Source organism: Acinonyx jubatus, chromosome B4, assembly GCF_027475565.1.
Source record: "Acinonyx jubatus isolate Ajub_Pintada_27869175 chromosome B4, VMU_Ajub_asm_v1.0, whole genome shotgun sequence".
NCBI classification, from domain to species: Eukaryota; Metazoa; Chordata; class Mammalia; order Carnivora; family Felidae; genus Acinonyx; species Acinonyx jubatus.
The window spans coordinates 128,636,217-128,704,188 of NC_069387.1; the positions used below are offsets into that span (position 1 = coordinate 128,636,217).

Genomic DNA, 67,972 nt, shown 5'->3' on the forward strand with positions numbered 1-67,972 from the left:
CTGAGATCGTCCTCTGCCGGCCCACCTCCCCCCCCCCCAACATCTGTCCCTCTTCAGGGCCCCGAGCACAGACCCCAGAGGAGGTTCAGAATAGCCCAAAGATATCAGAAACTACAGCACGGCCAAGGATCCGGAGAGCAGAGCAGCATGAAGGCCGGGGAAGGCAGAAGCTGCCAGAAACCATACGCTTCCCTGAGAGGTGCCAGGTAAAGGCAGCCAGGAACACCTCCCAGCCCTTACTCTGGGCCAGGCCCCGTTCTAAACACTTGAGGCATGAATTGCTGAATACCGCCAAATGCGGTTTGAGTTCCAACAGCACGGGCGTCCCCAGGAGCTCATTGGAAATGCAGCATCCCAGGCCCCGAGCCAGACCTGCTGAGTCAGAATCTGCATTTGAATGCTTGTTTATTTTTGAGAGAGAGAAACCGAAGGAGTGTGAGCAGGGAAGGGTCAGGTAGAGAGAGGGAGACACAGAATCCGAAGCGGGCTCCAGGCTCCGAGCGGTCGGCACAGAGCCCAACGCGGGGCTCGAACCCACGAACGGCGAGATCGTGACCTGAGCCGAAGTCGGACGCTTAGCCGACTGAGCCACCCGGGCGCCCCAGACTCTGCATTTTAAGCACATCCCTAAGGCAATTCCTGGGCACATGGAGGTTTGAGAAGCAGCCTATTAACTCATTTAATCCTGACAACACTTTCAGGTTGGTACTCTTCGGGATCCTATTTTATGGCCGGGGAAACTAAGGCACAGAGAGGTTAAGTGTCTTGCCCAAGGCCACCCAGGCGGTAAGTGCCAGGGCTGGGACTTGAACCCAGGCCGTTGGGCTCTAGAGGACATGCTCCCAATGGCTAGGCTGCTGCTGCCTTTGGCACGAGGAGCCCTGGGAACGCAAAGCCCTGCTGATGGTTCTGTGCCTACCCTGTCTGTGCCACCCCGGCCTTCCAGAACCCAGGCTGGCCCTCCCACTGTTTCTCTGACCCTGACCTCTCTCGGGAGAGTCTGAATGGTGTCCCCAGGTGTCCAAGATAAAAACGCCGCGCCGTCAGCATGGGGCATTTTTCAGGCACCCGTATCAGCCCGGCTCCGGGCTGGGAATTATGGTACCCGCCGAAGATCTTCCAGACAACCCGGCCTCGGGGACGCCAGGGCCGAGCGAAGGAGCCAGGGAACAGGCACGTGTGCGAATGCAGTAAAAATAACCAGAGTTTGTTCGAGGTGTTCAGACCCTCCCTGGGCAGCTGCCTCTTCAGGGCAGACTTCACGGAGGAGGCAGCTTTGAGCCAGGCCTCAAAGGCAGAATAATGGCCAACACAGAGCCAGGGGCAGAGACCGGCCTGAGCACAGGGGCACAGGTGGGAATGGACACGGGTGTAACGGGGCCTGTGTGGCTGAAGCAGACGCCTGGAGCTTGCAACATCCCAAGAGCAAGGCTCCTCCAGGGCGAGTGCCCAGGCTCCCTTGATTTCCTCCTGGGATGCAGCGATCACTCCCTCCCGGAGGAGCAAGCCCATTCCGGCTCAGGTGTGCACCCAGGTGTGCTCCAGGCAGCACACCTGTGTACAGGTGGGCCTCCTCCAGGCACACGTGAGCCAGGCAGAGCCAGCCGGCCCGGCGGCTAATGGGGGAGCGAGAGATGCCTCCCAGGCCCAAGGTCCCCACTGCACTGGACGGGCCCCCACAACCTGACCCATACAGAATCCCTTCCGTCTTTAACCTCGCTGCCACTCCTTCATGCCTGGCTCGGAATATTGCACACAAAAGGCACTCGATAATTGCTTCTGAGGAATACTTAGGTGAAAATGCAACAGGGCCGTGGGACGTGTGGTCCCAGAAGTTGCCGCCAGAGGGCAGTGCTTGCTCCTCCCCGGCCTCTACACAGCGCTCCTGCTGCTGGAGAGGACGCAAAGGCAAGGTGAATGACCCCAATGGATCAGTACCCAGTTTCCTACCTGGGAGTTCCGGGGTGTGGGGGGGGGGTCCCATGCCCCCGCAAGATAGGATGGGGAAGCAGGCAGGGCCCTGGATTCCAGGAAGACAGCGTGAGGGGAGCCCAAGGAAGGAGAAAGCCAAGACCAGCGACCTACAAAGGGATCTGGAGGCTCTGATGTTGAGTCTGAGCTCAGAGAGAGCAGCTATCAGCCTTAGGTCACACAGCAGAGTGAACCTTGAACTCTGGCCTGCAGCCCTCCAGATCCCTCCATCCCGTTCAGTCCTGGGACAGAGCAGGGAACTTAACCCAGGAGGGTCCTCATCTTTCTTTACTTGGTACAGATCAGAAACAGAGTCACCTCCTTCTCCAGGCCCTGACTGTTAGGGTTCCTGACACACTCTCTTCCTCTTGTATCTCTTTCCCTTAGCCCTGGTGATGGCGTCGCCCCCCACCTCTGGCCCTGACTGCCCCTGAGTGCCAAGGATTCACAGTTCTGCCCCTGCAGCCCCGACCCACATCCTCAGCCCTCCTTCCTCCTCCCTCCCTCCCAAGTACCACCGTCATGCCCTCAGCCCCAGCTGCTTCTGAAGACAAAAATCTTAAGACTCTTTCTCGTCCTTACCACCACACCCCTGGGCGCCTGTCGTTCCTGGAAGGCTCAGAGCTCTTTCCTGCCTTGGGCTCTTACCACCACGGGCTTCAGCCAGTGGTCACTCTCCGAGGGATGCCCTCCCTGGCCAGCCCCACCCCAGCTAAGGCAGACGCTGGCCTCTTCTGTCCTGGCTCTTGCCCTTCTTTCCCAAGCATTTGTTCTCATTTAACTGTTGGGCATCGGTGGAAGATTTGCTTGGTGGCTGTCTTCCTGGCTGGACTGTGGCACCTCAAGGTCTCAGGGATTCTCTGGCCCCTAAAGCCATGTGTGACTCAGATAGACACTCACACTGTATTTGTTGAAAGGATGGATGGATGGATGGATGGAAGGATGGATGCATGGAAGGATGGAAGAGTGGATGGAAGGATGGATGGATGGACAGATGGATGGAAGAAAGGATGGATGGATGGATGGATGGATGGACGGATGGACAGAAAGATGGATGGACAGACGGAAGGACGGATGGATGGAAGGATGGATGGACAGACGGACAGATGGATGGATGGATGGAAGGAAGGATAGATGGATGGATGGATGGATGGAAGGATGGATGGATGGATGGAAGGATGGATGGAAGGAAGGACGGAAAGATGGATGGAAGGATGGATGGATGTATGAATGGAAGGATGGATGGAAGGATGGATATATGGATGGATGGATGGATGGATGGATGGATGGAAGGATAGAAGGATAGATGGAAGGATGGATGGAAGGAAGGATGGAAGGATGGATGGGTGGATGGATGGATGGATGGATGGAAGGATGGATGAATGAATGGGTGGATGGATGGATGGATGGAAGGGGAGTCTTGGTATCAGATTGAGGAGGTGTCTGTTCATGCTTTCTTTAATTCGACAGGGATTTACGGGGATCCTTGTTGACAGCCCCATGCTGGCTACTACAGAGGTTACAAGAACACCTGACACCTACCATCTGCATAATTCAAGGCACCTTCTCTCTGGATGGGGGCAGGACAATACACAAATAATTGTAACTAAGGGACCGTGTCAGTACAATGACCACTGGCTTGAAATTTCAGGACAATCCCAGTATCGAGTGATAAGAATAAGCTCCTCTGATTTGATTCTAGGCCTTTTAAGATTTTATCTAAATCAGTTAGCAAGACAGAAAAAAGAACTGTTCACTCTCTATAGGCAATTGTGCCTTTAAAAAGTGGTCCTGATGAGTGTGAGACACATAGAGTGTGCCCCGTTCTAACAAAACGCAGGCAGAACAATTGGCTGGGGCAAACAAAGAGAGCTTCCCCACACCCACCCTTAACCTCGGCCAGTTCTAGAACTCATATTCATCCAGTAAACAAATATTTATCGAGTGCCTGCTATGTGCCAAGCTCTGTGCCACCAGCAGTGAACAAAACCGAGATCCCTGCTCTTACAGAAGTCACAGTCCAGCAATGGGGGAGGGGGAGACACCAACAATAAATAAAACAACAAAGCAAACGCCATAGGAATTCGAAGACAAACGCTATGGGGAAAAGAGAAAACTAGACGCGGGGTGCAAGGGCACCATTTCAAATCGGGTGGTCAGAGGAGGTGATGTGAAAATCTGAAAGGAAAGGGGATCCGGGAGGAACTAGAGGAGGGATGACAAGTGGGGACTGTCTTCCGAATTTGCGGGACAACTGCCATGCTCCCCGAAATGTGCCCCGGGACCCCCGATCCGTGCCCTCGCCCCATGCCAGCCTGTAGGTCCTACATGGCATGAGGTGGCTTGACTCGCTCTCAAAAAGTATCTATGGGATTTGTGGGCTGATTCGTACAGAATGGAATGCTCCCTGCAGCCTCCTTCTTTGCCTTCTTCCACGCGAACTCCTACTCATCCTTCAAGACCCAAACACATAAGGATAGAGTTGGTTGCTCTCTCCTTGGAGCTACCCACCCTTATTCATGCAAGCTTTGCACCGTATACAAACTTCTTTCATAGCCCCCGATGCACTGTATTTCCCCCTTCTTTTCCTAAAGGTCCTTCCCTGCACTGGGAGCCCTCAAGGGGATCTGACTTCTGGACCCCTGGAGCCTCCTGGAGATGCTTGGTTAATGGTGGCCGAGTTGAAATGACCTGCTGTCCCTTCAGCGCTCCCTCTCAGAGAAGTGGTTTGCATTTCTGGGGGCCTGGGGTGCCAGAGCTGAGCTCCTTTGGGATGTGAGCAAGATAATTCAACTTTTGCTAGTTTTAAAGTTGAAAAACAAAAAAAAAAAAGTGATGTTGAAGATGAGGGCTTGAGCCCCAACCAAAGCTCAAGGTGGGAAAAACCCAGAGCCCCAGGACCTTGGCACGTGCCGTGCCTGGGCTCCCTGACTGGAGCCCCGCCTGAATGTGCCCAGCTCCGTCAGCTCTGGCCGGGGCTTTGCTTCCCTCATCCCAGGAGCCGGACTCAGGCTGGCCCTGCTGGGGTGGAGGCCTCCCTTGGAGCCACCAACTACCCTGGCCACCAGGGGGCAGGGTGAAGTAGACAGCCTGGGCCCTGGGTGGGGTGGGGGGCTGGTGGGGTGGTGAAGGGTCCCAGATAAAGAGCAGGTCACTGAGCCTGGGGACCAAACACCCAGAGAGCCTCCTTCCGGGGGCCCTGCCTCACTCAAGCCTGCCCTACGCTTCCTGTGTGAGAGGCCCGGGACTCTGGCCTTATTTGAAGGGTAGGGGTGTTGGAGGCAAAAGCTCTGGGACACCCTTTCCCTCCCAGGCGGCTGCATTTTTTTTTTTTTTTTTAACAAAGGCTTTGTTTTCCCCAACTTACCATCGGAACATTTGCCAACTTCTGTCGCAAAAGGACTCCCACCGTGGCCAACTTCAAGCTAACATTGTGATGTCCCTGAACTCAGAGTTGGGAACAGATTCACACCATTGGCCCTGGCCAGCTGGTGCGAGCCGGCTCCAGCATGCCCCTGGCTGCAGGGGTCCAGGTTCAAGGGCACGAGCTCCCCCGAGACTCCCCCTGAGGATCCCGGCCGGCCCTAGCTCAAGGAGGTGTTGCCCCGTCCAGACACCCTCTGAAAAATCCTAGCTCGGGTTCTAGATACTCGTCAGCAAGGCCTGGGTTTGACTCCTTCAAGTGCCCCTTGGACAGGTTCAAAATCCCAGGACCCGCAAAGCCGGCTCCTTCCCGCCTCCTGGCTTTTTTCAGTTCCCGGGAAGGGCTGAGCAGTTTCCTACCCCCGGGGCCTTTGCTTATAGACTGTCAGCCACACGAGGGCGGGACCCGTGTGGATTTTGTGTTCACGGCATCGTCCCCCCGGGGCCTAGCACGGCGCAGAGCCTGGAAAAGGCAGTGACTCCGTAATTGTCGAATAGATGTGCACGTGGTACCCAAAGGCACTTATCTGGTCTCTTTCTTCCTCTGTAAAAAAGTAGGGGCGCCCTGGTGGCTCAGCCGGTTAAGCCTCTGACTCTTGATCTCAGCTCAGGTCAAGATCTCACGGTTCGGGAGATCGAGCCCCGAGTCGTGCTCTGCGCTGACCGGGTGGAGCCTGCTTGGGATTCTCATAGTCTCCCTCTCTCTCTGCCTCTCCCCTGCTCGCACGTGCTCTCTCTCTCAAAATAAATAAATAAACTTAAAAAAAAAAAAAACAGCATAACCCAACGTCCTACCTTACAATAATATTTAACATCTTGGGGCGCCTGGGTGAACCAGCAACCTCGACTGAGCTCAGGGAAGTGCGACTCTTCTTGGGAGGGTGGGGGCGGGGCTCTAAGACATGGTGACCTTGGTGCCCCTGGGATTTGAAGGCCAAGGGGCAGGGCTGACAACTGATAAGCGCTGGGGGACGCTCAGGGCCGATGCTGCCCACCCCCCCAAGTCTGGGAAGGCTCCTTAGAACCAAGATACCTGGCTGAGTCAGATGGCCACATCTGACAATGTGGCCAGAGAGCTTTGGTGACGATGTGCCAGCTGTACCTTTGACCACGTCTCCCCCACAGCCCTTCTTATCCCGCTTGGGGGTTCGGCCCGGACTCTCAGGGCTCAGAGGTAAATCTTGTTTCCCACAGTTCTGTTCTTCCCAGAGGCTGGGTTGGGTGCAGTCATGTGACCGGCTCTGGCCAAGGAGAAGTAGGGAGAGGCTGCAGGAGGGAAGCCTGGTCATCTCACCCGCCCTCGTCATGCCCGATGTGACACGCCGGGGACCCGGGACAGCAAACGTGTGGCCACCAGCTTGTGGCTGCCGTCCTGTGGCCCTGAGGGACACTGGCCTGAGCACAAAGCTGTGGCGCTAAGAGCGCCCAGTGGCACCCTGGGACAACCTGTGATCCTTAGCGAAGCTGCTGGGCTGCTGAACGAACCAGGCCTGGGATTTCGGGTTATTTGTCCTTTCTGACGCCTTATGTTGTAGAAGTATTTAAAACGGGAAGGAAAGAACCTGTCTGCCCCGCCGAGAGCTTTGGGAGAGGGTGCCCTGAGCAGACACTGAGTAGATCTGAGCTCCCGGCTACCCCTGGGGGTAGAGGCGGGCAGAGGGGGAGGAAGGAACGTGTCAGTTTTGGGGTTCCTGGCTGAAGGGGACCGTCGCCCCTCCTCCCCAGCTGAGCCTGGAGCTGGGGTACAGAGGAGATCCCCACACCTGTTGGAGACTCAGAGGGGCCATGGCGCCCTCCCAGGCCGAACCCTGGGGAGGCGGCTGAGAACCTGGACAAGAAACAGCCACGCGGTGTATTCAGGCACAGGATCCCGGGCTCAGACAGCTCCCGGAGCGATGCAGAATCTGTGAGACAAGCCCCTGTGCAGAGCGCCCCAAGAGGGACGAAAACCCAGGAGGGCTCCGCAGGAGTGAGTGCGCGGCTCAGCGGGTATGTGGGGGGGGGGGGGGGGGGACCCAGGAGCCCAGAGCGGTGGAAAGCAAGTTCTAGTTCGAGCACCTCTGTGTTTGTGACACCAATGCGTCCCCCGCCCCCAGCGGGGAACAACAGTTGGCCAGAGGAAGGACAGGGACGGCCGCCCACACTCACACTCTCACTGCGCTGCTGCCTTGCAGTGGGTCCCCTGTTTCCTCCGCGGGCCCGGACCTCGGTTACTAGTTCCTCCCGCCCACACCCTCACCTCCAGGCAGCAACTTCACACCCCAGCCCGACCCTGCACGGCGCACCCCCCCCACCCCCGGCCTCCCTTCCTGCTGGGTGTGCAAGCCAGCTGCTCCCAGCCACGGGGGCTTAGCCTCGCACTCTTGACTCCTGTCCTGGAAATCCCTCCTTCCTTCCTCTCTGGCTCCCGCAGCCTGCCTTCTGGAAGCAGCTCTGCCCTGCCGGGCCCCACCCCGAGTGTTCTTGACATCTGTTTCTGGTCGTGTTGAGTCTCTGCCTATGTTTTCCCTTCCTCCAGATGCACACGTGGCAGCCTGTGGCTACCGGGCCCCGGGCCGCGGAGCTGGCAGGAGGAGGAAGAAACAGTGGAGGGCGCTGCACAGATTCCAACCCGCCCCCCCCCCCCGCCCCCCCCCGGGCCAGGACTCCTGGACCTTGCCTCCCGCGGCTCCTCTCCCCTCCTGCTCAGTACACGTCATCCATCCAGCAAAATGGCCTTGGAGCGCGGGCCGGGCGCCAACCCCTGCGAATGCGCGAAACACCATCACGTTCGGTCCTCATTTGAAACAGAACTGAGACTCACGGGGACGAGGTGACAGGCCCGGTTCGCGGGCACAGGAGAAACAGTGGTGTCGGCCCTGAGCCCGGAGCTGTTCTAAGGGAACAGGGACCCAGGATCAGAACCCCCCCTGGCCAGGCTCCAGAGCCCACACGCTCTGGAATCCGAGCGCTCACCGCTTCCCTGAAATTTCTCAAGCCCTGTCACTTGGCACTTCCTATTTTCTGGGACGATCAGCGCTGGTTTCACGTTCCTTCCCATCGTCAGTCCAGGGGTCCTGATCTGGAATTCTGAAAGTCACCCCGTATAGCCTTGGGCACCCGCAAAGGCCTCCGTGGGCCAAGAGAGGAGGGGCTTTGAACCCGACGTGACAGATAAGGACAATGGGGGGATGCAGAGAGACTAGACGCGTTACCCAGCGCCTTCTAGTCCTCAGCGGACTCAGGGGGCTCCCCCGGGGCAGAGCCGGCACAGGAGCCCAACTAATGGCGCCCAGGCCTGCCCTCTTCTCACTGCCATAGAAAAGTCTAGTAGGGGCAACAGAGCCTGGTAGACCCGTTGCCCAAGCTGAACCCGCCACCCCCCCATCTGGCTGCCCTCCGCCCGCCCCCCTCTGCTATTAAATCTCTTACCTCCCTTGAAGTCCAGTGGGAATACGGCCCTCTCCCACCGGATGGCGTCCTGGGTCCACATCGTGCCCTTCCCGGGCCCACGGCACCGCTGACCGCCTCTGGTCCCACCCTGTACAATCCACACTCCACCCGGCCACGAGAGCGGTCTGCCCCTTTAGTTAGCTCTAACCAGTGACCACGCGGCTCAGAACCCTCCAGCAACGCCCCAGCACGTGGGGGGTCAAGTCCAGACGAAGGCAGACATTCGAGACCTTTTATGACTTGGCCCCTCCTCACCTTTCCAGCCTCAAATCTCATCCTGCCCTTGTCTCTTGCACTTTTCCAAACATTTCCATAGCGTGCTGCCTTCTCCAAGTGCCCAGAGCACAGACCGCACTGGCCCACGGCCACCCCTTGCACCCCACTGTCCCTTTTCCCCCAGATCATGGTGTCTTTCAAACTCCTATTCGTCCTCCGAGGCCCGGAATGCCCCCTCCACTAAGAAGCTTTCCTAGATCACCCTCTCGAGAATTCTCCACACTCTTCCCCATACTCCAGTGCAACAGAGGAAGGTCCTTCCTCCTGTGTGACTTCCGGGCACACCCTACCCAAGCCCATGGGATGGATCCAGCCCACCCGTCCGGGTAGCAGGCCCCCAGGGACACAGCTGGGTTCAGCTGCCTGCACCAGCTCTGTTCCTGGTTTCAACTCAGATCCCTGTCCGATCACCATTCTCCCCGCCCCCCCACACCACCCGACCAAGCAATGGCCAAGCTGAGGGGAGGTCCCCGGACTCCTCGTCTAAGCTGTTTTCCATTTCATCAGCCTCTTCACCCCCTGGCCCTCCTCTCTCTTCCCTTCCTGGGTCACTAACTCTTCGGAGGGAAATATTCTTTTCAAAATATGTAACTGAAAGGGATTGCCCCCGGGGTGGGGAGGTAACCACCTGGGCTCGCCAGAGTCACCAGGACTAAGCATTGCAGATCTCCAGGGGGACACTGCCCCCCCCACATTCCTGGCAGCAGGTTTGGGGGGCCTCCAGTTTTCCGGGGCCCTCACCCAGCCCCTGCCAAGACGTTGCCTTCCGGGAGAGCCCCCATCACAAAGATCCAGGGGCTCTTACCACCCATTGGAGAGAAGCCACCAAGCCAGGAACTGGGCTCCTGTGGGGACACCTGGCCCAGGCAGGCATCAGAGGCCACTCTGAACCACGGATAGAGGCGGCATCTGTCACAGGTCCGCTGAGACACTGGGGGAGATGCTCTCTGGGAGCCCTGAGCTAACATGGCCCGGAAATGCCTGGGGACCTTTGACCTCAGCTTGCAAAGGACTAGCTTCAATCCTCCTGCGGGTGCTTGGTGAGAAGTTTCAAAAGCTTTGCTGCCAGAAAAAAAAAAAAAAAGGAAAAATAAAGCTTTGCTGCCTTATCAATCAGCAAACCGGCTTGTCCTTGTGACGTGACCGTGACAAAAGGCTCCTGGCGTGGGGGGGAGGGCAACCTTTACCGCCGGGGGTGGGGGGATGCTGAGAGGGAGTGCTGGTGAGGCCAATGGCGCATGAACAGAGCCTGGACGGAAAGCAGGCCCTGGGATCGCCTCCCCCTGAGTAGCCCCTGACCTGTTAGGATCCCCTTGGGTGAGAGCCGCAGGGAGTTCAGGTCCAGTGGGAAAACTTCCGTGGCTGTATAGGTTCCAAAGACTCGAAGACTTGTGTCTACCCCCTGCCTGGGTGGGCCACCGGGCTGGGCTAGGCTGAGTCCGGGGGGCCGTTCCTCCTGCACAGCTCGTTCTCGCACACAGTACCCAGGAAGCCATCTCACACAGCAACAGGGAGGCCCAGGGGTGCAGGATGTCCCGTCGAGTCTGTGAGGGGAGCCTGCGCAGGTTACGTCAACTGTAACTATATTTACGTGAGTGGCCACCCTGTGCTAGCTTGGCCGCCCCCGGGCGCCCTGGCAGATGAGTGACAGAGGGGGCCGGTGTCTTGGTGGGTGGGAAGCACATGGAGAGGAGCCCTGGGCTGCCTCCGTCTCTCGAGCCTTCCCCGGGGGGCACCGGCAGCACCGGGACGGGCTGCCCTCCCAAGGTGGGCAGAGGAAGCCGAGCGGAAAGAACCAGCCCGCATTGCCAAAGAGACACACGAACTTTAATCACTCTGGACAAGCAGGGCAGGGGCGGAAGTCAGGCTGGGGGGGTGGTTGGGAGAGCGCCAGCCTCGATGGCACCTGCTCAGGTCCCGCTGCCAGCCCCCAGCCACGTAGCCATGGGTCCGTTGGCTATGAGTGAGCACCAGAAACCACCACTGGGGCCACCTCTGCCCCGGGGTCTGTGTAAGCACCAATGGGCGGAGGCCATCTCCCTCTGGAGAGAGGTTCAGGCCACCCGGGATGGGGGGAGGGGAAGGCTGGACGCGGCCATGCCGGCCCACCCTGGGAGGGGGAGAAAGGACAGAAGGCCTGATGTCCCCTTACTTGACCTTGGCCTCTCCCGGTGCCTGTCTTGGCTTCATGGCTCAGAGGAGCCTCCCCCTGATTGACCCGGAATATTGGCCGCTTCAGTTCCCTAGACCTGCTGAGGGGTCCAAAGCCCGGCCCACTCCCCGGTGGCATGTGTAAAGGCGGCATCGGGCCAGAGGAGGCGCTGCTGGGCAGGAGACGCCCACCAGGGCTTTAGCACCTTAACCAAGCCTGGAAAGCCAGGGACGCTGGGCTGGCGAGAGAGGCCAAGGAGGGTCAGCGAGCACCTGGGAGCCAGGCACCTTCGGGAGGGTGGGCTGGGAGGGGCAAGAGAACAGAGGAGGGGGAGCCCCAGAGGGATGCGAGAATGGGAGGATGTTGGGAAGAGAATGTTCTGGAGGCTTCCAGAATGTTCCGAAAGTAGAAGCGTGTGAAAGTTTTAGAATCTGGTGGCTCAAGCGGGGTCCACAGCCCAGCCCCATCAGCACCACCCAGGAACGTCTTAGAAATGCAGAATCACGGGCCCCCTCCAGAATCCGAATTGGAATCTGCATTTTGGCACAGCCCCCAAAGTCATTCAGATGCACGTTCAAGTCCGGGACGTGCCGGTTTAAAAGGCTGGGAAAATTCTAGAACGTTTAGGTCAGAGGGCTTCTTAAGATAGGTCCAAGAGAGGAGAGAAAGGGGTGATGGAGGGGAGAAAAGAAGAGGAAGACCATCCAGAACGCCAGGTCCCGGGGGCCCACTTTACGGAGGTGCAAACTGAGGCCTCCCAGGGGACCGCCCTGCCCCCAGCCCACCCCCCGGCCGGAGCGGCCCCCGCTGGAGGCGCTAGTCCTCCTCAGGCTTGATGAGGTGGCCACTGAAGGTGATGTAGGTGTCGACATCGTCGCTGTAGACGGCGTTCTCCCGCTCGCGCTTGAAAAGCCGCACCCAGACGCGGTCCCCGGGCCCCAGGGCCAGCATCACGCTCTGACTCTGCATGATGCTGCGGTCACTGGGCTGCGCGTACAGGATGACGGCCGCCTCCTCGTTGTGCACGATGTGCACGTATGTCTCCTTGAAGTTCCAGCTGTGCACGTTGAGGCTGAAGAAGTAGAGGCCGTGCAGGGGGGCGACAAAGTGGCCGGCGGCCAGGTCGAAGTGGCCGTCCGGGTTCACGAAGACGGTGTCAAAGAGCAGCGGCTGGAACCCCTCGCTGCTGTGCAGGGCCGTCTTGCGGCCCACGGAAAAGGCGGAGAAGCGTGTCCGGCACGGGCCCCCGGGGCTGCCCGCCTGCCCCTTGGTGCCCTTGGTGCCCTGCGGGCCGCGCTCCCCCCGGGGACCCTCCCTGCCCAGCTTCCCGGGGGTGCCCAGCAGGCCTCGGTCCCCTTTGTCACCTGTGGGGACAAGAAGGGGAAAGTCAGGGCAGGCGCCCAGGCCTGCGCCAAGGGAGTCCCTCCGTGGGTTTGCGGAAGACGCGAGAAGGAGGCCAGAGCGGGAGCCAGCGTTTACAGAGCCCCTTGGTGCATGCCAGCCCTCACCTCCCTGAATGCCCGTCTAAGGAAGATACCATGACCGTCTCCGGTCCCAGGAAGGTTGAGGGAGTCACCCAGGGTCACACAGCTCAGGGGAAGCAGGTAACGCAAGACTCAGGAGGGTCTGTCTTCCGCCTGCCTGTTCCCCTCCCCCCTACAGCGAAGGCGTGGTGTGGCCCCTGGGAGGCCAGGCCCAAACCCCCAGCCAGACTGCAGTGGAGACGTGGGCTACGTGCAGGATGCGCTTTGCTTTTCTGACCCAGAGAAGGAACCCAAGAAAAGTACCTCTGCTTCCCCGAAGGGAAAAGCCCTGGGTAGGAGCCAGGCGGCCCTGGGTGGGGATTATGTCCCACCGGGGCGTTTCCCGGTCAGGGTCTTGGTTGCCTTGTCTATATCTTAAGAAGGATCACGTCCACCTTGCAGGGGTGCTCCTGGGCCCTCAACAAAATGTCCTAGGGGACAGTGTGCCACAGCCCACACTCGCAAGGTGGGATGGCCCACCCAGCGAGGCTCAGCCCGTCCCTGCCTGCCCTGGGGTCCGGCAGCGTCTAACCTGGTCCTCGGGCACGCACGCCTCTGCCCAGCCTTTGTTCCAGGCCGACCCTGAACTCAGGAGACGCAGGTGACCGCCTGTGTCTCCAGGTACCTGACCCCACATATTTGATGATCGCACCATCAGCCCCTCCCCTTTGAGAGACCCACAGGGCCCTGTGGTTTCCCAAGGTCTCCTAGGACCGTGGCCACACTCGTGGGAAGAGGGGAGGAGGGCCCAGCCCCTGGGAGGAGAGGCCTGGAGAGAAGCAGGGACAAAGGGGTCCACAGCGCTCTGGCTCCACGGCCTCCACAGAGAACGGTCTCATCACGTGCCCAGCACTTTACAGTTTATGGAGCACCTCTTTGCCCCGAGGGAGGAGGGGGTGAAGGGTGGTTTTAGGAGGGGGTCTCCTTCTCCGTTTTACAAGTGAGGCAGCAAGCCAGGGAGGGAGAGCCGAGCCTGACCCACAGGCAGAGGTGCCCAGCAGCCGGGGCTGGGACCCGGGAGCCCTGACGCCAGCCAGGAGCCTTGCACCGCGGCCAAGGGTCCACCCCCGCCCCCCCCCCCCCCCCCGCAACTAAGTCTGGCCCGGGCGTGTCCTCCTCGACTCAGGGTTTTCAGAGGGCCACGTGGAGGAAGGGAGGCATCCTCACCCGTGAGATCTCAGGGCCGGAGGGTCTCAGAGGCCAGCCGAGCCCTGGCCCTCCGGAGACCTCGGGCCAGACCCTGGCTCTGCTCCTGACAGCTGTGTGCTCCTAGCACAGATCCTCCCCTCTCGGGGGCTCAGTTTCCCCATCTGCAAAGTGGGGGGGGGGAGGAATGACAAAGTTCCGAGCTCTTGGGGTGGTTGTCAGCGCAGGCAGAGGTGACGGGGGTCTAGGGCCTGGCCCCAGCCCAGCTGCCCGCGGCCCCCAGCAGCAGAAGCCTCTTCCTGATTTTAGAGGACAGGGAGCCAGCTCTGACCTGGACAGCCCCAGGGGCTGCCCACGGGTGTCCCTGCTCCCACCCTGGTCCCCTGCTGGCTATTCGCCGTGCAACACTAGAGGGATCCATTTGAAACCCAAGTGGGATCAGCTCCCTCTGCTTGAGCCCCCCCCTGCTCCCCATCTCACTCAGAGGGGAAACCCAAGTCTGATCGGGTCCTTGCTTCGCCTCCAACTTCAGCTCCTCCTTTTGTCCCCTACCCCTGAAACACACCAGACCCACTCCTGCCCCAAGGCCTTTGCACCTGCTGTTCACCTTGGACCACTCTTCCCCGGATATCTACATGGCTTCTCCCTCACCTTCTCATTGAAACTACACTGACCACCCCCATTTAATATGCAACCTCCCCCCCCTTTACCTGCACTCCTGATGCCCCTTGCCCTGCTCTACTCACCACTGCCATAGCATTTTTCACCATCCAACGTTCTGTCTGCCTAACGCGGTAGTATATTTATTGCTTACTGTCTGCCTCCCCAACTAGAATGGGAGCTCCGTGGCAGTGGGCTTCTCTGTCTGGTTTGTTCACGCTCCGTCCTCAGAATCCAGAACAGTGCTGGCACATAGCAGGTGCTCAATAAACGTGCGAATGAAAGAAAGGGTCTCGGACAGCCTTCCGTCCTGGTGTTTCCTGCTCCCTCCACCTCACTGACCCCAGCCCGGGAAGAGACCCCCCAGGCCCTCCCCATCCCCAAGCGGACCCGTCTAGCCTGAGCCACCTGTGGGCACTCACCCTTCAGGATGGTGATGTTAATGTAGGGCCTGACCTCAGGCAGCACATACGGGAGGGCAGATGGAGAGGCTGAGGACACATCTGCTTCGTCGGCGGGGGTCAGGGAGTCCTCAGGGTCACAGCACCGGCGACAGTACCCAGGGGGACCGGAGGCCACAGCTTCCCCAGAGGTGGGCTCCTGGGTGGGGACCCCAAGCACCAAGAGAGGGAACAGAAGCACCGTGCAGAGGAGGCCCAGGGCAGCTATCCCCATGGCGACCTGGAGCAAGGAAGGAGGGGCAGAGACTCTATTTAACTTAACATCTACACCGCGCCGATGCCCGGCCTGGAGGCCGCCCGCTCAGCGTCCGCCCACCTGACATAACTCGGGGAGGGAGCGATCGTGCCCCCACTTAACGGATGAGAAGACTGAGACCCACACAGAGAAGCAACTTCTCCAAGGTCACGAAGAGACTGGCGGCGATGCACGGCCCGCAGGCCGAGGCCCCAGAAACCCAGGGCCTGGGACGGAAACCCCTCTAGGGAGCCACAGGCCAGGAACAGACAAGGGTCCCTGGAGGCCTCTGCTGAGGAGGGTGAGGAAGATGTCCCAGCCACCCAAGAGTCATCACCCGTGAAATGCTGTTTCTAACCCCCCCCCGACCCGCCTCCCCAGGGCTTGTTTTCTTGTCACCCACTCCTCCATGTCCGGGGAGCACATGCCCCCGGCAGCACGAGGAAGGTCGGTGGACCCTTGGGACAAACATAAAAGATTCTGCAGGCTTGTTCCCCGGGAGGGGGGACGCGTGGCTGAGCCCACGGTCTGGCACAGGGGCTCCGTGGTCCGGCCAAAGGGGCCAGGAAAGTTCATTTACTCTAGCAGCCAGGCAGCGACATCCGTCAGAGAAAATGCACGTGGCTGTGCCCCATGATGCTGCCCTTGTACCTTTGAGATACAATTGCCTGGGTGCCAAGCAAAAGGAGGTGACTCTCTGGCCGGACGCATTAGAGACAAATACAGAGAAGATGTCATTTTGGGAAGAATGCGGCACTGAGGGCGCGTGGCTTGGCAAGGGCTGGCGTCAGCCCATCTTCCCTCTCAGCACCTTTGCACCGTCAACAACCCGCGCGACCTCACACAGAAGCCCTGCAGGGAGGGCTCCGGAGTTAATTCATTGGACGGCGGTTGCGTCAGTCATCACAGATCTGCCAATCCGCTGCCAAGGGGGTAAATTGGAATTAAGGAGCAGGCTGAGGAGGTCCGGAAAATTCAAAAGGCTCAGAGAAGCCCAAGGGGCTATGAAGACGGTCTCTGGCCTTGGCCAAGAGGCGATCCAGGGTTCCAGGAGAGGGGCAGGAAGTGGCCGGGACAGCAGACACCGGGGACAGGCGGGTGGGCAGGAAGCCAGGCAGAGAGCCTTTGAGGTGATAGCGGTGTTTGGGGGCTGGCACCTTATCGCAGGATCAGAAACTCAGCTCTTGAAACCAGATTGGCTTTGACACTTCTGGCGTTTCTTTGTTTATTTCCTCTTCGTTCTACTTTAACATTTAGTACGATTCAAAAATATTTTTTTGTGTGGTTAATACGTGCAGAGAAGGTAAAATTATTATTTTTAAATGCTACTCTGTCTCCACTGAGCACTGAGGTAAGAGAGAGGTTTTAAAAGAGCAGTTCTGGGGGCTGGGGGGCAGCAGTGAGTGGGGGGGGGGGCAGGCAGTCCCCGGAGACACCACCCCTCTCCTTAGAGGTGACCATTCCCAAGCTCCACCTGCTCTGGCTGCCTGGTTCTGCTCAATCAGGCAGATCAGTTTCTCAGAGATCAGCCTAATCTCTGTCCAAGATTATCACCCTCATCTTGTATTTGTAAATGTCACATCCCAGTGATTTTTGAGAAGAGCAAAAACCCCCTCTTTTTCCCCCCACCCCGGTCATAGAGAGAGACGTGACTTTCTGGGGACAGGAGAGGCCTCGGGGTTGGACCTGAGATCCCGGGAGAGTTTACAAGTTGTGTGACCTCCGGGCTAGCGGCTTAACCTCTCTGGGCTTCCCACTCCTTGACACGTAAAAGCAGAAGAAACCACCACCCGCCTCCCAGGTTGTTTGGAAGGATCCAAAGGCAGGGAAAGTGCCTGACTTGTAAAGGACTCTGACAAAGAGAAGGAAAAGAAGACAGCAGAGGGAAGACCGTTAATAACATTGCAATAACACCCAACGGTGACTATGCTAATCGCGGTGAGCACTGAGTAATGTACAGAATTGCCAAATGACTGGGATGTAGTCATCTACGCCTGAAACTGACACTGCATGTCAATTACCCTTCCATAATAAGCAAATAAAATAAAACAACGTGTTCCTTCTGCAACCGACAAGACGTCTTCCCAGGGCCTGCACAGGACGGGACGAGCAGAGTCTCTCCCAGAGGACTGGCACGATCAGGGATCTTTCTGTGGGCCCCGGGCCAGCCGGGAGTCAAAAGCTCGGAGACACAGAGAACTGTAACCTGGGAAGCAGGAAGCAGGAAGCAAGGCAGCCTTGAACTAGAGTAATAATAACCACAGCCGTGATCATTGACTGGCCCTGGGGGAGGGTGCCTGGCAGGGATCAAGGGTGAGGGACCGTGTTGTGGTTGGGGGGGGCGGGGGTGATCGGGGGTCCCTGCTGCCTCCACTCAGGAGCTGGGAGCTCTCTGGGGAAGGAGGGAGCAGGGCCTGCAGAGTTGAGCCGGTGAGTGTCCAGGCAGGGGCAGCCCTTCTGGGGGTGAGGGGTGCTGAGATCTCAGTCAGCCGGAGAATGAGCGAGAGAGGCTGGCCAGGGTCAGAGGGAGACAGCAGAACCCAAGACGTGCCTAGGAAGACAGGGGGGGAGGAAGGGAATTCTGGGCTCTGACCCCAGCCCCCTGGGCCCTGCTGGAGGGAATTAGAGGACCTTTCATCACTCACCCTGTGTCCAGCGGCCTCCACAGCGGCTCACAGACCCCCAGCCTCTGGGCAGCCTCTGGCTCCTTGGCCCATGTCTGCCTCTTGCTGGCCCGGACCCCCAGGCCAAGCAAGCAAGCAAGCTGAAGAGGGAGGGATGAAGGGAGGGAGGGAGGCGGAGGGAAGGCGGAGGGAGCGGGCTGAGCTGGCTTCCCACTTCCCCTCCTCCCCGCCTGCTCCTCTCCAGCTTCTGGGATCCGCGTGGAGATAAAGGGAGCCTAGGGAGCTGGGGATTTCCTTCGCTTAAATCTTTGGCGATCCAGTGGGGTCTGGTTTGATTCAGAGGCCCGATAGAGCTGGAGCCGGAAGGGGCCTGAGTGAGGCCCCCTGATGTGCAGGCTGGAAAATCAAGGCCAGGGAAGGGACGGGGCAGGAGGCACCCCCCCCCAAGTTGCTCAGGAAGGGGGAGACAGCGCTAGAATCTGGGGTGGGCCTGGGCTTGGTGGGGGAGGGGGCTGCGGAATATTTGCAAAGGCCGTAGCCTCTGGGGTCAGAGAACCCGCCAAAGGCAGGCTCAGATGTCCCTCACCCTCCAGCACCCTCTGATTCTGCATTTGTTGAGGACTTACTGCCTGGGCTGGACCTCATCTTTGCAGGGCGAACATCTAAAGGTGTTCCCATTTGTTATCTCAGCAACCCCCCCCACCCCCCCGCCAGCCTTGGGCTTTCCCAGGGTCACAAGGCAAATGAAGAACCAGAACCCCACAGAAAGGAAGGGCTCCCCACCCCACTAGAGTCCCGTGAACACGCCTGGGCATCGCTGAGGGGCAAAGGCCGTCGTTCAGTGTCTGTGCCCTGGGAAGACGGAGGTGGTGACATTACTGCCCTCGGGAGGCACAGAAATGTAGAGACCCAAGGGTGATCGGATTTCAGTCTGGGGCTTCGGACCCCAAACCCCAGGCTCTGCTCAGCTGGGCAAGGTTGGAGGAGAGGATAGCCCCGGGGCTGTGTGTCCTTGACCGCCTCTCCTCTCTGGGCCTCCGTTTTTCTATCAGCTTGGGGCCTAATCAAACAGCAGAATATCAGGCCTGGGAGGACTCTTCGAGGTGACCTAACTCGATGACTTAATCTGACCAGCAGGGACTCTGTGACCCAGAAAAAACCCAGGGCTTTGGCTCAAGGTCACAGCCAAACTGGAGTCCAAGCTGGAATGAGGGTCAGACTCACCCAGCTTCTAGCCTTGTGCTGCTTTCACCTCCCAAGCCCACGTGGAGCCCCCCCCCCCACCCCGCCAGGCCTATTTCGGGGTCCAAGGGGGCCCCATAGGAAGCAGACTGAAGGACTATGGCCGCTGAGAAAACTCCAAGTCCACGTTGGCCATGCCCTCTCCGTGGCCCTGCCCCAGGCAGCATTCCCAGGGCACTGAGCCAAGGCTACAGAGGGAGGGAGCCAAGGGGAGCCACCCTCCCCACCCTCCCCGAGCTGCTGCCACCAGAGAAGGGCTGAGTCAGCAGCACCAGAGGGGGAGACAGCTCCTGGCTGTCTCTGAGCCCTCTGGCTTAGGAAAGGGGGAAGGGAAGGGAAGACGGACCGACGGGATGGGAAGCTCAGCTCGGGAACACAGGAATAGTTTATCCTCTCGTGTGCCCGCACTGTACTCCGTGCAGCCCCCTGCCAAAGGCTGCTCATCCCCTTTAACAGATGAGAAGGTCGGGGCGAGGAAAGGGACTGGGCTTGCCAGGTTCTAAGGCCGGCTCCTTTGGCCCCCAGCCAGGCCGATGCCCCAGAAAAAAAAAGCCCCTCTTTTATTCTGTCCAGAACAGCTGGAGGCAGGGCAGACAAGACAGCAAGACTCAGATGTATTATACTTCAATATTTTTCCTCTCGCTCTCTCCCACTGTGCCTAAAATGCCTTCATCGATGCAGCATCCCCGGGTCTCCCAGCCATTTGGAGGATCTCCCCAGCTGGCCAGATAGCTTAGAGACAGAGTTCCAGCTCTGGGGCAGAGAAAAGTGTTAGGTCTCCACTCCTCCTAGCTGCGTGACCTTGGGCACACTTCCCTACATCTGAGCCCGGGAGTCCCTGAGCCAGAGGGACACGACGAGGCCGGGGGCGTCTGAACAGCTTGTGGGACACCCAGTGGGGTACCCTGTGTGGGCCACCCATCAGTGCTTCTCCACGGTTACACCGCGAATATGGCAAGGGCATGAGCCCATTCTCATGCACACCCGAGTCAGAAGCCCTGGGACCCAAGAGACCGCACCCAAGAGAAGCTGGCTTGGGATACCTCTCGTCACTCTGCGACAACCCCCATCAGCAAGGGTGTAACCCCAAGGCAGAAAGCCAAAACCTTCGCCGCCAAGGCCAGAAACCCAGGGCAGAGCTGTGTGTTCCCCAACCACCCTCTTCTCCCCCTGCTTACAAAAGATGGCTTTTATTCCCTACCTGGCTCTGTCCTAAGGGCTTTTTTTACGCATATTAACTCATCGAATCCCTCGGCAAATCTCTGAGTATTATCCCCATTTTACAGATGAGGAAAAGGAGGCACAGACTCACTCTCAGAACCAAGCTCCTAGCCACGCCTAGGTTATTGCCCAGGATTGGGAACAGGTATAAAAATAGTGACATTCGGTCAGTGCTTACAAAGCGCCAGGAACCGTCCTGTAATTTAAAAAATAAGATGTGTGCCTCTCAAAAATGACATAGAAGAGAAGACACGAGTCCTGGAGTCAGCTTTGCAAATTGCGAATGACAAGTCACCGATCTGACCGCTCAAGGTCAGTAACCAATTAAGAAACTAAACAAAGGAAACCGGGAGCCCCGCCTGCCGGGCAGGGCCGGGGCGCCGGGTAGCTTGTGTGTGTCCCATCCCACCCGCGGCTTGTGACGCTCCCCACGCGTCCCGCCCCCTTCTTCAGGAGATAATGGGGTAGAGGAGGGGATGAGGAAGATGAAGGGCCCACTGCGACGCGCTAAGGGGTGGCCCTGGAGCCCATGAACTTTTCCCAAACCCCATTCTCCACAAAGTGGACGGAGGGTCCAAGGGGACCCTCCCTCTCCCCAGCAGTTCGTCCAGCTTCCCCCCCTGCGCGGAGACCCCCAGACTTGGTTGTACCGAGCCCTTCCACTGGCTGGTCCTGGGGGAACGTCCACCTCTGGACTCAGTTTCCGTCCTGGACTCGCTGATCCCAAGGGTGTTAATCCGAGTTGGGCGCGTTTAATCCCATTTCAACCGAAGGGGAAACTGAACGCCCAAGAGGCCCAGCGAAGGAAAGGGCCCGCAGGTCTCAGGACGCCTGCCCGTCGCCCGCCCCCCTGCCCCGCCACCCAAGAACCCCGTTCGTTAACTGTTAGAGGGGGGAACTGAGGCTAAAGGAAACAGGTGCAGCAACGGTTCCCTCCCCACGGGGCGGCTGGCGGCAGAACCGGGATGAGGAGCCCGCCAAGGCCCGTGGGAGGGAATCCAGCAGCCAACCTTGGCCTCCTCTGGGTAGAAGTGGGGGTGGGGGCGACTCCCCGACCCAGGCCTCGAGCACTGGGAAAAGTCTGCCAGCGGCCGCGGGCACGCTCGCGGCACCCTCGGCACGGCCCAGGGCTCGGCCAAACCGGGCCCCACCGCGCCACCGCCGACCGGCTGCGGAGCCTCGGGGCCACTCTGCAGCGGCCTCGGGGCCTCCACCCGGGAAGCCCAACCCCAGGCGGCAGAGAGGAGCCACGGCGGCGCCAGGGAGGGGACTTGGCAGTCTAGGGCCCAGAGGCGTCGAGCGGGCGCGAGCCAGGCCGGACATAGCCGACTCTCGCCGACCGCTGCCGAGGACAACCGAGCAAGAGCCGAGTCCGGCCGGGCCTTAGCGGGTGCGGCCGAACACAGCCGAGTCTGAAAAAGCGGGTCCGAGCCGAAGAGAGCCGAGTCCAGCCGAGCGGAGCCGCGACCAGGCGGAGGTGCCGCGGCGCCCCCTGCCGGACACAGCGCACAGCGCTGGCCTGGGCCGGAGCCCGTGGCGCAGCCCTCGGGTCCTGCGACAGTCCTGTGAGATGAGGGTAGGAGCCCGTTTTATGGATGAGGACACCGAGGCTCGAAGCCAGCCCGGAGTCCCGCAGCGCTAAGACGTGGTGGCCGCTGGGGTCGGAGCCCGATGGTGTGGCTGACCGCTCAGCTGACTGCCACCCGCATGAACAGGCATTGACGGTTCGCTTTGTTCTCTGTGTAACCGCTGCCATTTGATGGCCCGAGAGGAGAAACCCGCCCTGTCTGAGGAGCAGAGGGAAGGCGACGACCCCTCCTTACAGATGGAGAAACCGGGTCTGGGCTGTGTTGACCAAGTGCGGCAGCCGGCCACCAGTTCCCGTGTGCAAATATTGACACATTTTCTGGCAATTAAAGCAGACAGCAGGCCCGAGAGGCCGCATCCCACCCTGGGCCTCTTCCCCCCTCCCCCCATCCTCCCCCCTCCTGCTGTCCTCCCCCCTCCGCCATCCTCCCCACTCCCCCCCACCCTCCCCACTCCATCGTCCTACCCACTCCCCCCCATCCTCCCCACTCCCCTCCAGTCCTCCCCACTCCCCCCCATCCTCCCCACTCCCCGCAGGTCCTCCCCACTCCCCCTGGTCCCCCCCAACTCCCCTCCCCCAGTCCTCCCCACTCCCTTTCGTCCTCCCCACCCCTCTTCAGTCCTCCCCACTCCCCCCCCCACCCACCCCCGGTAGCAAGCCGACCATAGAGGACACGGGCTCCTGGCTGCCTCCTGACCGTGTTCCCGGGGTTGTGTGACCCAGGACTATGTTCCCGGGATGTGTGAACCGGGAGGTGTCCGGAACCCTGGAGATGCCAGGTGTGGCCTGGGCATTTTCTTTGAGCCTGTGAAAAAGTGAGGGCTGGCTTTGCCCTCCACGCGCGCGCGCACACACGTGCACAAGTGCGTCCCCTTCACTCACCGTTGTGTGCACACCACCGTGACCTGCCAGCCAGGCCTGTGCTGAGGCCGCAGGGCTCACAGGAGGGGGGGCTGAGCCTCTAGGAGGCGACGGAGGTCTGTGGGGCCCGGGCTGGCCTCGGGTCTTCCCTGAGGGCATCACCTGACTACCCAGGGGCCACCCGCGGCCTCAGGGCCCTCTCTCCACCGCCAGCGCCAACGTTGCTCCTGCCACCCTGTCCTCCGTTTTCACAATTGTTAAAAACTAGAGACACTGGACTGGGGGACTGGGGACTCAGAAAACAGGGCTCTTGGTCCCTGCTTCCGGAGCTGTGACCCTGCGCAAGTCGCATGAGCATCCCAGGCCTCACCGTCCTCAGCTGGGAATGGGTATCGGAGTCCTTCTGGGTACCTGGGCCTCCTTCCCTGCGCCATCGACTCCAGGTTCCTCTTTCGGCTCAGCTGGGCCCTAACGCCTCCCGGGGAGAAGACATCCACCCTCCACCGGCAGAGGGACTCTTGCTTCTGTTAAAGCACTTCCCATGTCAACACAGCACCTAACGCATCAGGCACGAGTCTAAACTGTGTACAAATATTAACTCATTTAAACCTCCTAACGGTAGAGAAATCTGCCCTCCCTCCCCCGATCTCAGAGCGGAGGAAACAGAGGCACAGGAAGGTTAAGTTAAGCGGTTCAGGGCCCAACAGCTAGGGAAGGGAGGAGCCGGGACTCGAACCCAGGCAGCTCCAGAGTCCGCGTGCTTAAGAACTGGCTTCTTTCTCTCTCATCTCTGCTGTGACTTCCTTTGCTCCTGAAAGACGGACCTTGCACTTCTCTGCCTTCAGCCTTTTGCAGCTGACAGTTGCCTAATAAACGCTCACTGAATGAAAGAGCGAACAGGTCGGTGCCACGGTTCCACACACACACACACACACACACACACACACACACACACGCCCGCGGAGATCCCGGAGAAGAAGGACGATTATCTCTGTCTCGCAGGTGGGGATCTGTTAGCCCGTGCGCTGAGGCTGCCGTAACCGAGGGCCCCAAGCTAGCTGGCTTCCAACAGAAATTAATTTTCTCCCGGTTCGGGAGTCTGGAAGTCTGAAATCAAAGAGTCAGGATGGTTGTTTCCTTCTGAGGGCTCTGAGGGCCTCTCACCCAGCTCTGGCAGCGGGCTGGCAACCTTTGCTATTCCGTGGCTTGTAGAAGCATCACCGGGCATTCTTCCTGTGCCCCTGTCCGTCCATTGGGGGGAGGGGCCGCCCCCCACCCCGGCCTGACCTCATCTTAACTCCTTGCATCTGAAAGGAACTTACTTCCAAATAAGGTCGCATCCAGAGGCCCTGTCTGACACCACTTCTGTCCCTCAGTTGGGCCTGACCCCCCCCTTCCACCTCTCTTCCTTTTATTCCCTGCAGCTCTCCAGCCTCAGGGCCTTAGCACACCAGGTTCCCTCTGCTCCAGGCTCAGCCCCCACCGACGGCCGGCCCCGCCCCCCCCACGCTCCCCCCTCCCCCTCCCCCACCAGGTAGTGATTCGTGCGTTTCCGTGGTTCTGACAAAGAGCACGGAGACTGTGCGTCTTCCTCCCCCGTGCCTTCAGGCCAGCCTGCCAGCGGTGTCACTGAGAACGTCACCAGGGCCCGCCGGTGACACGGGGCACTGCAAGGCGTTTGCAGGACTTCGACCTCGCGCTACTCCGGGGAATGCCCCTCACACCCCAGCCTGGGGTTCTTGCCACCTTTAGAGTATTTCCTTCTGTGTTTAGAGTCCTGTGGAGCCCAGCTGTCACCTCCCCATGGGACAGTGACCTCCATCTTCCCCACCCCTTGTAGGCGAGGACACCTGCAGCCTTGGGCCCTCGGCTCCCCCTACTCCAGGCCCTGCAGACTCCCAGATCCTCACCGCCGATGCCGATGCCAATGCCGATGCATGAAGTCCGGGTCCAGAGCCTGGTGACCATGGGCTGTTGCCTGGCAACCGCCTCTGAGAGAGAAGTTGAAGGTAAGGCCCTGGCTCTGAGCAACTTGACCGCCTGGAGAGGAAGAATCAGGCAGGGAGGGTCATCACCACTCTTTCCTTCCTGCTCAGGCTCACAACCCCAGGTCTCTCCTCACCCTGTGGCCCCCGCCTTTCCAATAACCCACAGATTCCAGGCCCAAACCCCTACACAAGCTCCTTCCAGCCCCCCCCCCCGCCCCAGCCCTCCCCACATTTATTCAGGGTCCCTTCATGGCACAAATGCAAAAGAGGCTAGAGTCCCGGTGTGAAAATTGCCCCCCTGCAGCTTGGGAAATGGGATCTCCCTATTCGTTCATTTATTCCAAGTATTCATATGTACGCGACCCCGGGAACACAGCCCATGCCCGGAGAGACACGGCTGGTGTGGCACACACACACGCACACACACACGCACACACACATACACCCATCCACGCACACCAGTCTAGACGCACAGCACCTGGCAGAGGAATTGGCCCAGGTCACGGCTCTTGTCGGGGGTCACTGTCTTTATTGACAAGAACTAGGGGGAGGAGCTGCACAGGATTTCCCTAAAGGGCCTTCCAGCTGCCCTTGGAGAACAGGCACACCTGTCCCAGGGCTCAGGAAGGCGGGGCCGGCCAGGGAATGCCGAGATGCCGGGCCCTTCTTCCCTCAGACCCCCAGATCCTCATCACGGGAATCCCAGACTGGGGGCCGGGGCTCCAGCGCCAACACGTGTACGAAGTCTGTTTCGGTGACCTCCTGAGGGGGCCGCGTTCCCCAAGCCCTCCCTGTCTTTGGCCTCTGACTCTCCGGAGCCTTCCTCCTGTCTTGGGCCCCGCAGTATTCTTACCTCCGAGAGCCAGAGCCAGAGAAGCTGCTGGCGGAAGGAGCAGGTGTCGGCCAAGCCTGGCATGGCATGGGCGTCGTTTCCACTTTATAACGTGACGCACCCACCCCCACCCCCACCCGTCGCGGTGTGCTTGGCGGCTTGCCCAGCATGACTCATTTTCTTCCCCAGATCTGAGCAGGTAGGCAAGCCGGGACAACCTCCGTTTTATGCTGGAGACACTGAGGCCCAGAGAGGTCAAGGCTAGGCAGGATCCTGAGGTGGGTTGGAGACCTAGGTCTCCCCAAATTGTGGTTTCACGTACTTTCCCTGAGGAGCTCCCTGCCCTCCGCGGGGGGTGGGGGAGGGAGGATTGAGGGATTTAGCCTGAGTACCACCCTCCCCAGGGCCAGCCTCACTGTGGCTCTAAATGGTTATCTCTGGAGAGAGAGTCCTTGCATGGCAGCCCCTCCCTGTGGTCCCTGTCCAGGCCCCGCTGGCTTGTCTTCCCTGGGCCTCCTCAAACTGTAGCCCCAGAGAATGAGGGGCTTCCATCAAGACACGGCCCCTTCTAACCAGCACAGACAGGCCCTCCGGGCAGCCAGCGCTGTGCCTTCCAGACCATTTGCTTTCCCGTCCTCACTGCATCGTTTTCTTGAGATTGATCAGGCCGGGCATCCACAGCCTGCCTTCGGGGACGCTGCACCTGAGCCCGGCCCAGAGGGGCCAAGGATCGCTCCAAGATCACGGAGCAGATCTGTCCTCCACCCACCTCCTCCTCCTTCCCTCCCTTCTCTCTCCTCCTCTCCCTCCTTCTCTCCACCACGCTGTTGAGACGCTGTGCTTCCCTGCCAGTCTGCCTGGCCCGGATCCTGCCTTGGTCTCCGCGAGGGGAGGAACGCCAGGGGGTAGCTGCTAAGGGGAGGCTCCTGGAGCCCACAGACGCCCAGAGACACCCCCACTCCAGCCACGGGACGCAGAGTGAGCCGCTTTGGGGATTGGTCAGCTGCCCTCAACGGGAGCTGAGCCAGGCTTTAGGTGGCCTAAATGTATGCAGTGTGGGGTCCGTCTTTATGAAAAAGAATACAAAATTACAAGTACAAAATAAGATACAGGGCCTTGGAAGGGCCCAAGGGGTAAGGGGCCCCGAAGGTGAACTGCCTGACTGTCCTGCAAAATCCCGGACAATTCTGTCCAGGAGCACGGGAGCCCCAGTGCTGGCCGCCCGGGGCCGAGAGGGCCTGGAGGTTCCTGGGTTGTTCAGCAAGGGAGGCCTGAGGCCCAGAGAGAAGAGCCCGCCCAGGCCTTGCAGCGAGTGGGGGAGAGCTGATGTGGGGCCTAAGCAGTGTGTACCCCTCCCTGCACTGGGTAAGACTTTCTTCTATTTGGGGTCCCAGGCCCTCTCCTGGGAGCCTGACTCTGAGCCCCGGGCGATCCAGACCTCGGTCCGTCCCTCCGAGGGCCAAGATCCGGGCCCATCTGCCAGGATGCTCTGTCTTTGAGGGGGAAGGCCGGTGCGCAGCTCTCTGGGCCCCACGCAGGCAGGTCGGCCCGCGGCAATGCCCCTCCGGACTTCTCGTCCGGCAGAGCCGGGCCAGGCTCAGTCCTCCCATCCCTGAGTCACAGAAGAGAACACGAGGTGCAGGGAAGGAAAGTGACCTACGCGAGGGTCACACCGTGAGTCTCAGCAGCCACAGGATGGGAGCCCAGGCCTCCACACATCCCGTCACGGGGCCCCGGGCACCGTGGGTGGCCCGCCCGCGGCGTCCCCACAGCTTCTGCCCCGTGCTTGGACCACGCTGGCCTCCCGCGGGCCCCTACAGACAGCTGGCGCGCAGTGCGCCCGGCTTGCCCCCGGCTGCGGGCTCTCGGGGCAGGAACTGCCTCTGCTTGCTGGCCGTGCCGCTGGGCGGCCGCTCCTGCCCGCCGGTGCCGGGCCGTGCGATGAGGCTGACCCGGCCGTTCATCTCCTTCCCCCGCCCCCGCCCCCCTGCCGCCTCCTCGCCCTCTTCCTCCCCAGTCTTCTCCGGAGGCCCGGCAGAAGGCTCCTGACTGCGCACGCGGCGGGAAGGCCGCAGCAGGACCCTGCGGAAGCCCTGCTTGAAGCGGTAGGAGAGGAAGCCGTAGAGGATGGGGTTGGCACAGCTGTTGGCATAGGGCAGCGCCACCACCAGGAAATAGAGGCCGAAGAAGGCGGGCTCCTCGGGCAGCGGGCGCACCACGTTGACGATGTTGAGCACGTAGAAGGGCATCCAGCAGAGGACGAAGAGCGCCACGACGGCCACCACCATGCGCGTGACCCTGCGCTCCGAGTGCCGCCGCCGCTGGCACGAGGGCGCCCGCACCCGCCGCCCGGCCGAGCGCACCTTGACCACGATGAGCAGGTAGCAGAGGCAGATGACCAGCAGCGGCCCGAAGAAGCCGAGCGCGGCCGTGTAGATGATGAAGCCCGCGCGCCAGGCGGCCGCCGGCTCGGGCCACTGCATGTGGCAGGTGCTCATGCCGTGGGGCACACCCGAGAAGACCACCACGGGCAGCACCACCACGGCCGAGGCCACCCAGACGGCCACGCTCACCGTGCGGGCCACGGGCGCCGTGCGCCAGCGGGCGGAGCAGGCGGGACGGACCACGGCGAGGTAGCGATCCACGCTCATGACCGTGAGGCAGAAGATGCTGGTGAACTGGTTGATGGCGTCCACGGCCATGACCAGGCGGCACATGAGGGAGCCGAAGGGCCAGTAGGACAGGGCGTTCTGGGCCGCCAGGAAGGGCAGCCCCAGCATGAAGAGCTCGTCGGCCAGCGCCAGGTTGAGGATGTAGACGTTGGTGACCGACGGGCTGGCCGTGTGCCGCAGGACCACGTAGATGACCAGCGAGTTGCCCAGCAGGCCCACCACGCACACCACCAGGTAGACCAGAGGGATCAGGACACCGCTGACGGCCAGCCCCGCCACGCTCGGGGCCGCGGACACGTTCCCGAGGGCGACATCCGGGGGCCAGGCCGAGGAGGCGTTCCCAGGCTCCCAGGCGGTGGGGGCCGATGAAGGAAAACCAGGGGTGTCCATGGCCGAGGAGGCGGGGGTGGCGGCAGTCAGCGGGCAGCTATTGGCCTGGAGGGGGAAGGACACGGCCGGGTCACGATGGGTGATGGTGGTCCCTCCACCGCCCCTCCCCCCCGTCACTCCGAACTTGGAGACGCCAAGAGCGCCCACCCGGCCAGAGCCGGACAGGCCCCAGCCATTTTACTCTGCACGGGCCGCCAAGGCATCCCCGCTTGTCAGACGAGGACACTGAGTCTCAGAGAGGTGACGTCTGTCACATGGCCAGGGTGTGGCCGGGGACGCGGGCTTGCCTGGCTGCAAAGGGCAGGGGGCCTGCGCTGGCCTGTGCCTCGCAGGGTCCCCTTCCCCTTGGCACCCGTGCCCCTGTGGGTCCTCCACAGGTGTCTAACGGAGGAGTGAACGGATCAGTCCACTGGCCCATGACAACACAGGCCCTTCCTTCTAGACCAGAGTTTATCGGCCGTCTTTGACGCCAGCCTATTTTACATTGTGACTCAGCGAGGTCATACTGTTTCAGAAAGCAACACTTGCCCTTTCTACACAGGATGCCTCGGCTGGCAGAAGCCCAAGCCCAAGGGCATCACCCCCTGCGATAGACCGAACGTGTCCCCCTCTCCCAAATTCACGTGTTGAAACCCTCACCCCCCAGTAACGGTCTTAGGAGGCGTGGCCTTTGGGGCGTGAGTAGGTCTTCGGGGTGGAGCCCTCATGAATGGGGTCTGGGCCATAAAAGACCCCAGAGGGCCCCTCACTCCTTCTGCCCTGTGAGGACACGGCAAGGAGAGGACTAACCACGAACCAGGAAGCAGGTGTCGCCAGACACGGAATCAGCCAGCACTTTGATCTTGCTTTTCCAGCCTCCAGAACTGGGAGAAGTAAATGTGGTTCGTAAGCCCGTCGTAGTCTGTTATAGCAGCCAGAATGGACCGAGACAGCCACCCACAGGTCTCAGCCCTCACATTGGAAAAACAGTGCTGGGGGGGGGGGGGTGCGCCTGGGTGGCTCTGTCGGTTGAGCGTCCGACAGTCGGCTCAGGTCATGATCTCGCGGTTCGTGAGTTCGAGCCCCGCGTCGGGCTCTGTGCCAGCAGCTCGGAGCCCGGAGCCTGCTTCGGATTCTGTGCCCCCCTCTCTCTCTCTCTCTGCCTTTCTCTCTCTCTCCCTGTCTCTCTCCAAAATAAATAAACATTAAACAAAATGAAAAAAAAAAAAAACGGTGCTGCGTATCCCGGGTCTTTAACCTTGAACCTGGGTCTCTCTATGAACTTCAGAGGATCCGTGAGCCCCCCAAAACTCTGGCAAAAGTTCATGCGTCTATGTCTTGTCTGGGCAGAGCCCAGAGCTTGTATCAGATTCCTCAGATTCTGAATGGAGTTAGGAACCACAGGCACAGTGATGTCCCCTGTCCTGGAACCAGAGTGCTCGGGGGCCCCCCCAAGCCTAGCCCGTCCCGCTGTGCTCCCACAGAGGCCCTGCCTGGGATGGCCAGCTGTGAACCTGGACAGGGGGGTGGGCGTGTGGGGCCCCTCCTCCCCACATGGTGAGAAATTCACACCGGAAAGGAGGTACAAGAACAGCCACACTTCTCTGCACCGGTGGGGCAGGTTTCCCAGGGAAGAGAAGGTTCCAGACGGGTCCTGAATCATGAATGAGAGTCTGCCCAGCGACACGGTGGGCACCATGCAGCATGCCCGTTCACTAAGGTTAGTACCTTTCTTATCGTGCCTCCCGTGTGTTGCAAGGAGCTAGACGCTTCCCGGCTTCCACGCTAGACTGACTCTCCCTAAGTATGGAGACCCTCTCACTCCGCTTTGAAGCGTCTCCTCGTCCCTCGTACAGCACAGGCTCTGCATCGGTGTTGGAGGCATCGGATGAATCAGAGGAACCCGGGGTGGACAATTCTTAATGCAAAGGGGGTGGGAATTGCCGACAGTGGAAATTCAAGACCCGCTAGGAAAGGCCACCCACCTCGGAACTTGCTAGCCTACCTCTGGCTCTCAGGAGGCCCAGGTGGAGGCCAAGGCTCCCCACCCCTTCTTCCTGATGACCTCCCCCCACCATCCCTTGGCTCCTGCCTGTCCCTACAGAAAACCCTGAGAGAGAAGGAAAGCCTCTGATATCCCCCTTCTGACCCAACACTGTGCCCGGATCCTTCCAGTGCCACCTGCATTGCCCTATCTGGACACTATTTTTAAGATGCAAAGCTTCTGGGGGCGCCTGGGTGGCTCAGTCGGTTGAGCGTCCGACTTCGGCTCCGGCCATGATCCGACGGTTCGTGAATTCGAACCCTGCGTTGGGCTCTGTGCGGACGGCTCGGAGTCTGGAGCCTGCTTCTGGCTCTGTGTCTCCCTCTCTCTCTGCCCTTCCCCCACTCGCGCTCTCTCTCTCTCTCTCTCTCTCTCTCTCTCTCAAAAATAAATAAACATTAAAAAAAAAAGATGCAAAACTTCTGGAAAAGGGAAGCACCCTAACTAGGAACAAACGTCTCGGTTTCTAAAGTCTCTCTGAGCACCAGGCCGGGCACTGCCTAGAATAGCAAAGAACCCCTTGACCTTGGTTGCTCCTGATGATGCCCCAGGCTGGTTGGGCTCAGAGCACCCCCCCCTGCTCCTCCAACCCCAGGGGGTGCCCCATCATCACCCCGGGACCCCATCAGCTATCCTGACTCTGGGACGGCGGCATTAAGGGAGGGGCTATCTGAACACGGGGCTCATAGGATCCTAACAGCTCTTCCGGCTCGTTGTCACTGACCCCAGCTGCCAGGTTCCAGGCGAAGCTAGTGAAATGCAGCATCCTAGGGGTCTGATGGGGGAAGGACGAGTGTTGTCCCCACCATTGGACACGTTAGCCCCGGTCACACAGCTAAGAAGGGGCAGACCTGGGAGGACCCTTAAGATCATCCTCCCCCCCCACCCCCAACACACACACGCACGCGTGTCCATTTCACAGGCTGGCAGACTGAGGCTGGGCCTTGGGGAGGCACCCAGCCTGCATCCCACTCTCCCACCAACCTATTTAGAGCTTCCCTCGCTGTTCTTCGGGCTCTTGAACTCTTAGGATCGTGGGCTCAAACCCCTGGAATCGTAAGATCCTAAAACCAGAATTTTAGATTCTTAGGCCTGAGTTGTAGAGTCACAGATTTTTAGATTCTGCGTCCTTGAGTCCGAATGTCAGAATTCCTGAATGCCAGAATCGGCCCTTGTTCAACCTGGAAACGTGGAATCTGAGACCTTGGAGTTCTGGCTTCCTCAGCCCCGGAGCCCTGCGTCACCCATCCATCCACCTTGCTGCCCTGCGCACATTCTCTTTACAGCATCCCCACGGGACAGCCAATCACAGCCCGGGGCTGCAGGAGGCAGGAAAGCGCCAGGCTCCTGAGACAGCCTGGGAGCTGGGCAAACTTAATTTCCAGGCTGCAGGGACAGATGCCCCCAGGGAAGCCTGGAGGTGAGCCCTGAGGACACCCCCCTCCCACCTCTTTCTTGGGCACGTGCACACACACACACACACACACACACACACACGCACACACGGGCGCGCGCGACCGGCCAGGCCCTGTCTTTGTACCCGGGGGTGCAATAGCCCCTCCCAGAGCCCCTGCCCTCCCTGGAAGACTCCCTGCCTCCACCCCCCATCTGGGCCCATCTTCCCTGTCAAAGTTTAAGAGGCTGGATGCCAGGAGCCGCAAAATTACAGCTTTCTGCCCCTACAATTTAGGCGCCTCCTTTTCTTTAAGGAGCTGGGATCCTGTGCATGATCTGGTTCATCCTCAGGGAGGAGGGACTTTCCTCCCTGTCTGGTTTATCTTTGGCACAAGCTCGCCTGAAAGCCGGGGGCGGACTCCTCACAGGACTGCTCTGGGAGGGCGGGGACAGAGGCCCAGAGAGGGCGAGGGGCTGCTCCGAGCCACACAGCAATTCAGGAGAGCCCCTCAGAGATGCCAGATACCCCCATCACCTTCCATTCGCCTGCCCCCATCCGCTTACCCGCAGGCTCTGGGTCGCAGGGACCTTGAGTTATTTGTTTCTTCAGCCCCAGCCCCTGACACAGCACCGAGCGCCGGGAAACGTGAACAGACCGAGCAGTTGAGCAGCCAGAGCTCCGAGCAAAGTGGGGGCATTGCTCCTGGGCACAGACCCACATCGTGAAATCCTCAACAAGCCCAGGAGGGAGGATTTTTAAAGGGGAGCACGTTGAGGCTCAGAGAAGGTCAGTAATTTGCACAAGTTCGCCTAGCTGGTGAGCGGAAGACAGGAATTAAAACCCAGTTTGGTCTACTCCTAAATCACCAGTGCCTTCTGGCCCTGCTGGCTTCCCTGAAGGCCCCGGGCTGAGAGGAACCAAGAGCCAGGACGGCCTTGAATGCCGCAGGCTGATGCCCTTGGCCGACTGCCTTCTGCCCGCCCTCTGCAACACTGGGCCTTCCCCCAAAAGACCCGGACTGTGCTGATCACTGCCGACTCACTCACTCATCCCATTCCAGGCCCGGGGCCCGACCCCCAGGAACACGCCCCGCAGGCCCGGGGTTGGGGGCTTGGTCTCTGCCACAGAATGATGGCACCAGGCTACTGTGTGAACTTGGGCAGGTCACTGCCTAGCTCCGGGCCTCAGTTTCCTCCCGTTCAAATGAAGACAGGTAGACATACCTCCCGGGCTTGTTGTAAAGATTAAATGGGAGCGTGCCGTGAGCACAGCGCCCGGCGTGGAGGGGGAGCTCAGAGAAGCTGGCACGTGAGCCAAGGAGGCCAACCGACATGATGCATCTGCTTTCTTCCAGCTCTGACACTCTGCTGTTGTGTGATCCCAGTATTCTAGAACCATGGCACGAGAGTCCGAGATTAACCTGCCCCCACCCTCTGCAGCCCACCAGGAGGGCACAGGAAGGCCTCCTTCCTCCCTGGGCCTTCCCACCGTCTCCCAGCCCCCAGCCCCCAGCCTCTCAAGTTCACCCTGGGCAGAGGGTGGGCCCCGGCACCCCACCCTCTGGGACCCCACCCATGCCCCAGCCTCCTTACCTGCCCATGGGGTGAGGGCTCCCCTGCTTGCCGCCAGGCTGGTTATCATCCTGCTGCCCCCCTCCCTGCCCAGTCCCCAAGCTCCCAGAGCACCCTTGGCTGGGGTCCCCACGCGGTGCCCACTTCTACAGGGCTTACGGCCCGATCCCCCTCCTAGGCCCGCGGCGGCCACAGCTGCCCACAGAGCCTCTCCCATCTGGTCTGCGGCCCTGACTTCCCACGGGTGCCTTGTGCGTCACCCCCCCCCATCTCCAGGACACGTCCTGGAGGAGGGGGCGGGTAGGGGCACAGAGGGGGTTCTGCGGGCGGGAGCGCAGGGTGGGGGTGGACGGAGAAGCAAAGGGGAGCAGGGACTGTGGGAAGCCAATAGGAATAGAGGGGAAAGGGGGGTCGGTCGGAGGTGGAGAGAGAGGGAGAGGGAGAAGACAGTGAGTGGGTGGAAAGCCAGAATGAGGGAGAGTGATGTGAAATGCGTGGCAGGGAGGAGAGAAGGGGCGAGAGGAGATGCGGAGAGAGGCAGGGATGGAGAGCAAGGAAGGAGGAAGGAGAAGGAGTGGGTGGCAGGCAGAGTGACAGAGAAGGATTGTGCCACAGATGGTGACACGGAGAGCCGGGGAAGGCGGGGGCAGGAGTGCGGGGTGCGGGAGGGGCCGGAGAGCAGGTGCAGGAGAGGGGAGGGGCGGCAGGTTAGGAAAGGAGGCTGGGGCGGCGGTGGGGGGGGCACAGACCCTGTTACCGGGGAGATGGGGCCACCCACGCTGGCCTTGGCTCCCGCAGAGGGGAGGAGAGAGGCGCGTGGTGCCCAGGGGAGCTGGACGTCCCCCAGGCCACTGTGGCACATGTCCCCCCAGGGACGACAGCTGGTTCCCGATCCCAGGCAGGTGAGGGGTTGGGCAGTGCTGCGAGGGCTGGCAGCGCGAGGGAGCACTGTGGTGGGAGTCCACCGTCCTGGCCACCGGCTGGACACCAGCCAGAGGAAAGCCAGGTGGGGGCAGCCGTCCTGAGACCGACTGAGTCCGGAGGGCCCAGGGCAGGCTGACGGGGTTAAAGAATACATATTTCAGGCTTTGGGGGGGGGGGGGTCAAGGGCAAAATCAAAGCTATTATGCAGGAGAAAACAAATGCCCACGCCGGCTTCTGGAGCCCCCGGCCCCCTGAGGCTGTCCTTGCACTTGCCGTGGGTCCTGGGCAAGCCCCTCCTTCCAGCCTCAGCCTCTCGTCTGTCTGGCCAAGTTCCTGAGGAGTAGGTGGGCTCTAGGAAGCTCCCGGAGGTGAGGAAGGGGTCTCCCTGCCCTGCTCAGGGCCCTCGCCTGGCTTCTCATCACCCCCAGAATTAAGCCCACCCTCCGGAGCCCTCCAGACTTTACACCGCCCTAGTCTTTCCTCCCCCTGCCTCCTCCCTCCGGCTCTTCCTCTGCCGATTTCCTGCCTGCCTGTGCTCCAGACACACCCAGTCTCATCCATTCATTCATTCATTCATTCACTCATTCATTGGCTCTGACCAGCGAGCTCAGAAGGCCTCTGTGAGACAGTGAGAGGGATACAGCACCATCTAGGGAAGAAGCCTCCAGTGGGGAGCAGGGCCCTGCCGGGGTGCTCAGGTGGAGACAAGCTTGTGCGTTCGGGTGACCAGGAGGAGAGCGGGGTGGCTGGAGAGGAGGGAGGCAGGGGGAGGCCTCCGAGGCCAGACCACGCAGGGCCTCGGCTCAGTCTGGGTGGCTTGGGGGCTTCACAGGTGGGAGCAGAGGAGTCTCTTGACCTAATTTATGTTCTTCAAAGGCTCACCAGTCAGGCACCGGTGACGGCGCTGGTTTTCCTCAGGGCCTTTGCACAGGCTGTGCCCGCACCCCACCCGTACGTGTGAGACGAAGTCCTCCCGGAGCCTTCCCTGGCCTGGATCGGTGAGGCCTCTCCTCTAGGCTTCCCGGAGACCCCAGCCTCACCGTGTCCCCAGGCCTGGAAGCGCCTAGCACGCAGTAAGTGTTTGCCACATGTTTACCGAAGACAAGAAGATAGATGGAGGGCGAGCGGGCGGTGGGGGTGGGGGTGGAGGATGGGAGACTATAATCTGCTGGAGGGCGAGTGGTGGTGACGGGTCCCAGGCGCCAGGCTGCGGGCAGGGGTGGCCTCAGTGGGACACCGAGGGGCCTTCCCCGAGCAGCAGTGACCCAGGGATCCCGGACCAGCCTCTCCCTCTGCGGGGAGGGCAGAGCAAAAAGAGGAAGTGCAACTCCACACCCGCGAGCTCTGGGAAGCTAGGGATGCTGTGTCGGAGCCGTGAGGTGGCCCCACCTTGCCTGGCACGGAGGTCCTGGGACATGAGAGCCTCTAGCCTCAGGCCCCCATCTGGTCCCTCGGTGCTGTCATGCCCGCCTGGAATCCTGGCAGGGCTGCCCCGAGCGCCTGCCGAAAGAGGACAATGCTATGTGTCCCCCGTCAGACCCTGACCTCCTCAGAACCAGGGCCGTGTCTCCACCCTCAGACTAGAGGGCTCCCTGAGACCAGGGGCTGTGCCTCTACCATCAGACCGGTGGTTTTCCAGAGAGGCTGGGGCCCAGGCTCCTCCCATTCCTGGCAGCCAGGAGCGTGCTGCCCCCTCCCTCCTCTCCCCCACAATGCCAACGCCAGAGCTGACCACAGTGTAGGGTGGAGGCCTCGGCTACTGACGCTGAGGTCCGTCCTTCAAACAAGATGAAGTGAGCCAAAATACCTCCCCCGCCTGGCCCCTGGGGCTGTCACGAGAGTGTGGACACCTATAAAGTGGCTCATCAGCCCTGCTGTTTGCTGCTGGGGTTGAATCTCAGCTTCTGTACTCACCGGCTGTGTGACCTCGGATACGTGACTTAGCCTCTCTGAGCCTCAGCCCCTCATCTTCAACACCTGCGGCGCTGGGTTGCCGCGACGATAGAATGCGTCAATGCCTGTACACATCCGCAGGTCCCAGGGACACCGAGAAGCTACACGTAGCGTGAGCCTCCCCTGTCCTCATCTGCGGCGGGGGCAGATGGGCCGGCAGCCTGGCTCTCTTTCTGCAGCGCTGAGGCCTTCAGTCTGAACCCCGTGCGGGCCCCAAGCCCTTTGCACAGGCTGTTCCCTGTCGCTCTCTTAATCCTTCAGCAGGTTGGGGTACCAGCCACCCTGAAGCCTTCCCATTCTCTGACGCTCCCTCTTCTGGCTTCTCTTTTATCCATCAGGCAATTATTTGGTCTTTTTTTTTTTTTTTTTTGTCAAAGCACTGCTTGCCGGTAAATTTTACAAACCAAAGTGATGAAAAGGACTTATAACAGCAGAAAACAGCAGTCCTCCCACAGCCCTGCCCCCACCCTTATGCCAGAGGCAATTTCTAGCTCTTTCTCCTTGTATTTGCCTCCGTCTTGCTAATTATCAGGTTTCTTTTTCCATCTTTTGAGCCTCCAATCTGACCCATTATCTACTGACTTCCTACTATGCTACGTGAGGATTCTAAATTTCTTACACACTCTGGCTCCTTCTCTCCACCCTCCACCGAACGGCGTTTTCGGTTAAGTGCACGTTCAGTGTTTTCATTAGGAATGTACCGTACATGTTATTTCCTGCCCAGCCTGGAGTTCATAACTGCTTCATTTTTTTTTTTCATTTGCTTGTTTTTTGTGTTTTTAATATCTCAGTTTTCTAGGACTCCGTATTTGCACAAGCTCCGACCTACAGCTCAGGAAAAATCTCACAGGGGAATGTGAGCCTGGTCAGGATTTCTATGTGGAGATGTCTCAACTCTGCCCATCTGTCCTGGCTGTCCTCTGTGCCTGCGCGTGGCTACCGCCCTGAGACGCTCTCTTCCCTGCTCTCTCAGCGATCCCTTTCAGCTTTTTCCCTGTTAGGTCCTGTGTCTTGAATCTTCCTCCATAATGGTTTACTCCCTTATTTTGCCAGTGCGAAACCTCTACTAACTCCCTGAGCCGGTGTGCACGTGTGAAAATAGTTTATTCTCCTCTCATGCGCATGGATAGCCTGGCTGGGTATAGAATTCTAGGTTGAGAATTACTTTGACTCAGGGGTGGAAGGCATCTGTCCATGTCTCTAGCTCCCAGTACTGTTCTTATTCTCAATCAATTGTGGGTAACCTTAGGTCATTTTTTTCTTTATAACGGAAGCTTCTAGGATGTTTGCTTTATCCCTAAATTTCAGAGATTTCCTAATGCGTGGGTCATGCCACCCACCCTACCCCAACAACAAGTGTTTGGGGCATTTAGCACACCGTGTTAACCTAAAGATTTGTGTTCTTCAGTTCTGGGTAAGATTTCTCTATTATTTTCTTTTGGAACTCCTGTTATTTGACTATTGGCCTCCTGGATTAACCCTGTAATTTTCTTGTTGTTTACTTTTACCATCTTATTCTACCTTCTGAGAGTTGTTTCTATTATTGTTGTTGTTCCCTCTGTTTTTTCTTCCAAACCTTTTATTTAAAAACTATTTTATTTTATTTTTTTAAGTTTATTTATTTATTTTGAGAGACACAGCGATAGCACGAGTGGGGGAGGGACAGAGAGAGAGGGAGAGAGAAGGAGAGAGAGAACCCCAAGCAAGCTCTGAGCTGCCAGTGCAGAGCCCCATGTGGGGCTCAAACCCACAAAACCTTGAGATCAGGACCTGAGCCAAAACCAAAAGCTGGACACTAAGCCACCCAGATACTGCCTAAAAAATGTATTTTTAAAGTTTATTTATTTATTTTGAGAAAGAGAGAGAGAGAGAACACAGGAGGGGCAGAGAGAGAGGGAGAGAGAGAATCCCAAGCAGGCTCTGCACTGTCAGCACAGAGCCTGATGCACGGCTTGATCTCATGAACTGCGAGAACACAACCTGAGCTGAAACCAAGAGTCGGACGCTTAACCGACTGGGCCACCCAGGTGCCCCGTACGTTTTTAAAATTTTAATAAACATAGTATTTTTCATTTCTAAGAGCTCCTTCGGTTTTCTGATTGTTCCTTTATTATGGTATTCTGGTTTTGTTTATGGCTATGCTACGTTTCCTTCTCTCTCCAAGGATAGCTGTGGTAGTTTCTTCAAAGTTTTCTTCTGATCGCTGCCTTGTCTCTATTTCTTGCTAATTCCTTTTTCTCTGTTTGTTTGATTGAGTTTTCTTCAATCGTCCATTCATCTTCTGTTACCCATTCATTTTTCGGAATGAAGCCTTAACACTCAGATTGGCAGCTCCGTGTAGGACAGGGCTTGCGAGGCAATGAACATTGCTATAGGGACAGCTGGCTCTTTCGTCAAGCATACCTAGATGGGACCAGAGGTCAGCACCTGTGAGACTTCTCTCTGGGGTGGTCAGATCCTATCCACAGACTCCTATCTGTATGCCTGGGTGCTAGCATTCCTGAACTAAGCCAGGGAGAGGAGGCGGGCTAGGGTCGCCCTGTTCGGTATTCCGACTTCCACTGAATCCCCCTGTATCAGTCAGCTATTGCTGTGTAACAAACAACCACACACATGGCTTTGGTGCACGAGAATAAGCATTTATTGTACCTCACACCTTCAGGTCAGCTGGAGTGGGTTAATCTAGGCAGGTCGGCTCTGAGCTGCAGGCAGCTGGGTACCTCTGCCGTCCCATTCTTGGATCCACTGGGCTTACCAAGGCATGTTCTTTTGTCAGCACAAGAGAGCATGTCCAAGGGTGCAAGCACATCGAGTCTCTCCTTACGATGCGTATGCTAACATCCCACTGGCAAAAGGGAAGGCCGAAGGCCAAAGCTAGTCAGTGGAGCAGGGAGGGGAAGTGTGCTCTTACCCTGGAGGGGGGTGTGGAGGGAGTAATCACCTGCCAAGCATAATCAGACCTACTGCACCTCAAACAATCAGTCTGAAGGCTCACCCCCGCCTGCCCTGTAGCTGGTGTCCTTGGGTCCAGAAATGTCTGGTTGGATTTTCCTGCCCAGGCTAGGGAGGGATGGTTGCCTGGCTGCATCGTGCAGGGTGGGGGGGAGGGGGGAGGGGCTCTGGGGTTTAATTGCCCCTTAAACAAACTTCTAAATAACCCACCAGTTTTCAGCCTCCCGCCTGGCCATCTGCGGTGGCTGAATCCCCCACTTGGAAGCTGCCCTGGGATTCTGCAAGGCCCGGTGGGTTGCGTCTCTTCCACCTGCAAATCCTCCCCCCACCCCCCCCACCCCCGTCGCCCCTCCCGCAGCACATTAGGCGCTTGGGTTTGCCTTCCCCGGGCCTCTGTTAAATCATTTACCACCCCTCCATCTGCTCTCCGTACTTGTGTGCTGGGCGCTGGCTGGTCTGGGTTCACAGGTGTCTCCTGGTTTCCTTGAAGATGAGAGTTTGTGTTTCTGTTTCGTGTTCTCCATATCGTCGTCGTCGTGGTGGCTGCTTTTCAGCAAGGGGGAGGGGCCAGAAGCAGCTGTGGCCCAGCACCCCGAGACAAGACCCTCCTCTTTGCTCTGTTGCATACACTTCTGTGGTATGTGGATCGACCACACGGCAGGTGTTGAGTTGCTGGTCGGTCTGTCTCACCGGCCCCTGAGCCCCCTGGGGAGCGCAGGGCCGGACGTCACCCTCACGGCACCTCCAGCTCCCACGCAGCTTGGCATGGAGCCCCTGGCTCTACGTGAGAACTGAAGTGAACGAACTTCAAGTGACATGGATGACTGCTCATCGTTTCACCTAGCTTAGGGCCTTCAGAAGTCTTCTAGAACCATCCTAGATCTCCGTCGCCCTCCCCAGAGCCTAGCCTGCCCTGCCTTTTACATCCCATGAGGCCTGGATGGAGTCAGAGGTCCCCAGAGGCGACTCTTTCTCTGGTTGCGGGTTGGGGGGCGGGGGGTGGGGGGGCTGTTAAGAGGGGAGGGCGGAGAGGTGAAACAGCAAAGGAAGAAACTTTCTCGGCCCCAGAAAAGTCGCTGTTTCAGCATACCACGGTATTATTTCCCATGATTTTACGAGGTGGCCGGACTCAGTGGGATGCTCGTCTGCTCCACATGATTTTGGCCGGGGCCGCCGTCATCCGGGGACTCGACTGGGCTGGCACATCCAAGATGGCTGATGCGCACGACTGGCGCCTTGGCCAGGATGGCTGGGAGGCTGGGCTCAGCTGGGGCACTGGAAGGGCTGGGTCTCTCTCTCTCTCCGGTAAAGTCTATTCTTCCGTCTGCTTGTTCGTTTACATCAACAACACGCACGTATCCAGCGTGGACTAGGTCCCAGACACCTGCTAGGGTCATGGTGAGCCATCCAAGCAGGGGGCCATTGCCCGGGGCTCCCTGCGGACTCAGCTGTCCCCACTGGGCTGCGAGCAAGCTCCTGAGAGCAGGCCCACGCTTGACTCACCCTCAACCCCCGCGTTTGGCACACCGGCCCAATAAGCATTTGCTCAGTGATTGGGTGACTGAATGAATCAATAGCTGGGCGAGCATTTCTTTAGGGCAATGGGCGTATATCGTGCCATCTGGGTCGCACAGACCCCCTGAGGCTTCGCTCTCCTATCCAAGGACCTATCTGGTCCTCTGCCACTTTGCACAGCAATGCAGGAGGAAGAACACGGCCCTGGGAGACCCAAGACCTCAGTCACAAACGCTGTCAGCTAACATCAACAGAGGCCTGCCCAGAAGGGGCGTAACCAATGGGTGGTTTCATTTTCCTTTTGTTCCCCTAGCAAGGCAGCCGTTGGCGCCGGTTCTGCGGCCACCCGAAGTTGTCAAGGATCCAGCCTCTTTGCGTCCCTCTGCTCCTCCACTCTTAGCCTGTCAGCTTGTGGCTGCGTGCTTGTGGTTTCATGTGTATAAGATGGCTGCTGCAGCTCCAGACATCTCATCATTATTCATCGGGGAAGAGGACAGGACAAAGGGCAGTGGCCATTTTTGCGTTTTGTGTTTTTTTTTGGGGGGGGGCGGAAGAAAACACAAACTTTCCCAGAAGCCACCTCTCCAGCTGACTTACACCTGCCTTGCTGGCCAGAACTGTGCCCCCGTGGGACCCCAGTGGCAAAGCAGGCGGGGAGAACAAGTGTTTTGGTCTGGGGCGAGGGACCTCGCGGCTCTCCCCGAAAACTAGGTTTCTGTTAGCAGGAAGGATGCGAGCAGTGGGAGGAGATGGGAAAGGAGAGTGTCTGCCGTAGTGAGTTGAGCTCCAGCCCGACTCCCGTGCCCTCCTGTGCCCCTGTTTCCTTCTCCGCAAAACCAAGCTACTAACACCTACACTGGGCGACCCCGAGGGGGGTTAAATGAGATAATATCGGCTAGGTGAGAACGCACGGTGGTGAGAGAATTTATTTCCCGGCGTTGCTGTTGGCATAAAGCAAGGGCTGTGCCCACTGGGGCAGGCTCGGGGGAAGAGGCACGTGGCAGAGACAGCCCCCCCCCCGCGCGCCCTTGGCATCTAGGGAAGTTAGAGGCGCGGAGGAAATTCTTCGAGGAAAGAGGACCAGACCAGGGTGTGCCAAAGGCTAAGACGAAAGAGAGGTCTTTGAGGAAATGAGAGTTCGGTCTGAGGCTGGAGGCGGGGTGTGGCCAGGCCTCAGGAGTCAAGGGAAGGGGTCCCAGATTTATCTGGAGGCCCCGGAAAAGCAGGGAGCAAATGAGGGTCGCTTCAGACTCTGGACGACTGGAGGGGGCGCCCCAGGGCTTCTAAACAACCAGCGTGTCCGATTATGGGGGGTGATGGGTCTGTGTTCGCCACATGCTAGCGAGCCAGCAGGCGTGGGGTTTTCAGGGGGGGTGGTTTGTTTCCGTGGTGAAGTCACCTTAAAAACAGAAAGGCCTTGTCTGAGCGGAGGCTGAGAGGCGCCATGGGGTTTCCCCCCCCCCCCCCCCGCTAAACCCAGTTCCTTTCAAGGGGGTGGGGGTTCCTGGGAGGCCGGTGAGGTGGAGGGCCCTGCCTCTCCCAACATCAGGACTTATGGGGGCAGCTGAGGCCCATAACGCAAGGCCTGAGCAGGGGCGGTGAGCAGAGAATCGCAGAGAACAGAAACCCAAAGCATTTCGCGGGCTGGCAACGGGGTGGGGGGGGGGGGGGACTTCTGTGCCGTGGGGGACGGGGTCTTAGACCTCTCTTTTTTTATTCCTGCCTTGTAGCTTCCTTGTAGCTTCTCCAGAGGGTCAGCCCCCGAGGGCAGGAGCTCATGTGCAGCACTGGACCCCGCACCTGGAACAGAGGGAGAAGGCGCGCCATAAACATGCATTGGATGCGTGCATGAAGCTTGGACAGACGAGAGCAACCATCCACAGGAGCGCAAAGGCTGGCACTTGTCAATTAGGAAACTCTAAGGTGGGAGCGCAGTCCCCTCTCTCTCTTAAAGAAACTCGCTCTTGCTTCGTGCCTCCAGGGACGGGCATTGCTTCCTTACCCCGTGGGGACCCTTTCGGTGACCCGCAATAAAGGTGGTTGGGGAGTTCTGGCTGCTCGACACCCATAATCCCGAACTCCAACAAGGGCTCAGTCCTCCTTGGGGAGATAACCCCTCCACCTTAAGTAGATAAGGTTCTTATCGGCTTGGAACCACCCCTCGCTCCAGCATGGGGTGTGGTCCAGGCCTGGCCAATCAGAGCTCAGCACCCTCCCCCCACCAAATAAGATTGGTTGAATATGACCCGCAAGTAAGCTGGTCCAATCAGAGTAAACCTTAATTAGAACTTTGCCTGGGGCAGATACTTGTGGGTTTTGTTTTTTGTTTTTTGTTTTTTGTTGTTTTTTTTTTTTTTGCCGAACTTGAACCCGGAAGAATGCTCTTGAGAGACACCTGCCAGAAAATGAACCAGACAGCAGGAGGCAGAGCGAAGAGGTACAGGAAAGCAAGCCCTGACGACATAATTTGAGCCCCCCCCCTCCCTCCTTGATCAAGCTGCACCTGAAGACACGATCTTTCCACATTTGAATCAGTAAATTTATTTTCTGCTTAAGCAGGTTGAATTAGGTTTTCCATTTGCAAATGTAGCTCAGGGTCCTGTGAGCGGTGGAGAAAGCCTCGAGGGGTGGCAGGAGTCCGCCGGACCCGGGGTTTTGACGGGCGGTTGCAGGTACCCGCCGACATTCAGAGAATTTGGTTTATTTCATGTTGTCCCAAAGAAGAGCGCTCAGACCAGAGGAGCAAACTTCTGAGACACTCACTTTGGCTCAGGAGAAGGAGAACTTTCAGACAAGCAAGCCCACCAATATTGGAGTAGTAGCCGGCCTCAGGAGGGAGCGAGAGACCCGTCCTTGAAGGCATACTGGCAACAATCTGGCCCGAAATTTCCAGAGGGGATTCAGGCGTCGGGGTGGGACTGGGGCAAAGGGGTAGACGCTGCCATTGTGTGGCATCCTGTGGCAGCGGGCACGGACAGCACTAATGCAAAGGGGGCTCCCCTCTGGCCCCGGGGAAGGTGGGGAGGGCAGGAGCAGCAGGGGTTGGGAACAGAGCCTGCGAATTCACACCCTTCCAGCCCCAGGGGGCCTCCGGCCCAGAGAAGCCCATCAACCAAGCTCTGCAGCCCTCTGCTAGGAAACACCACGGGCGGGGAGGGGACAGCGTGGCCAGCCGGGGTGCCATTGGGCTTTATGGGAGGGCCCTGGAGGTCAGAACCATCTGGCTGGGAGGGCTGGGTGCAACCTGGAAGGCAGACACGCAGGGGGTGAGAATCTGATGGCAAGCAGAACCGCCTGCTCCCTGGCCGCTTTCCCAGCTCAAGGCTCATGGCTGCCTCCTGGCTTTGGCTCCAGGTTGGCCCTCCCACCAGTCCCCCGCCACCCACCCCCCCCCCCCCCGCTTGCCCACCACACCAAGGCCTCTCCACCCTTCTAGTCCCACGTCTCCAGGCCGCCTCCAACCCACACTGGTCCCCCTTCTGCCCCCCTGGAGTCTCAGCTCAGTCTGCCCTGCCTCCACCCTTATGTGCGGTGCTGGCTCCTCCCCGCTCTCCTGGGGGGTGGGGCCAACGCATCTTCCCATCCCGGTCCCCATCCCTGGCCTCCGGCAGGGTCGTCGGCAGGGTGGGAGCCTGGGAACTGGGCTCCACTGAGCTGGACCGGCTCAGGCAAATAGGGAAACTGAGGCCACTGCGATGCTTGCCCTTCTGTCTTGGCCTAAACGCCATTCCCAGTGAAACGCAAGGCCACTGAGCAGTGGCTAAACACCACCCCCTCACCCTGCCGCCCCCCAGCTGGAGCCTGCTGTGTGCAGGTGGAGGACGGGTCACGAAGCGGGAAAGGAGGCACTCTTACCCTAAAGGATGCTGCAGGGGCGCTTCTGTGGCCGCGTGGGCTGGGGGCACAGGACGGCCCGGATCGCCTCATCGAAGACGGTTTTCAGGCCTCGCTGGGTGAGGGCTGAGCACTCCAGGTATTTGACCGAGTCTAGGGTGGGGTGGCAAGAGGGCAGGCCCAGGTCAGGGGCCGGCCCTGGGCAGAAACCTCTCCCAAGCCACACAACTGTGCCAGGCTGTGGGGGCCACCTGGGCTGTGCCACTCAGAAGAGAGTATCCACAACTCTGTGCCTCGGTTTCCCCATGTCTGAAATGGGGAGCTTGGTTTCCAAAAGAGAGGCTAAGACCCACAAGAGTGGGTCTGTATCTTCCTTAGACACGTAAGCCCTTAGGGAAGGGAGGCAGGAATTTTGACACATTCCTAAAGGAAACAAGGGCTCTAGCAACAGTGACTGAATCTCTCCACGTCTCAGTTTCTCCGAAAAACTAGCCACACACCTGCCTCCACGCTTCCCCCCGGGAGGCCTGAGGCGCTCACAGCCCGGTCACCAGGGCCTTCCAAGTGCCATCTGACCATTCCTTAACATCGTCCCATTTGACAGATTCGGAAACTGAGGCTCATAGGTGCGAAATCATTTGTCCAAAGTCACATGCTGGGTGTTTGTCGTCCACCTTGGGGCAGCTGGGGACTGTCAGTGAGGGGAACGGGAGTAGAGAGTTTTCCCTCCCTGTTGAGGGGACCAGCCTTCTCCCACCTGACCGCTCAGAGCAGAGGAGCCCGGGGCACAGACGGTCAGGCGGAGCCCTTACTCCCAGGGGCCACGTTCATGCCCTTTTGGAAGGAACCTGCCTGAGTTCCCGCGTCTGCTACAACACAAATCGTTTCCCTGAAGTAAAGAACCACAAAACCCCTTCTTTGAGAGGGCTGGGGCTGACCTCAGGAACCAGAGGAAAGGCAGGGGCAGGAAGGGGAACTTTGTCCCCCCAGATTCTGCCCTTCTAGGAGGAAGGAAGCAGACCAAGGCTGATAGGTGCCCCTGCCAAGCACTGAGCTGGGGGCTTCCAAAAACCCTGTGAAGAAATACTGTGATTCCCCACTTCCCAGATGAGGAAACAGGCCCAGAGAGGGGAAGCCTGGGGCCCAGAGACACACAGCTGGGGAGAGGAGAGCCAGGACCTCAAGAGGGACTGCCCCTGGAAGGAGGAAGCCCACAGATGCCCTGGGGTTGGGAAGAAAGAAAGGGCAGTGACAAGGAAACCGAGGTTCAGAGAGTATGTCACTTGCACAAAGTCACATGCTGGCTGTGTCCCCTGCACTCGGGAGCATATTCCCAGCAGGGAGTGCACAGAGTGGTCCCAGGGCCTGGCTGGCAGAGGCCAGACTCCCTTGGTTCAGGTTCAGGTTCCGGAGCGTCATCATCTTATAACCCTTTTGTGCCTAGAAGGGTGTCGCCGGGCATTGGCCACTGTCTCCCTGCGAGGGACCACAGCCAGCGTCGACTTCTTCCGCACCCACCAACTGCCTTCTCCCTGGCACCTGCCACCCCCTTGCTTCCTCTCGGCTCAGTGGCATCCAGAGCAATGGCCCTGAGTGGAGGTAGAGGGGGGTGGGGAGGAGGGTGCTGGGCTCCCTTCAGCTCTGCCTCTGATCACCCTAGGACTCTGGCCAGTCCCCCTCTCTGTGCCTCAGTTTCCCATCTGTCTAGGACATGGTGACTCGGGATGCATATCGAGTGGAGGCAGGTGGGGTAGAGGAGCGCCGAGGGCGTGGGGGCAGGTCAGGGGGGCCGCAGATGCCCTTGATCTCCATGACTAATGGAGCCAGGTTGCCAGCTTTGGATCTGAGCTCTGCCCTAGCCTGGCTGGGTGGCCTTGAGCGGGCGACTTCTCCCCGAGCTTCACTCTCCTCTTCTGTAAAGTGGGGTCAACCAGAGAGCCTCCTTCATGGTCGCCGGGGGAACAAGGAGGGGAAGTACATGGCCCAGCGCCCAGGAGGTGCTCAGTCTCCATCAGCCAGCCGCGATTATACCAGCCGGGACCTCAGCTGCCTCCCAAACTCGCCACCACAGGCTGGGGGCCGAGGCGGCCGCCGCCCTTCTCATCACACCAGCAGGTCCCCCTCTCCGGCCTCCCCTCTGGCCTAGGCTGGTCCGAGTCAGTTCAAAGTCACTGCCCCTGCCCCTGCCCCACCCCCCACTGGGGATCAGCTCCAGGAGGGAGAGGCTAGAGACCAAGGCAGGATCCGGAGCCATCTCCTTATAGAGGAGGAAGGACCTTTGGGGCGTGTGCAGGCCGGCCCATGTGGACGGAGAGACTGAGGCCCAGAGAGGGGGGGGCCGCTCTCCCGAGGTCACGCACACAGTCAGCGCTGGAGCCAGGACCGGAATCCAGGCTTCTAGCCCCCTTCTCCTTGTCCCAAAGCACAGGCTTTAGAAGGGAAGGGCTCACAGGCAGGCTGGGGAGTCAGCCCCGGGCAGTTGGTGGGAGACAGGCTGGTCAGAAAACAAGAGAGGGCAAGGGGGCAGGCCCGGTATTTGCGAGGAACGCCAGCAGGCCTAGGAGCCAAAGACCCCAGGATGGGGCCCGGGACCCAGGCTTAAGAGGCAGCCACAGGCCCCCCGAGAAAGATGGCCATGTCAGTGGACTAGTCACAGGAAGGGGGTGGGGGTGGGGGGGGCAGCTGCGGTTTCTCTTCCTGTAGAGATGTGAGTCCCCGGAGCCCTCCCAGTTCCGGCGGAAGGAAGAGTGTGGGGCTGAGGCAGGGCCGGGGCGGGGGGTGGCGGGGAGGGGGGCCCCAGCCTCCTCAGGGACCAAACCCTGGGCCTTCAGGAACCTGTGTCGAGGCAGAGCGCCCCGGGCAGCTGGGTCACTGCTCGTAGTGGCCAGACTCGGCTGGGAACGCTTGGCTCTTGGGCAAGAGCCCCACCCCCAGGCCACAAGCAGGTCAGGCCTTGACCAGGGACAGCAGGCCCAGGTACCAGGGGAGAGGCTGGACCCATCGGTTCTGGCCTCCCCGGTGCAGGAAGCCCTGAGCCGCCACGAGGAGGCCGCCGAGCCAGCATCGTGCTCTCTTGCATTCCACTCCCAGTTCCGTCACCTGCTGGCCCTGTGACCTTGAGAGGTGACTTTACTTCTCTGGGCCAGTAATTGGGAGGCAAAGAGGAGTTGGCCTGAGGAGGGGGCCTGGGGAAAGGGAAGTGAGAAGGAGGCAGAAGGGAAATCACCCCTTCAGACCTGAGGCAAAGCACCTCCTCCGGGAAGCCTTCCTGGAAAACTCAAGCTCGACTTGGCTGCTCGTCCCCAGACAGCCAGCCCTCCCGGCACAGCCTGGCCCTGGAGCCCCTTTAATCCCGCGTGAGGCTGAGGCGGGCTCCCCGCTGCAGCTGGCTCCCCTCTCTGAGCCCGAGCCCCGAGCCCCGTACCGATCTCCTTGGCCAGTGCCAGGCCCTGCGGGTAGGTAATAGGCGCCAGCTTCTTCTCCTTCAGCCTCTCGATGGTGTCCTTGTCGTCCCGCAGATCCAGCTTGGTGCCCACCAGGATGATGGGCGTGCTGGGGCAGTGGTGCCGCACCTCAGGGAACCACTGGGTGGGCGGGCAGGGGGGTGAGAGGCAGTGTGGGCAGGAGGGGACACGGGAACGGGGAGAGGAGGGGCACCAAATGTGAGGAGAGAAGAGGGGCGGCAAGCCGGGGAGGAGGTGGAGTAAAGCTAACCACCCCAGCCCCCTCGGAGCCCCCTCTGAGTCTCACCCCCGGAGACTCACAGCCCTGGTTGGCACTGGGGACCCTCCGCTGCCCCTGCCCCTGCCCTAAAGTCATCAGCAACCCCTCCCCGGGTCACCCGCCCCAAGCCCCCAAGGCCCCACTCTGTCCTGCTCACCTTGGCACGGACATTCTCGTAGGAGGCAGGGCTCACAAGGGAGAAGCAGATGAGAAAGACGTCCTGGGGACAGAGCAGGCAACGGTCACCCGTGAGAGGCCTGGAGGCATCACCTGGGCCCTTCCCACACCTGGGCAGCCACCGAGCTGTTTGTTGATCCAGGCTTTTCTAAGGGACTAATCCTCACACGACAGGCTGCCCCATTCTACAGGTGGGGAGAGTGAGGCTCACGGAAGCCCGGGGTTTGTCACCCGGGATTCCAGAACCCGTACTCCTCACCGGGCACTCACTACCTACCCTCTGGTCACCAGCCCTTTCCTGGCCAGCCTGGAGGGTGAGGCTGTAGGCTCGCCCCCATCTCTCCTCCCCTCCCCAGCACCCCTGGGACTCAGAGTCCTGGGCTCCCTATTTGGGCCCCGTCCGGGGTCTTCCTGCCCCACCCTTGGGCAGCCCCGGGGGGTGCCAGAGCCCACGAGGCAGGGGGGCCGGGGAGATGGGCACAGTGAGAGCAGGGTAGCTGAAGGCAGGCGGGGAAGGGAGGAGGCCCCGCTCTGGCCAGAGGGGTCATTACTGACAGGGGCAGGGTTGCCCGGCCCTGGCCCCAGGGCATCGCCCCCAGAGGGAGCAGGACGAGCTCAGGCTGGGAACAGGAGGACAGGGAAGCACACCGTCTGTGGGTAGGAGAGCGGCCGGAGGCGGTCATAGTCCTCCTGCCCCGCGGTGTCCCACAGCCCCAGGTTCACGGGCTTGCTGTCCACCATCACATTGGCTGAATAGTTGTCGAACCTGCGGGGAGCAGGCAAGACAGGAGGGTCAGTCTCCACGCCCCGGACCCCGGGCCCTCCTTCCGGCCTCCCGGCCTCCCGTTGTTTGGTGCGGAGGCCCAGGGAGGGGCGGCCACCGTCAGACTCGCCAGGCCCTGTGCCATCGGCTTTCCCTCTGGGTTTTGCTGGATTTTTCCCCATTACTGATTCATTACCTTAAAAAAAGTGTTAACTGCAGGTAAACCTCCAGAGAAAGACATGGTCTGTCCGTCCCTTTTCTGCCCTTGGCCTATCTTTTGAAGAAGTGACTTTGGGGGCGGGAGGGGGGGGGTCGCAGAGCATCCCCCCTAAGGCTCGACCCGCATCAAATTTACCCACTTCCTGTGCTGCACTGATGTGGGTCACCCTGTCGCGGGTGGGGTCCTCCCCTGAAACAAACCCTGAGCGGAGGAGGTGGCAGCCTCGGGAGGGGAGTGAGGAAGAGGCAAAGAAGGGACACCAGCTGTTCCGGGGGGCGCTATTGAGGGGTCCCAGCAGAGGCAGCTGGGAGACAGGGCGCCCCCCCCCCCCGACCCCTGAGGGGCAGGAAGCCAGGTATTTGTCCAGCATCCTTATCTTGCATTGGCAGAAGGACCTCCGGGGGCGCTAAATTCCTGGTCTTCCAGGCTGGTGGCAGGGGGCTTGGAGGGGGGGGGGGTGACACTTTTGAGAAATGCCACCAGCACATACAGGAAAGACATGTGCCAAAGGGTTGGGTGTGGGGGGGGGGGGTTGTTGCTAGGGGGATGCAAATAGCGACAGCTAAAATCTCCCACCAGCACCAGGGAGGCCTCCAGGGCCATCACACAAGCTTCCAGACTTTTCTTTTTTCTTTTTTTGTTTTAATCCAACCCAACACTATTTCTCCCTACACATACCCCTGAAAGGAAAGTGCTGGTTTTTCAGCCTATAGAAAAGAAAACTGGGATCAGAGAGGTATAGCCGTCTGCCCAAGGCCCCACAGCCAGCGAGGGACCGAACTAAGTTAGAAGCCAGTTGCGTGGGGTCCCAGCGCTCACGTCTGACGCTCACTGCCCTGTGCCCCAGCTGGGTTACCACCGATGCCCTCACCTCCCGCCCACGAGGGCTAGGGATCATCACCTTGTCCCTCCCCACGAAAGCCACCCGCTCCTTGTCCCCTGGCCTGGCCCACTGAGACCTCAGGATCCTCCTCCTTCTCTCCTCATACACCAGCCAAGCTCTTTCCCGGGCAAGGCTCACGCTGCCCACCTCCCTGAGCTTGATCATGGCCGTGCCTCCCACCCAGATGCCACCTCCCGTTCAAGAGTCAAATTCCTGCCCAGGCAGTTCCTCCACTGCAGTGGGGAGGGGGAGGGGGCCACCCCCTTCCCCCAGCCTCCACCTGGAAAGAGCTCACTGTGCCCTCCCCTAGGCAACCGCTTTATCTTGACCTTGAAGAGGCAATCCGTGTGTCTCTATCTTGCTGGGGGTCAGGGCTCCACAGGGCCCTGGCTGCTTCCCAGGCCTGGCACCCAATACATGCAGGTAGATGGGAACTAAAGCCGGCTGAACTGAAGCCCTTGGAACGCCACCTCCTCCAGGAAGCCGCCCCAGAATGCTGCTTGGTGACCGGCTGCAGAAGCCCCAGTGCTTCAGGGTGCCTCCCGAAACAACTGTTCTGAGAAAGACCCACGCACGCACCCCCAAAAGTGGGCAGCCTGCTATTTTTAGCACCCCATACTTATTCATCCATGGAGTGTTCCGGTCACTTCTCGGTTCCTCAGAGAGCCCCGCTCCCTACTGCCTGGAAGCTGCCACAAACACTTCTCTGACTCTCCACTCTGCTTCCTCCCTCACTCCGCCTCCCCAGTGCCCAGCTGACTCTTACTCAGCCGCCTCTAGCCCCGTGTCAAGGTCATCTCCCCTCTAGCCCCATGTCAAGGTCATCTCCCCTCTAGCCCCATGTCAAGGTCATCTCCCGCAGGAAGCCTTTCCTGCCCCCCAGCCCGCCCATCCAGGCCCCAACCCAGCAATCTTTGCCCAAACAACAGACACCACGCCTGGCTTGCTCCTCACTGCACCCTGAGGCCCCTGAGGCATTTGTCACATAGTAGGGGCTCTGTGTACCAACTCTAGCTATCAGCCATGCCCTGGGGGATTTCAGGAAGAAGGCACCGTCCAGGGAGACACCGCGGGGCATCACGGGAAAAGACGCGCCTCTGGTGTCTTCGGCTTCGGTCGGAAACATTCCTTTGGGACACACTGAGGAAGGAGGGACACTCTCCTCTCTAATGTCCAGCCTGAAATTCTGGTGCCAGAAAGCCTCCCAAGATTCCTTGCACCATCCACACACACACACACACACACACACACACACACACACACACACTTGTCCCTCCCCAGAGGCCCAGCTGCCAGAGCCGGAGGGATTATTGCAAGGATGCACCAGCGGTCTACACCTCCGGGGGGGGGGGGGGGGCCCTTCCTTGAGATCCACAGGCAGCCAGCACCAGAGGAACCGCTCTGGCCAGCCCTCACCCCCTTACCCAGATGAGGAAACTGAGGCCCACAGACAGGAAGGCACTTGCCCAAGATCTCTCAGTCAGTCGGCGGCAGAGCCAGGACTATATTCAGAAAATCCCCACCTGGGAAACATTGAGGTCACTTCAGAGCTTGAGGCTCGGAGGTTTGAGCCCGGGCCTGGGGCATCCCTGAGCTGAGGGAAAGGCAGGGAACTCACGTCTGCTGAGCACCCAGAGCCGTCAATGACTGTCCCAGGCCCTTCGTACTTGGGCCACTTCAGTGGGCCCAGGAAGCAGCTGCTACCATTGTCCCCATTTCACACACGAGGGACACACACTCAGGGAGGCTCGGAGGGACCTGCCCCAGGTTACACAGCTGGAGTCTTTTTACCCAGGGCCTGTGCGGCCTCTTTGTGCACCCCTGGGGCTTTGGTCCCAGCCCGACACCTGCAACGGAGTGGAGGAGGGGATTGGGGGCAGGAGGAAGGGGGCTCAGCCCCCAGCATCACCTGACCCCCACCCAAGCCCACCTTCAGAAAGGAACGCAGAGACCAGGGGGCATGCGTGGCTGGTGATGTGGGGACCAGGGAGGATCGACCAGGTCAGGCAGGGTGTGGACCACCGTTAGGACTCAGGTCTTGGTCCTGAGGACAATGGGGCACCACTGAGGTGCTTCACCAGGCAGGGGGGGGTGGGGGGGTGGACGTGATCATCTTGGCTAAGAGGAGCCACGGGGTGGAGAAGTCTGGAGAAGGGTAGCTGGGGCCAGCGAGGGAACCACACCCTCGGCGGCAGGAGGGTGGGCGGGGGGCAGCGAGAGCCCAGAAGGGGCTGGACGCCATGCTGTGCACAGAATTCCACACTTGGCTTGCCAGGAGGTGAAATGAAAACGAAAACCGAGTCCTGGCCAAGCTGACCGAAATTAACCGGGTGTTCTTTTCTCCCACCAGCTGAGCCGCCCGGCGGTGGCTGAGTTCTGGCACCTTCTCGAAGTAGCCAGAGCGGCCAGTCACTACAGAGCGCCAGTCCCCATCTGTTGGACCCTGAGCTGTCAACCCCCCACGCCTGGCAATGACTGTGCTCAGCTCACCTGCTCATCTGACCATGTGCTGGCCACACACGTGTCCCAGCCTCAGCAAACCCGACCGTCCCCAGAGGAGGGGGATCCCCCCCCAGGAAAACAGGGATCTCCTGTTTTCCCTAACCCCACTCTCCCCGGCTGCCCCCGCCCTCCAACGTCAAGGGCTCGGCGTGACTCATCTCCCCCTCCCCATCACAGAGGAACAGGCGTGTAGTAGGAGCCTCTCGGAGGGCTTGTCCAGAGCTGAGCGACTCTTGTCCCGGACGACAAAGGAGCATGGCATGCAGGACTGGCCACATACTTTGCAGCGTCCGATGCAAAATGAAAACGCAAGACCCCTTGTTCAAAAGTTAAGAATTTCAAGATGGCCCTAGGGTCTGACCCAAACTCCCCAGAGTCCTGGGAAGGTAGACCTTGCCTGGTTCGTTCTTATCTGTCGGTCTGCAAGGGGTGTCCGGTGTCCCGAGCCCACCAAGGGCCACCAGGAGCCCGGGTTCTCCAAATCGTTGGCAACCACTGGCCCTAGCCTGGCCTCTGCTGGTCCCACCGTCTTGCAGCAGAGAACACGCCTTTCGTCTCCCTGCCCAGGAGAGGTGCCCCGGCGGTGAGCCTGGGATTTCCCAGCCCAGCTCTGACCTTATAAAAAAGGGAAACAGAGGCTCAGAGAGGAGAAATGATTGGTCTAAAGTCCTTCAGCGAACGGCCCCCCCCAGCTGGGACAGGCAGAGAGGCAGGAAGGCAGGCCGGGCCAGGGCACCGCCGGTGACAACGGCCTTTTGCGGGAGCTGCGCCCTCTCAGGCTTAGAGCCAGTCCTGCCTCCGCATTAGGAGATGCCTGATAAACACTTGATGATCCATGGCAAACGGACGGATACGGCAGGAGCAGAGAGGGTTGGACACTGGCACCAGGCCATCTGGGGATTCGGAAGCCAAGCTGGTGCTGAAGCCCGTTTTCCAGGGTCCCTACCCAGGCTTCTCTACCCTGGCCCGGCCGGCTGCTCGGCGTCCTGGGGGGCAGGGCCCTTGGGCGCCGTGAGGCTCGCAGCTTCCCCCGTGGGTGGCCTGGGTATAACGGCCACCTCTGCTGAGGACCGAGGGAGGGCACACATGTGTGACATTTCATGCAGGACACGGTAGGCCCGTGTTCTGACGGATCCTCCGAGGGCCTCTCCATGGAGTTCAATTCAGGCCAACACGGAACATGTCTATCAGGTATAAGACGACGTGCATGAGATAACGGGGTGACCGTAGAGTACAAGGCTCCCTGCCCTCCAGAGACACAGTCACAGGAAGGATCAGATACACTCAAGGGAGTGAGAGGTCCCCTCAGGCCGGATGAGAAAGATTCCTGGAAGTGGGGGTTGGGGGGCACCGGAGCTGGCCTGAGGGTCTTAGGCACCTGGGAAGGAAAGGCACTCTGGGCAGAAGGAACGGCTTGAGCAAAGGCCCTGAGGCCAGAATGCCCAGGGAGCGTTTGGTGGGCACAAGCAGGCAGAACACGAAGCAAAGTGATGGGCCACGATGCCGGAAGGCGAGGTGGGGAGAAGGCCCCGCAGAGCCTTGAATGCAGTGCTGAGGGTTGGGGAGTTGTCCTGCGAGGGAGGGACCCGCTGAGGGTTGGTGGGGACGGGGCAGGCGCTTTCCCACTTACCCTCCCTTCCCGAGGCTGCCACCCACAAACTCCTACACACCCGCCTCCACGTCCCACAACAGGGCAGGGCTCCCCACTGGCCTCCAGAGGGCGCTGCCCTCCCCCCTAACAGCGTGCGTGCGTGCGTCTGCTGTCTGCTCCCCCGTGTCAAGGCCCCCGACTACCCCCTCCTCCAACCACCCCATCCCAGCCCCTCTTCTGGGACCCAGCCCCACATCCCACCTCCTGCCGAGGCCCGGCTGGACAGCGGCCTGCTCCCCGGTCTCTCCCACCCCGGGGGCCCCGGCCCCCGCCCTCAATGCCCATCTCGACGCCAATCGCTGCTTCCTGGCTGGATCATGAGGCACCTCTGCCAGGCAGAGACCCCCAGGTGCCCACACGGGCCGCCACACAGGAAGTGCCTGAAAAGAGGGTGGGCTCCAGGATGCCTCTCTCCCCAGCCTCCCAGCGCCCCGGCCCTCCCCGCCCCGGGACTCACACGGTGGGGATGTACTCTCCAGGGAAGGCGTTGGTGGTGTAGCTGATAAGAAGGCAGGTCTTGCCCACGGCTCTGAAAGGCAGAAAGTTCGAGAGGACAGCGGTCACGGGCCCTGCCCGAGACACGGAGGTTTCTGAGCACCTGCGCTGTCCCCTGGCCCAGCCCTCGGGGCAGGGGGGGGGGGGGAGGGGGCGGGGGGAGACCCGGGCCCACGTCTCTGGGCCTCAGTCTCCCCGTCTAGAAAACGGCGATGCGTCCATCCTCCCAGGAGTGTGCTGAGTAGTAAATTAGGATGAAGCTTGTAAACGAGGCCAGCACCATGTGTGACACAGCGTAGCAGCTTGTCCGTGTTAGGGAAAGCCTGTCCCTCCCAACCTCACCGGAGAGAGTAACAGTTAAGAACACAGACTTTGGGGGGTCAGAGAGGCCTGGCCTCAAACCCCACGAGGTCTGGGCCAAACTGCTTAACTTCTCTGAGCTTCAGCTTCCCCACCTGTAAAATGGGCCTAATGTGAGGTGGGTGGGAAGATTGGAGAGAGGGGAGAAGCCGGCGCCTGAAGAGTGATGGCCACGATTCGGGCCCTCTTCCCTGGGTCTGCGAGTCGGCTGGGCCGGGAGGGGGTACAGGTAGCGCCATGGAAAGCCCGGGGCCAAGGGGGCGGCCCCCGGGCCCTCGTTTCGTCACTTCCTGTTCTGAGAAGGCTGGCCGCCTTCTCCTCCCCCGCCGCCGCCCTCCCCAGGGCCTGCCACCAAGGTAACTTTGAAAGACTGGAACGTTGCCCTTGGCTTCTGCCCTCCCCGCCTCAGATTAGGTACAAAGCAGAAGTGAGCAGGGCTGGGCAGAGAGGCGGGCAGATAAGGCCGGCCAGCGCATCCGAATCAGCCGAGGGCCGTCTGATAAACCGACCCGCTCCCAGCAGACCCGTCGGAGCCAAAGTCGGTCCGTCGTGTCAGGGCCACTGCGACCCAGGGCAGGAAAGAGCTGAGCCTCCCAAAGCCTCAGGCTGCCCCTCTGCAGAATGGGAGGGTGGGAACGGAGGGCTGCCCAGCCGGAAATGCTGGGGTAGGCTGGACTGCACCCAGGATGCCCCTGTGGGCTGGACCCTGAGACGCTGTTACGGCTGGCATCAGAGATCGGCATCTCGGACCAGTCGTTGTACAGATGAGGAGACTGAGGCCCACGGCTGAGAAGGCCCCTCGGCCCAGCCTACCTGGCACGGGCCCTCCCAATCACCCTCCCACCCCTCGTGCCCTCTCCCTTCCCTTCATGTTCCCCTCCCCCTTCTGCTCTTTGCCCACATCCCCCATGCACCGTCCTCCCCAACCAGGCAGGCTGAGGGGGAGGGGAGAGTCAGGGAGGGAGGAGGGGAAGGAGGGTAATATTTATTGAGCACCCTAAGCACAGAACAGCCCCTCGAAATATGTCAGGTGACCCCCCCCACATCAACCCCAGGGGCGTGGCCTCTCCCCTGATGGGCAAGCTGAGGTTCAGAGAGGCTCTGCAGCTTGCCTGAGGACACACAGCAGAGCAAGCCAGTGACCAGAGCCCAGGTCAGCCTGCGGACGAAAGGCCAGGTTCTTGGTTCTCCACCCCCGCCCCATCTGCCTCCACAGAGTGGAAGACAGGTCCCATAAGAGACCTGTCCCAGCTCTCAGGGTGTAGGTGAGGGGCCCCGGGCACATCTACCCCCAGCCCCACACCCTCCACCACCTCCCCCCAGGCAGCTTCCGGAGGGAAGTGGGCAAAGAGAGTGGAGCTGTCCTCTGCCCACCTGGGGGGGGGGGGGGCTTTCCCTGGGCCCCGGGGACAAGAAGGGAGCAGCCCCTCCCAGCTGCTTCCCAGGGACTCCTACATCGGCAGGGCGGGAGGGTCTCCGGGGTAACCCAGTCGGGCGGCTCCGGCCAGGTGAGACGTTCAGCCAGGTACCTACCCATCTCCCACCACCACGCACTTGATGGCCTGCATCGCGTCCGGGGCCTGGGAGGCGGCGCTGGTGACAGCTCGGGGCACGGAGCGTTTCTGCGGGCTCCAAGGGTTTGGAGAGCCTGGCGAGGTCCCCCCTGACGGAAGAGCAGCGCAGTAGGACGGGAGGCAGGAGGAAGCGGAAGGGGAACTTACCCAAGCTGCTGCCCCAACAGCCGATTGCAGAGGGCGGAGCATGCGGTCTGGCAGATCAGCCCGGGGCCCCTCAGGTGCCGGCTGGGGCACCGACAAGAGACCCGGGTACCCTCTGGGCTGGGGCCTGACTTGTTGCGCACGGCGCCGGGCTGGAGCAGTTCCCCAAAGGCTTAGGGCTTCCTGAGGAGCTCAGTCCACCTCGGGTCTAAGTGGTAAACACTCAATGAGCTGAAAGTGTGTGCCCTGCACAGTATTCAGGTGCCGGTGAGTCCAGGGTGCAAAAGGTATAGCCCATCCCTGGGGAAGATACAACCTCGCACGTGTGTCTATAAAACAAGGCAGGAAGTGATGGGGCCAAGAGGGATCTCCAGGGAGGGGACCTCGGGGCTACACGAAGGGAAAACCGGGGCCGGGAGGTGACATGTGAGCCAGCACTTGAAAGGCTGTGCCGGAGGGAGGACACTCCAGGCCGGGGATTGCGTGAGGGATACACAAGGCTCCCCCAAGCACGGGGATCCCAGAGTGCGGAAGGAGGGGAGGGGCGCGGGGGGTGGGCAGGAAGGGAGGTGGGGGGCCGCTGATGGAGAAGGAGAAATAAAAAGGAAGTTATGGGCAGTGCTCCACACGAGCCAGTGCTGTGCTCGAGGCCACCCTGGGGGACCAGGCACCCTGGAACAAGGATCCGTGACCCGTGGTAACGAGGGGGAAAGGGAGGGTCTGAGAAGGCAGCGGACTCGCTAGGACCGCCCAGCCTGAAATCATACCCAGCACCAGGCAACTCCAAGTTCACCTGGCTCTAACTGTTCATGGCCACTGCCCCCCCCCCCACACCTGGGGGAAGAAAGAGGCAGAGCCGCCAGTCACCCACCCTGGACTGTCACTTAGGACGAACGAGGAGACCCCGGGACAGTGGCCTGCTCCAAAACTTGGCCCATCGGGGATTCAAACCAGCCAACAAACTTTGATCCTTTCCTCTGTCCTTGGCATTAGCTGAGCTGAGACGGTGGAAAATACTTCGCGGGGCTCAGACGGAGTCAGGAAGGCCCCCCGTGACCCACCCTGGGCTTCCTGCCTCACAAACCACCTAAGGCCTTTATTCTACATGCTCCCCCTGGACCCAGGTTCTTTTCCCATCCACCGCTAGCCCCTAGGGCAACCTCTGTGAATCTAAACAACAAACAAAAACCTAAATGCACTGCGGGGTCCTGGATTGGATCCTAGAACCGAAAAACAACATTAGTGGGAAACGTAGTAAAATCCAAATCAAGTCTGAAATTGAGCGGACGGTATTGTGCCGATGTTAATTTCTTAGTTTTGACAAGCGTGCCCTGGTTATGATGTTCACGTAAGGCGAAACCGGGTGACAGGTATAGGTGAATTCTCTGACTACGTTTGGAACTTTTCTGTAAAGCTAAACTCGTTCCAGAGTAAAAATGTTTATTTAAAAAAAAAAAAAGAAAAGAAAAGAAAAAGGAAGAATGTACTTCTTCGGGAAGACACAGCCAATGAGTGAGGCCACATGACTTGGAAAGGGTTATATGTACTGGATTTTATCTCCCATTTGCCCCTCTAGGGAGGAGCTTCCTTACACAGTGAACAGCCTGCCCAACCATACATGGCCCGCACGGCCCTCAGATGGCCCCTGCCCTCCATCCTGAGAAAGCCACTTCTCCAAGACAATCCAAGCAAAAGTCACCCTGACTTAGGGCCACCCAACTCCCTCCTTTGTGCTGCATGCATTCGATTACACACCACCTGAATACCCAGCACTGGGCTCAGCTCTGCAAGGAATACAAAACACAGATTAGAACATTGGCCGCAAGGGGCACCTGGGTGGCTCAGTCAAGCGTCCGACTCTTGATTTCGGCTCAGGTCACGATCTCACAGTTGGTGAGTTCGAGCCCCGCGTCCGGCTCCCACGCTGACCGTGCAGAGCCTGCTTTGGGATTCTCTCTCTCTCCCTCTATCTCTGCCCCTCCCGCTCTCCCTCCCTCTGTCTCAAAACAAATAAATAAACTTCTAAAAAAAGAAAGAGAGGAAGCTGGCCCTGAATAACTTGTGATCTGTACTGAGAGGGACCCGGGGATCCTGAAACCCCTCTCTTGGGTTGTCCCGATCTGCAGGTGGCCCTGAGGCTATGCGGGCAGGCCAGGGTTGGGAGAGAAACAAGATGGGAGGGGAGCAGCCCGGTGGACGCAGGGCTGGGAGGACAGTGGGAAGGGCTGTGTGCTTCCAGCGTGAGTTCACTGCTCTGACACACGACTGGCGGGGCCTCTCCTGCTCCCCCACTTTACAGATGAGAAAACCAAGGCACAGAGAGGCTCGCTGGCTTGCCAGAGATAATACACTTGTAGCTGCTACATTGGAAGCGAATTTAGATTCTCCTTATAGGTTCTCCCTCCTTCCCTCTGTGAAGACACAGAGTCCAAAGCCGGCTCCAGGCTCCCAGCTGTCAGCACAAAGCCCGATGCGGGGCTCGAACTCGCGAGATCATGACCTGAGCTGAAGTCGGACGCTCAACGGACTGAGCCACCCGGGCGCCCCTAAGAGGATCCACTTAAAGTGCACCGTTCCGTTCATTTTGACAGATATATACACCCATGAGACCTTCCCCCAGATCAAGATACGGAACATTCCAGAACGCTCCCATCACTGCGGACGTTCCTGCCCTCTCCCCACCACACGCAGAAGCTCCGATCTGCTTTCTGTCTTCCTAGATTACTTTGCCTTTCCTAGAATTTCACATAAATGGAATCACACAGTACGTGACCTTTTGCAAAAGGCTTCTCTCACTCGGCGTGTTTCGGAGAGACATCCGGGTCGCTGCGTGTGCTGTGGTCCGTCCCCTCTCATTAGCGAGCAGGTCCCTCACGGGGATGTGTCACCGTCTGGTTACTCATTCAGTCCTGTACTCTTTTAACCACACTTCGCAGACTCACTGAATCACAGATACGCGGGGCCTCTGGGCATGCGTAGAGGGATCGCCCCTGCTCACATACCTCCGATGACGGGGAACTCAGCCCCTGCTCACATACTTCCAATGACGGGGAACTCATTTCATTAGGAGACCGTCTCTTCCACCCTCGGGCAACTGGGCCTGTTACAAAAGCTTTCCTCATTTCAGCCCAATCCACCTCCCTAGATTGTCCCCACAGAGGTCCTAACTCTTATTCTGAGGCCACTCGGATCAGTTCCCAGCCTCCTTCTCACCACAAGCCTGAGGATTTGGGAATCGCAGCCTCCACCCAGCAATGTACTGATAAATGGTTGACTTCTTCCTCTAGTTCAGTTATTTTTCCTGGTATGCGATCTTCCATGATATGAATGTCTCAAAATGTATTTCTCCAATCTCCTGTTAATGGATATATATGAGTTTGCAAAGCCTGCTTTACAAACAGCTCTGCTATGATCATGTGCGGACTCCTGGAGCTGGCGTGTGAGATTTCTCTAGAAGTGGGGCCACAGAACTGGAGGCCATGTCCATATTTTCCCTCAATCGAGACAGAAGTCATGCTTCAGGGGCGCCCATGGTCCACACCCTCGCCTACACTTGCCCTTGTGGCCCTTTTACTTTGGTCAACCTTGTGGATGTGAACTGACATCTCATTGCGGTTTTAATTTATATTAACTTACCTCTGGTGCCGTTGAGCATCTTTGCAAGCATTGATCGGGCATTCGTGTTTTGTGTTCCCTAAATTGCCTCTTCATATTTTTTTTGTCCATTCCTCTATTCTTCTGTATTTATTTGGAGAAGTTCTTTGTATAATCTGATTTCCAAACTTAAATTGCCTATCTTTTTTCAGACCTTTGGGTTTGGGTTGTCTTTTAATCGGTTGTGACTTTGAATGACCAGGTTTTATGTGAATGTAGTCTCCTGTAAACTTCTTCCCTGATGGCGTTGCTTTTGGAGTGAGTTTTAAGAAATCCTTCCCAAAGGAATAAAGAAGGAAAGAAAGAAAAGCAAGCAAGCAAGCAAGAAAGAAAGAAAGAAAGAAGGAAAGAAAGGAAGAGAGTGAGAGAGAGGGAAAGAAAGAAAGAAAGAAAGAAAGAAAGAAAGAAAGAAAGAAAAAAGTGAGAGAGAGGGAAAGAAAGAAAAAGAAAGAAAGGGAGAAAGAAAGAAAGAAAAAAAGAAGGAAGGAAGGAAGGAAGGAAGGAAGGAAGGAAGGAAGGAAGGAAGAGAAAGAAAGAAAAGAAAGAGAAGGAAGGAGGGAAGGGAAGGGAAGGGAAGGGAAGGGAAGGGAAGGGAAGGGAAGGGAAGGAAGACAGACACTCAGGGGCACCCAGGTGGCTCAGTCGGTTGAATGTCCCACCCTTGATTTTGACTCAGGTTATGATCCCAGACATGGGATCCACGCTGAACGTAGAGCCGGCTTGGGATTCTCTCTCTCCTTCTGCCCCTTCCCCCCACTCCCTCTCTTTTTCTCTAAAGTAATTTTTTTAAAAAAAAAGAAGAAAAAGAAAAAAGAAATCCTTTCCTATGCCCCATTTCATAAACGATGTTCTCCTACGTTTTCTTCTAAAGCTTTTAAGGTATTGCTTTTATATTCAGGCCTTTATACAGCTGGGACGGGTTTTAGGGTATGATGACATATGGGTTTAATTTCATCGCTTCCATGACCAACTTCTCCGGCACAATTTGATGAGGCGCCCTGCCTGCCTTTACCCCAGTGAGCTGCAGGCTGGCGTCTCCCGGCAGGTGTCTGTACTGAGCGAGTCTTCCCAGCCCCTCTGGCTGTTGGTCTGTCTGTCCCCCCCGAAACCAGCACAGCACTGCCTTAAATGCCAAAACCCCGTGCCAGCTTTTTATAGCTGGCAGGACAAATTCCCCCCTCTTGAATTTTTTCAAAATGGTTAGCACTGACCTCGTATCAATTTGAGAATAAGCTTGTCAAGTTCCGAGAAAAACTGTGTCAGGATTCTAATTAGAATTCGGTTCAATTTATGGAAGAATTTGGGGGAGAATGGATATCTTGGTAATATTCAGTCTTCCTACCCATTAACCTGTTATATTTCTCCTTTATAGATTTCAATAAAGTTTTATAATTTCCCCCCAGAAAGGTCATGCATGTTTTTCCATCAGATTTGTTCCTTGATACGTTATTACTTTTAGTGCCCTCGGAACTAACACCTTTTAAAATTGCATTTTCTGTTTGTCGCTTATATGCAGGGAAAATGTCAAATTTTGCATATTGGACATATATATATATATATATTATACTTATATATATGGCCATATGGATAGAAATTCTTATTATAATTTATCGAGAGATTTTGCTACTAACAAGCCTAAGACTGTCTTTGTAGACAGCCTTCATTGGTGGCAAATGACAATTTTACTTCCCCTTTCCCAATTTTTATAATATTAATTTCTTGGATAGTCTGGAGCGCTTCCTGCTGTATCGAATAGAATCGGTGATGGTGGGCACCTTTGTTTTATCTCCGATTTTATTTTTTTGAATGTCTATTTATTTTTGAGAGGGAGAAAGACAGAGCACAAGCAGAGAGAGAGGGAGACATGGAATCCGAAGCAGGCTCCAGGCCCCGAGCTGTCAGCACGGAGCCCGACGCGGGGCTCGAACTCACAAACAGCGAGATCATGACCTGAGCCCAAGTCAGACGCTTAACGGACTGAGCCATCCGGGTGCCCCTTACTTCTGAATTTTAAAAGGGTTCTTCTAGGGTTTCACCATTAAAGATGATGTAGGCTCTTGGCAGATACTCTTATCAGTTAAAGAAGTTTCCCTGTTATTGTTAGTAACGGCCTGTCTTGTTCTGTTTTTATCGTGTTTAATTTAATTGAATGCTTTTTTTTCCCCTGTGGCTGTGGAGACGTGAATAACACTAATACAGTTCCTAGTGCTCAGTCACCCATGCATTCCTGCATAAACCTAACCTAGTCACTCTGGGGAACGCAGCTGATGGTCCCTCAGTGGCCACTGTCCCCTTCTTTTTGGTAACAAGCCTCCAGGACTTACAGCCAGCCACATGCTCGCCCCCGCTCAAGATCAAACTTCTGTGTCCCCTGCAGCGAGGTGTGGCCTTGTGATTAAGTGGAGGGATAGGTTGGGGGTTGGGGAGGAAGGGTGTGCGTGGAATTCATGTGTGCAACTTATGAGTCATCATCTCCTTGAAGGCTTAAACCATTTGTCCTGTCCATCATTTTTTGCTCCTCTCCCCACCGCCTAGAAAAGAGAAATGCTGGCACAATCCTGGACATGCAGCGGGTGGTAAATCAGGATGAGTCACCCCGGAGGGACGTGAGAGAGAAATGCACTGTGTCTTCTTTAAGGCACCGTGCTTTGCGGGGTTTCTGTTGTCACAACTTAAACTGTACCCTATGGAATGTGGTCTCAATGATTGTCTTGTGTATATAGCGGGCTTCAAATGTCAATATCAGGGGGGCGGTCCCTCGTTCACCAGTGCAATTGGCCAGTCGTGTTCCTTTCTCATGTTGCCTTTGTTGGGGGGCAGGGGGGGTAAACAAGGTTATGCTAATTTCACTAGCTGAGTGAGTGACATTATCTCTTTTTCTATTTTTAGAGACATACGAAATTATCTCTACCTTGAATACTCTGTAACATTTACAAAGCCATCTGGGCCTGGTTTTGGAATTCATGTGAGAGAAAAAAGTGGTAGCTCTTCAATGACTAATTCAGTTTATTTAGTGGATGGATATGGGACTCCTTGCAATTTCTGCTACTCCTGGAACCACCTTTTCTATATGTTTCTAGAAACAGTTTAGATAGTTTTCTATTTTGTTTGGGTTCTCAAAGTTATTGATGGAAAGCTATTCATAGCATCATCTTATAAACGTTCAACATCTCCTTTTCAATCTGCTACATCCCTTCTTTTCATTCTATATTATTTCGCTTCCATCCGTTCTGAATTGCTCCCCAAATTAGTTTTATTATGCTTTCCAAAGAACCAACTTTTGGCCTTTTTAATCCTTTCTATTATGCCATTTTTTTCCACCTAACTAACATCTGGTCTTTTCTTTATTTTTTCCTTTATTTTTTCTTTGGGTGTATTGCATTATTCTTTTTTTACTTCCCAGTTTTGAATGCTTCGTTCATGAATTTTCAGCCTTGTTTTGTTCAGAATAGAAGCTTTAAAGGCTATAAATTTTCCTCAAATACTACATTAGCTGCAACCTACAATTCTTTCTTAATCGCGGTAAAAGATACATAAAATTTGTCACAACCTATGACTTTGGTATATAAAACTTTATTATGTTTTAGTTCTACATATCTGAAGATTTTCATTATGATTTTCTTTTTTGATCAATGAGTTATTTGACACTGTTAATTTTCAGATGCTAGGGGAAAGGATCGTTCTCTTTTTGGCTACTGTGTTCTTAGTGGTCTTGTGGTCAAAGAACATGGACTGCATCACACTGGTTCTTTTAAATTAGTTGAGGCTTGCTTTATGTATGAGCTAATATGCAGCTCATTTTTCCATTAATGTGCAGATAGTCAGCGTTCTATATGTGTCTAATAAAACAAAGGTGTTAACTGTACTGCTCATATCTTTTATATTATTACAAGTTGTTTTCATTTGTTTTGCTTGATCTATCAGCTACTAGAAAGGTATGTCAACTCTTCCACCATGACGGTCAATTTGTCAATTCCTCTTGTAATCCTTTTACTTTTGCTTTATAAATGTTTAGGCTGTGTCATCAAATGCATACAACTTTCGAATTATTTTATCTTACGAAAATTTTGTTAACCTTTTATTAAAATAGCAGCCAGCATTTTAAAAGTCTTCATTATATTTATTATGCTATATTTTAAGCCAGTAGTTACAAATTATTATAGAAATAAAAGCCCCATTTGGGGCACCTGGGTGGCTCAGTCTGTTGGGCATCCAGCTTCCGGCTCAGGTCACGGTCTCGCGGTCCGTGGGTTCAAGCCCCGCGTCGGGCTCTGTGCTGACAGCTCGGAGCCTGTTGCCCGCTTCAGATTCTGTGTCTCCCTCTCTCTCTCTGCCCCTCCCCTGCTCGTTCTCTCTGTCTCTCTCTCTCAAAAATAAATAACACATTAAAACAACACATAAATAAATAAATAAATAAATAAATAAATAAATAAATGCTTTAAAAAAACGAGGAAATTCCTGAGGGGTGGGGGTGCCCTGAGTGTCCGTGGCACGCCCCCTGGAGGGGTGCTGGGAGCCCATTTGGATGGAGGTCTGCTCTGCCTTGGATCAGCTGCACGTTCAGTGTCACAACCAAAAGAGATGGCAGAAGCGGGGGGGGGGGGGGGGGCGCAGTTCTAACAGCCCCCAGTGGCTGGAGTCTGGTCCCCAGCCTGGCAGGGTCCTCCCAGAGTCCCTGGTCTCTGGGATCAAATTACTAGAAAGTGGATTCAGACAGAAGCAGATGATCGTTTTCCACCCCCTCTTTCCCTCCATGCCCACCCCCAACCCAGCTTCCCGGACTGACCACCTCGGGCCACTCCCCATTTCCGGTCATCTCTCTCCTTCCTGGTAGAGGAGCCATATTTGGGCCCAAGGGCTCTGTGGGACAAATTTGGGGTCTGAGAAGGGGATTTTCTCCTCGGAGATCCTCACCAAGCCCTAGGTGCAGGGTGCAGACCCCTCTCTTCATCAGGGGCTTTCCTTCTGCCCCCAGTTCAGGTTCTGTGCCCTGGACACACCCAGAGACAGCCAGGCTCCCACGGCCCCCTGCCCTAGACCTCAGGGAGCACCCCTAGGCCACCCTCCTGCAACTTCTAGGTAGACAGTGCAGCTCCTTCTGGTGCCTTGCAGGTCCCTTCTGGTCTACTTCATACACCTGCACCTAGGACGCTGTCTTGGCCTTTCTCTTCACACCCTCGGGGGCATCCCAGACCCTCCATGGCTCCCATCGCCATCCCGGAGACCTGCTGGAGACGCCCTCACCCGACCTCGGAAGCCCACTGACCCCTCCAACTCCACGTCTCCCCCCAGTCCCCCTCCCAGGACAACACAACCATCCCACTCTCCTAACCTGGGACCTGGACACAAACATTTGTTTAAGTTGTTTTTTTGTTGTTGTTGTTGTGGTTGTTGTTACGTTTTAGTGTTTTCACATTACCTTTGAATGAGTAATACATTCACACGGCCCCAAATTCAAAAGATATGAAAGATCGGACTATGAGAAGTCAGCCTTCTGGCCCACCACCCGGCCACCCCGTCCCTCCCAGGGAGCCACCTCCGTTGCCAGTTTCTTGCGTGTCCTTCCGGGGATCTTCCAGGGGAAACAAGCATCTTCCCCCCCCCCAAAAAAAGGACCCCACGATTGCTGGCGGGTTGCCCCTTGCTGGTTTGCATTCGCTATTTCCCTTGAAGTTTGTTCCGTATTCGTGGAGAAAGAGCTGCCTCCTTCATTTTTGCAGATGAACAGAATTCCATTGTGCAGGCGTCCCAGAACTCATCTGATCAGTTCTCATTAAAGGACCGTTCAGTCCCCACCCCCCCCCCCCCCAGGCCACGTACAACAGTGCGCATGCACAGCTACGCCAGGGGCCAGTATCGGAAGGACCCTCTCTGGGGGGGGGGGGGGTCGCTGTAGGATCAGCGGGTCGTTTATGTCAAATCCCGTCCCTGGGGGCTGTGCCCAGTCACCCTCCCACCAGCAGCGCGGGGGGGGGGGGGGGGGGAGGGGGGAGCTCATCCCCCACGGTCTCCCCCCAGCAGACTTGCAGACTCTCTTATCTCTGATCCTCCAGGAGGCAAAAAAATGATACAGCTGGGGAACGTTCATTTGCATTTCTTTTCCATTTGCATTTCTTTCCGTGTGAATGAGCCATGAGCCTCAGAGGGTTAAAAGCCTTCGTACTTCCCTTTTCTGCTAACTGTGTTTCCAGAACCCTTTGCCCAGGTTCTTAGCCGGTGCTGGTGTCTTTCATCGATTTCCATAGTAGGGAAATGAGCTGTTGGTCACACAAGGGACCACGTTTTCCCAGTTTGTCGCCGGCTTTCCCAATGGTGGCTTGAGCCCCGAAGTTTTTTTGTTTTTTTTGTTTTTTTCAGATTTATCCCGTTCGGCCCATCAGCCTTTTCTCTTACGGCTCCCCCGTTCTTTGTGAGTCTTAGAAAGGCCTCGGCCACTCTGAAATCACATTTTTTTTCATTGTTTAATTTTTTTTTTAAGTTGCTTTAATGGTTATTTATTTTGAGAGAGAGAGAGCACGAGCAGAGGAGGGGCAGAGAGAGGGAGAGAGAGACTCTGAAGCAGGCTCCCCAGCTGTCAGCGCAGAGCCCGATGTGGGGCCCGATGAGCCGGACCCACCCAGGCACCTCCGAAATCCCATTTTTCGAACATTCTTCTATGGCTTCTGCTTGGAGTGTTATGGTTTAGCTTCTTACATGTGGTTTTTGGCTGCATCTCACATGGCAGATGCTACTTTATTTTTTTTTCCAGGTTCCCGGTGCCTTCCCTCCGCTGGGTCCCAGCACGGGCCCCTTCAGGGCACTGGGCTTCCTGCCTCAGATTCTTTTTCCACTTGGGCTCCGTCTCTCACTTTCCACCCGGCAGCTTTAGTCAAGAACGCAGATAGGTGAGGAGCACCTGGGTGGCTCCGTTGGTTAACCCTCCAACTCTCTTATTTTAATTTTTTTTTTTTTTGAGAGAGAG

General features: G+C 58.2%; 3 protein-coding genes and 1 long non-coding RNA gene across 8 annotated transcripts; 1 reads left to right on the forward strand and 3 right to left on the reverse strand.

The window, feature by feature from the left end:
* Window positions 1-10,907: 10,907 nt before the first annotated feature.
* Window positions 10,908-18,140, reverse strand: C1QTNF6 (C1q and TNF related 6). Its single transcript, XM_027070826.2, has 3 exons — window positions 17,925-18,140; window positions 15,006-15,264; window positions 10,908-12,618 (listed from the first exon to the last, which is right to left on the reverse strand). The coding sequence occupies exons 2-3, from the start codon at window positions 15,256-15,258 to the stop codon at window positions 12,071-12,073; spliced, it is 801 nt and encodes a 266-aa protein (XP_026926627.1). The 5' UTR covers window positions 15,259-15,264; window positions 17,925-18,140; the 3' UTR covers window positions 10,908-12,070.
* On the forward strand, window positions 16,219-35,678 carry LOC128316495 (uncharacterized). Its single transcript, XR_008300503.1, has 3 exons — window positions 16,219-17,709; window positions 24,656-24,824; window positions 35,488-35,678. It is a non-coding gene; the product is annotated as an uncharacterized LOC128316495 (long non-coding RNA).
* SSTR3 (somatostatin receptor 3) lies at window positions 25,258-34,290 on the reverse strand. Of its 3 annotated transcripts, none has more exons than XM_053226759.1 (2): window positions 33,340-33,552; window positions 25,258-28,742 (listed from the first exon to the last, which is right to left on the reverse strand). In XM_053226759.1, the coding sequence occupies exon 2, from the start codon at window positions 28,695-28,697 to the stop codon at window positions 27,450-27,452; it is 1,248 nt and encodes a 415-aa protein (XP_053082734.1). In that variant the 5' UTR covers window positions 28,698-28,742; window positions 33,340-33,552; the 3' UTR covers window positions 25,258-27,449. The 3 variants fall into 3 exon arrangements, with proteins under 3 accessions (XP_053082734.1, XP_026926625.1, XP_026926624.1); XM_027070824.2 differs by lacking the exon at window positions 33,340-33,552 and adding an exon at window positions 30,405-33,314; XM_027070823.2 differs by lacking the exon at window positions 33,340-33,552 and adding an exon at window positions 33,709-34,290 and having other exon boundaries at window positions 25,259-28,742.
* Window positions 35,679-42,626: 6,948 nt separating the features above from the next.
* Window positions 42,627-57,347, reverse strand: RAC2 (Rac family small GTPase 2). 3 transcript variants are annotated; one of them, XM_027070817.2, is made up of 7 exons: window positions 57,173-57,347; window positions 55,242-55,313; window positions 49,414-49,531; window positions 48,746-48,808; window positions 48,290-48,449; window positions 44,887-45,018; window positions 42,627-42,831 (listed from the first exon to the last, which is right to left on the reverse strand). In XM_027070817.2, the coding sequence occupies exons 1-6, from the start codon at window positions 57,205-57,207 to the stop codon at window positions 44,888-44,890; spliced, it is 579 nt and encodes a 192-aa protein (XP_026926618.1). In that variant the 5' UTR covers window positions 57,208-57,347; the 3' UTR covers window positions 42,627-42,831; window position 44,887. The 3 variants fall into 3 exon arrangements, with proteins under 3 accessions (XP_026926618.1, XP_026926621.1, XP_026926619.1); XM_027070820.2 differs by having other exon boundaries at window positions 57,194-57,345; XM_027070818.2 differs by lacking the exon at window positions 42,627-42,831 and adding an exon at window positions 43,603-44,275.
* Between the last annotated feature and the right edge of the window lie 10,625 nt (window positions 57,348-67,972).

What these genes read in the sequence shown, in the direction of transcription:
- C1QTNF6 (XM_027070826.2), bottom strand. Translation starts at nt 15,258, where the DNA reads ATGGGGATAGCTGCCCTGGGCCTCCTCTGCACGGTGCTTCTGTTCCCT. An exon ending in TAACATCACCATCCTGAAGG is followed by an intron (nt 12,619 to 15,005) that starts GTGAGTGCCCAC and finishes TTGTCCCCACAG; the next exon opens with GTGACAAAGGGGACCGAGGC.
- SSTR3 (XM_053226759.1), bottom strand. Translation starts at nt 28,697, where the DNA reads ATGGACACCCCTGGTTTTCCTTCATCGGCCCCCACCGCCTGGGAGCCT.
- RAC2 (XM_027070817.2), bottom strand. Translation starts at nt 57,207, where the DNA reads ATGCAGGCCATCAAGTGCGTGGTGGTGGGAGATGG. An exon ending in TGCGTGGTGGTGGGAGATGG is followed by an intron (nt 55,314 to 57,172) that starts GTAGGTACCTGG and finishes TCTGCCTTTCAG; the next exon opens with AGCCGTGGGCAAGACCTGCC. An exon ending in GGCACTGGCCAAGGAGATCG is followed by an intron (nt 45,019 to 48,289) that starts GTACGGGGCTCG and finishes ACCCCACCCTAG; the next exon opens with ACTCGGTCAAATACCTGGAG.